Source organism: Dryobates pubescens, chromosome 24, assembly GCF_014839835.1.
Source record: "Dryobates pubescens isolate bDryPub1 chromosome 24, bDryPub1.pri, whole genome shotgun sequence".
Classification (NCBI taxonomy): Eukaryota; Metazoa; Chordata; class Aves; order Piciformes; family Picidae; genus Dryobates; species Dryobates pubescens.
In genome coordinates this window covers 1,916,490-1,984,770 of record NC_071635.1, presented here as the reverse complement: position 1 = coordinate 1,984,770, position 68,281 = coordinate 1,916,490, and the positions used below count along the sequence as shown (strand labels likewise).

The following is a 68,281-nucleotide window of genomic DNA, read 5'->3' as shown; positions in this document are numbered from 1 at the left end:
CCAGCAGCAGGAGCAGCTCAGGCGAGGCACAGCCGGGGGGGGGTTGTGATAATGGGGGCTTCAACTCCAGTCACAGAAAGAGAGATTGCACATTGGGATGGGCTGCCCAGGGAGGTGGTGGGCTCAGCATCCCTGGAGGTGTTTAAAGAAAGACTGCCTGAGGCACTCAGTGCCATGGTCTGGTTGGTGAGTTAGGGTTGGGTGATCAGCTGGACTTGATGATCTTGGAGGTCCCTTCCAACCCGGCTGATTCTGTGCTTCCAGCTGCCCTTCAAGTGGCCATTTTCCACTCAGCTTCAGGCTTCTTGTGTGATGCCAGAGCACAGGACAGGGGATAGAGGCAGGGGGCACTGCTTGTGCTGGGAGCATCTCCCAAAACCTGCAGGCAGCCCCAGTGAGTTGTGGCTTCCCTGGGCACGGGTCCAGCCCGCCTGCAGTGAGGTCAGTGGGCACATCACCCTGCAGCAGGGCCCCAGCCTGAGGAGCAGGGCCCTTTCCAGAGGGGAAAGGAACCTCCTCTCCCAGAGCTACGCCCTTCCTTTCCAACCTCTGCCCTGAATCCAGGTTACCCAATTCCAACAGGATTTAGCTGCCACTGTGAAATGCTTTCCTCCTGTCACCCTTGCCTGCCCTCGGCTCTTTCTTAACCGCTCCGTCACATGCCTTGCACCCCGTGACTTAATCCCTTGAGACTTTGGACTGCATTTACATATATAAACAAATAAAAAGACACACACCTGCAGTTGCCTTGGCCAGCTGGCAGCTGCCTGAGCAGTAGCTGCATTCCTGGCCCATGACATCGAGCAGGGCAGCAGATGTGACTTGCACGAGGTGCTCCTCATCGATAGCCGTTGGTAGCCCTCGGCAGAAGATGCATTTCAAGCCCTGCTCAGTTTCAAGGGCACAGTAAGAGCTCAGCACTTTCAGCTGGGGGATTTTGAGTAGGACATGTGAGGAGCTGAGGCTACTAAATGATCCAACATTCATTTCTAACAGCTGGCATGGGTAGCTCCTGTGGCAGGAACGAGAGTGCCCACATGTTTGGAGTCAGGCATGTGTTTAAACACTGGAGTCAATTAAAACTCCAGGGCAGCACAAGTTTCATTAATAATAATCCAGTGTTTCACCACAGGATACTCTAATTGTTCCTCCTCAGGAGGATGTGATCCCAGGGACAGAAGGATTAAGCTTTTAAGCAGCTCAAATGATAACATTCAAAGTGCTTCCCTGGACGATAAGGAGTTGCCTGCTCACCTTGTAGACTTTGGGTGGTAGTAACCAAAACACACAGGTGTGTTGGGCAGCTGCTCTGGGGACAGACTGCCCCTGGACTGCAGCACAGCAGCAGAGAGCAGCCTGTCACTCTTGAAGGGGCCCCAGCATGTCCTGAGACTTTTCACAGGACCCTTGGGAGCTCTGCAAGCCCATAAGTAAGCCTCTCTGTTGAGAAACAAGCCTGTAGGGAGCAGCAGGCACCTCAGCAGGAGCTCTGCAAATCCAGGTGATTGGTGTGATTGGGGAAGTCCTGTCTGTAGATGCCACCTGTCCCTAGTCTCAGGTGGCAGCTCTAGACTTCCCCCAGCATGGTCACCCTTGGCAGGTGGTAGCTGTGCAGAAGGCACCGGCCATGGGGATGCCTTCGGAATAGAAACAGCAAAGGCAGGCAGCAGAGGTCACCAAGAGAGCCCAAACCTGTCTCAGGGACACCTCAGGAACACTTTCTTAGTCAGGATTCTTGGTCTCCATATAGCCCCCAGCCACTTGGCCTCTTCTCCACACACCCAAGCACCTGTAGCCAGGGCCTGTGCAGGAAGGATGTCTGGAGGCAGCGTGCAGCACAGCAGAGGCCACTGTGTGCAGGAACTTTTCTCTCTTTGCTTCTCATTCAGAAAACCTCTCCCTGCCTCCTTCCTGTAACCTCTGCTGGACAACCAACCAACCATCCTCTGCATGCTGCAGCATGAGGTGAGGCAGGTGAATACCCATGTCAGGAGCCACACCACTGATCGTCACAATACCTCCTCAGTGTGGCCCTGGAAGGCATTTACTGCTGTTCCCTGCGGGGCAGCTTGGGCAAAGTGATGTTTGGGCCCCTGGTGCTCAGTCTCTGAGGGGGCTCAGCCAAGGACAGCCAAGGTGCTCTCAGCAAGCTGCTCCTCTGCCAGGATTTTATCCTCTGTTGTGTTTTAAACTAACACCAAGAGTTCTCCTGCTCCTCATGTGCAGAGTGTCGTAGGCAAAAGCCGTGTTGTAAAGATGAGGAAGGCAATCAAAAGAAGTGTTTAGTGCAGCAGTGCCACAGAAAGGGAGCTGAAAGCAAGGCTGGGAGCTACAGAGAGAGCTGCAGTGCATTCAGGATTGTGGAGGGGTCTCTGGTGCTGTCTGGAGTAGGGTGTGCAGAGGGGAGACATTGGGCCCAGTGTGAGTAAGGGCTGGAGCTCAGCATCGTGGGCAGAGTAATTAACTAGTTGGAAAATGCAGACAGGACAGAAGATGGAAGGAGGTGACAGAAAGGTGGAACAGATTCAGCCAAGATGAAGGGCAATCATGGGATGTATTCAGAGGGCTGGGCAAATGGCACCCTCTCCATCTGCTGGTCAGCCACTGGCTGTCACCTCTGTAAGGCTGAATCAAGGGGCCTTCCTGGCACACCCCTTTTGGAGTCTAGCCTCCTGGCTGGGCAAGGCCAGAAGTTGGCCCATCTCTGGAGTGCTTGGGCAAGGCCAGAGTTGGGTCAGAACCCATCTCTGGAGTGCTTGGGCAAGGCCAGAAGTTGGATCAGAACCCATCTCTGGAGTGCTTGGGCAAGGCCAGAAGTTGGATCAGAACCCATCTGGGTAGTGCCTGGGCTATGGCCAGCAGCAGAGCAGCTGTCCGCTGGGTGCTGACAGTGGGAGGGGCAGAGCCTGGAAGCAGCAACCACCGACAGCACCTTGGCATGTCAGCACAAAGCACCTGGGCACCTGGCTCTGGTGGCCTGCTGTGGCAGCAAAGGTGCCCTCCTGCACAGAGAAGAGCCCTGGAGTCAGGCCCAGGCACAAGGAGCTGCTGTCCACGAGGCCAGCAGGGGAGCAGGGAGGCCAGCAGCGGAGCAGGGAGGAGGCCAGGAGGCTCTCGGGGGTCAGTCCAGACGTGTGCTGCAGCAGTGGAAGCTGGGATGTTTTCCCAGGGCAGGCTGAAGCTGGACAGAAGTCAGCATGAAAGGCAGATGCAGAGATAAAGCAGCTCAGATTTGCATTGATCTCCTTGGCCACATCATTCGCAGGCACACTTTGATCTCCAGTCAGCTGTTGCTATAATTACTGGAAGGTGGTTGATGCAAACACACTTCCCACCGTGCCTGGGTCACTGCAGCACTGACCCAGGCTGCCTTCCCAGCCCTTCCTCTGCTCCAAGGGCTGCATGCTGATGCTCCCCAGACAAGGAGCTGTCCTTTGGCTACCAAACCCTCCCGACCGGCCATCAGTTAGCCCTGCACCGTGCGGCTGCCGTGGAAGGAGGCTCTGCTGGGACAGCTCATCCCGGGCAGACAAACTCCCGAGCCATGCCCGGGGGTAGCTCAGGATCAGACAGTTTGGGTGCTTATCTGTGGCTGATCACTGCACCTTTTGATGTTCCCCTGCTGCTGTTTGGACAAGCCCTGCCAGGAGCCGTTCCAGAAGAGCCACTCCACCTTACGGTTTCAGCGGCGCGAGACGGGCTCTGCTGCTGCTGTAAACAGCCTTCAATAAAACAGGTGCAGGGTTATCTCCTGCAGCTCCTGCCACCCAGCAGGGTCAGCCCTGCCCGCTGCTCCCTCTGCCTCGGGTGCCATTCCTATGGGACAGGCCACAGCCTGCCCTGCCTGGCTTTGATGCTGCCTGCAGGCTGCAGAGGATGCGCCGGTGAAGAAGGGAGATGACTGGGAAGAGCAGATTTAGATTGGATGTGAGGAACAAGTTCTGTACCATGAGGCTGGTGGAACACTGCAACAGGTTGCCCAGGGAGGTGGTTGGGGCCCAGTCCCTGGAGATCCTCAAGGTGATGCTCAACGGGGCTCTGGGCAGACTGATGTTGTTGAGGATGTCCCTGCAGACTGCAGAGGGGCTTGGACTGGATGACCCTGGGAGGTCCCTTCCAACCCAGACCATTCTATGATTCTAATAAGGATGACAGAAGAAGCCTCTGATCTCCTAGGGACAAGAGAGAAAGGAGGTGCTTTTGAATTGCTCTCCCTTAGACTGCATGCAACCATTACTCTGAGGACAGGAGTTCAGTCTTCATCAAACCAGCTGCAGACTCCAAAGCATCTCCATCAAGGAGCCAGCACTGCCAGTTTTTACCTTGAGGTCTGGCTGGTGCACAGTAGGTCCCAACACAGCCCTTGGAAACAGGCAGTGTTGGAAGAAACCATCTGCATGAGCACAGCTGCATGGGCTGCTGAGGGGCAGGTCTGCATCTGTGCAGAGTGCCTGGGGCTGGCACTGAGACAAAGTATGGCTCATGCCAGGGGCAGGACCACGAGGGATGCAAACAGCTGCAAGGGCAGCAGGGAAGAGACAAGGGCCTGCAGACACAGCAGCCAGGTGTGACAATGCTCCCAGCAGAATAGGCCTCTCCAGCTCAGGCTGATATCTCCCCACCTCAGTGCAAAGCTCTCTCACCTTCTGCTGAGCTTGGTGAAGCCTGACAGAAAGACTGTGCCAAGCATGGGGGCTGCTTGTCCCCAGGGTGGAAGGGAGGGTCTGGCCCCAGCTGTTTTCTGTGGCAAGTGAGGGAGACTTTGAATGAGCTGCTCAGAGAGGCTGGGTGCTGCTGCCTTCCTGCAGTCTGGGGTGTGACATCCCACCTGTTTGGAGTTAGAAATCGCCTGGGTGCTATCTGAACTCGCTGCTCCTCTGTCTCTGGCTGCCAGCAGCAGGAGTGACATCAGAGGCACTGAGTCATGAGCAGATGTGCCTTTGACTCTGCCACGTTAGCCTGAGTGCTGTGCCCTCTGGTCCTTTAAAATCCCTTCCTGAAGCAGCTTTCTGTTGCCTGTGCTAAAGGCCAGTTCACCAGTGCAGCCCAGTGCCAGCTGGGAAAGGAGAGGGCTTTTTATGGGCTTTATCAGGTGCACTTTGCTGCACTGCTGGTTTCCACCTCCACTTGTCCTCCTGCTCCATGCTCTATCATCTTGCTCCCAGGGCAGTTCCAGCCACTGTTGGCAGTTCCTCGATTCATAGAATGGTTTGTCTTGGAAGGGACTGTAAAGACCATCCAGTGCCAGCCCCTGCCATGGGCAGGGACACCTCCCCCCAGCACAGCTTGCTCAAGGCCTCATCCAGCCTGGCGCTGAACACCTCCAGGGAGGGGGCAGCCACAGCCTCCCTGGGCAGCCTGTGCCAGAGTCTCCCCACCCTCACTGGCAAGACTTTCTTCCTCATCTCCAGTCTCAGTCTGCCCTCCTCAAGCTTCAGCCCATTCCCTCCCATCCCATCCCTTGTCAAAAGTCCCTTCCTGGCTCCCTTGCAGGCCCCTCTCAGGTTGCCACATGGTGATTCCTCCGAGCCACGCAACGAGGAGCACACAGGAAGTGAGAGGAGACAATATTTACAGGAAGTGTGGTTTTGGAGCCACAGGGCACTTGGGGAGGTTTGTCTGACTAAGTGGAGGCTCTTTTGCTTCTATGTCACAGTGCTTGTGGGGCAGAAGGGGACGTTCCTGTGCCTGTGTCGGTTTCCCGCCATAGAGCTCCACAAGAGGCTCATGTGGCAACACAGGCTGCAGGGGCCAGGGTTTCACAAGCAGAAGACCCATGCTGAAAGGGCCAGGTGAATCCTCGCTGTTGCAGTGGCAACAGGATCTCCAGGAAAAGCCTTCCCCAGGTTTCTTTTGCTTTGGATCAAAATCTGCCTAGCTCATGGTCCAAAGAGCCTCCAGCCTGCCCCAGGCCTCCACACATCTTTGACATCCCTCCAGCCTGAGCCACAAAGCCTGGTGCTGTTCCTGTGATCCACAGCTGGCCCACAGAGATGCTCTCTGGAAGAAAGGGACAGCTAAGGTCTCTCATACCTGAAAATATCTCACTTTGCTTTAGCATCACAGGCTCAAAGGATGTCAGGGGTTGGAAAGGACCTCTGGAGATCATCCAGTCCAACCCCCCTGCCAGAGCAGGGCCATAGAATCCAGTACAGGTCACACAGAACACATCCAGCCAGGGCTTCAAAGGCTCCAGAGAAGGAGACTCCACAACCTCTCTGGGCAGCCTGCTCCAGGGCTCTGTGATCCTCACAGTGCAGAAGTTCCTCCTCATGTTGAGGTGGAACCTCCTGTGCTGGAGTTTATATCCATCCTCCTCTTCTCCTAGTCTTTGAGAAGACCCCAGAGCAGCCTTCCAGTACCTGAGGGAGCCACAGGAGAGCTGGGGAGGGACTCTGGACAAGGACTGGGAGTGACAGAATGAGGGGCAGTGGCTTTGAGCTGGAAGAGGGGAGATTGAGACTGGAGATTAGGAAGAAATTCTTGAGAGTGAGGTTGGGGAAACACTGGAACAGACATCACCAAACCTCTGGGATATTCCAAGCCAGGTCTGAGCTCTGCCTCTGCAAGGCTCAGCCTCGGCAGAGCTCTCCTGTGTCGCAATGTCCTGGTTATGGCTCCCTGGTAGGGAAGCCAGTGGAAAAGTACTGCCAAGGCTGCCTTCCCTCACCCCCTCATCAAGGGCCAATGACACAACTCAGCATGCCTGCTGTCCTCCATTTCTCAAGCATCCTCTGCCTGGGGAGGGACCTCTTGGAAGTCTGCAATAGATGGAGCTGATAAGTGTGCCCACAGCAGCTGCGAGCAGCAGAGGGTGACGTGTCCAGGTGGCAGCAGCCAGAATGAGCTCCCCCTTGCCTGATCCACACATTGCTGCCTGGGTGGCAGGAAGGATCAAAGCATCTATAAATAGAGTAACCTGTACCCTTGGGAAGGGATTCTGGTTTTTAGGTCACAAAACAAGCAATTATGTGCCAAGAGGAAGTTGCCCAAATACTTGCAGTGCGTCCTTGCTTTTCTTGGTTTCACCTTCAGGGTGTCTCTGCTCCCAGGGGTCAGTTACAGTTCCCAAAGATGCACATTTCTGCAGCTATCCTGGGCCTGCAGTGCCCTGCAGGCTGGCACCTGAGCATGGGCAGTGCTGTGGGTATGGGTACCCCTGAGCATCCTCACATCATGACTGCCTTTTGTCTCACCTAACTGCAGCTCTGCCCTGAGAAGCACCACAGCCTTCTCAGGCTACCAAAGAGCCAAGCTTTCTGCCTCTGCTCTGTGCCTGGATCACTGCCCATGGCCCAGCAGGGCTCTGAGTTTCAGGGGGTGGTGGCAGGAAGCAGCAGAGAAGCAGGGTGGTGTCCTGAGCCAGGAGTGAGTTTTGCTGGGAGCAGAAGGGAACCATTTAAGTAGTCCCAGGAAGAAGGCAAATCAGAGCTCATAACCCACAGAGCTGCAATTTCCTTTGTGTTTGAGTCCCAACTTTGAATTCTCTAGATTTTAAATAGTTTGGGAAAATAAAGGCATTTGGAAATCAAAGCTGGGCCCAAGGTTCACCCCACAGCTTTTCCTGGCTCTCCCTGCCAGCCCTCACAGAATCCAGCTGTCATGGAGGAAGCCACAGGTCACATCTTCCATCCTTGTGTCTGGAAGGGGATATGTGAAGTGTGGCATCTCCCTCCAGAGTCAGCACCTGGGCAGCTAGGAGGCACTGAGCCACTGAGCTGGTGTGTGGACAGCCATAGGGGCTGGCAGTCTGCTCCTCTCCTGGGAGCCAGAAAGGCAGTGGGGTGGCAGAGCAGGAGTCTTCCTGCTTGGTTCTGCTCTGCATGTCTAGCCTGTGCCCTGCACTAACCTCATCAGATGGGAGCAGTCCTGCTTCTGAAACCAGAAATGCCAACTGGGAGAGAGGTGAGACACAGCAGCCCACTGCACCAGGCTGGGGCTGCTCCTGGGGCTTCTGTAACCCTTCCAGCCTCTGCTTGGAGACCTGCTCCAGCCTCCTTCTGCAGGACTTGGGGCTCTTCCAGAGCTTTCTGCTGATTCAGGAGGCTGTTCTGCTAGGAAATGAGGGCAGGAGAAGCCCACCTGTGGGGGCAGGCAGGAAGTGATTAGCAGGTGGCGTTCAGAGCCCTTCCCTAGCACAGGAAGTGCTCCTGCTTTGAAGTTTATTTGGAAAGCTTTAAAAATCCTCCCTAAGTGCCTCACCCAGCCCCAGTGACACCCCAGGAGCAGAGCAGTGTAAATATGCTCCCTTGGTGCATTGAGGATCAGGTAGTGAGGCCAGGCTCAGCTCTGGTAGGAATGCTGCTCGTCACCACCGCAGCCCCTGTTTGCAGACACCTTCAGGTGCTCCTTGCCCTTTATTCAGTGAGTGGTTTATATGCTGAAAGGATGGCATGGAAATGTGTCCCCTTGGTGGCTCTGAACAGTTTCATGTCCCATCTGCAGCACCAGCCAGAGAGCTCTGAAGTTCACCCAGCTCAGGCCACCTTTGTCAGCAAGCAGATGAAGCGAGCTCCTGTTTCCCACCTGGAGTCTCTGCCCTTGAGGAACACAATCCTTCCCTGTTCTGCTGCAGGGCCCTGACCCGTGGCTGTTGGCACTGAGGCACAGAGCTAGGAGCCATCCCAGGGTCTCCAGGAGGACAGGAAGGTCACAGAGCACAAGAGGAGCCAGGCGCCGGACGGGAGAATGTCTACGAACCAGCAAACGTAAGTGGCTGCCTGTTCCTGCAAGAGGAAGGCACAGAGCTGGCTGGAGCCAGGCTGAGCTCACAGGGGCAGGCTGGGTGGGCAGGGAAATGACACTGGTGAGAGTGGTGGGTGAGAGGAGTGGTAGGTGAGAGGAGTGGTGGGCTTCTGAGGGATGTGTTGCTCGAGCAGAGATGCCAGCCGGCTGAAGTGTGGCGCCAGGGAGGAAAGGATGGCACTGCTGTCCCAGCCAGCTTCCTCCTGCTGAGTATTGGCTGTATTTGCTACTGGCTTGCCTTGCTCAGGGCACCTGCCCCTCTGTCTGCTGCCCTGTAATCCTTGTCAGCTCTTGGATCTCTCTAGAGCTGGGAGCAAAGACATTTCATGTAAGCAGCGATCCCTGAAACACCACAGCCTGCTTCTGCCAAGGACTTGGCCTCTGCAGCTCACAGACCCTTCCTCACCCCTCAGCCAGCCCTGAGTGCCCTGAGACCGTGACCTAGGTCACTGGCTGGCGGAAGTGTCCCTTTGACACCTGCATCCTGATGCAGTGCCATTGACTCAGGCAGATCAGGATCAGGTCCTGGGAGAGGAGAACCAGAGGGAACTGGTCAAGGCAGATAGCGAGGGCTGATCTGGCACTCATTTGATAAGGTTGCTGTAGAAGCAAGGGAGTGAACGTCACTCACATTCAGTCATTTGCAAATAAGAGACCTAAAGTAAACCATCCCCAGCTACTTTCTCCTTCAGGTGTAGACAACTTCCAGGTCCTGGCTGGGTGGGGGATTTCCTGTCTGCGTTTGGTTTGTAGCCCTTCCAAGGGCTGCGGTTTGCCGGGCGGTTTGTGCCTTCATTACCTGCTGGGTGCTTAACAACTCCTGTTTAATTTTACGACCTGGGGAGTGAGTCTTGCCTCCTGCAGCTGGCAGAGCTCACGCTGGCAGCCCAGCCAGCACTGCCTTCTCCTGTCTGCTGCGAGCCAGAGGCCTGGCTCGGGTTTGCTCTGCCAGAAATTACCTTGGGCAGGGTAGAAACGGAAACCAAACAGATAGCGAGGGAGCAGCGCAGCAGCACAGCTTCCAGGGTGGCTTTGTTCGCCTGCCAAGGGGCTATGCAAAGCATTGCATTCTTTCTGCAGACTCTCAAAAGCATCCTCCACCCTCCCAGACAGAAAGCAAGACTCGGGAATTCTTCCCAGTCTGCACTGGGAAAGCTTTGCCTGGGCTCAGCAAAGGAGCCAAAACCCTTCAGTTTCCTCAGGCCCTGCGAGCTGCTGGGGTTTCTGAGAGCACACAGCCAGCCTGTGTTTGTTTGCTGTTGACCAAAACATTTCCCTTGTTTTCAGCATCTAATCTTAGCTGTTTCCACCACAAACACATCTGAAGAGGAACAACTCCAGAGGGTTTCCTTAAAAAGGAATTAAATGATAGGAAACCAAAATGGACTCAGCCAAACCTGAGGAGAACCTTCTGTGCTGTGAGGGTGCTGGAGCCCTGCAGCAGGGTGCCCAGGGAGGTTGTGGAGTCTCCTTCTCTGCAGACTTTCAAGACCCACCTGGATGTGTTCCTGTGTGAGCTGCCCTGGGTGGTCCTGCTCTGGCAGGGGGGCTGGACTGGACAGTCTCCAGAGGTCCCTTCCAACCCCTACCCTTCTGGGACTCTATGATTCTCTGTTTGCCAAATCCAAGCTCTAATCCTTGTTTCCTGAAAGTGTATTTCTTGGAGGGTACAAACAACCCACCAGGTGAGACTCGTGCTCAGTGCACACAGGGGCAGTATTTCAACACACTCTTGCCCTAGTTTCTTTGCAGGTTTCACACCACAGCAAAGATCTTTATGGTCCTGACAAAAATCAAGCCGCAGAAGCCGTGGGGTTTGCTGGCTCCCTGGGGATGTGCTGGGTGCAGTTAACCCCAGCACTGCAGGAGCTCTCTTTGCAGACAGATACTGGGGAGCAGCCCCCCCATCAGAGCAGAGTTTCTGGGAGGTGCCCTCCAGCCCATGCTGCCAGCTCAGATCTGAGCCTGGCAGGCTCTCTGAGGCACTGGGAGGGATTTCACCTAACCCGCAGCCATGGCAATAAATGTTAATTAGAGTCCCAGGCAGTTTAAAGGTAGAGTCATGGAGGTGTGTATCCATACTCCTGCAACATCCACCTCTGAGGTGCAGTGTTTCCATCACATGCCATAAATCCAGCTGCAGGACACATTTCAGTCCTGTAGCACAAATACACTCCTGGCAGGAATGCAAAGGAGGAGCACCACCTCTTCTGGAGCCCCTTCCAGAACTTCACAGGAGAATCACAGGGTTATTGAGGCTGGAACAGACCTCTGAGATCATCAAGTCCAGCCTATGACCCAACACCACCACCTCAACCAGACCATGGCACTGAGTGCCACATCCAATCTTTCCTGAAACACCTCCAGGGACAGTGACTCCACCACCTCCCTGAGCAGTCCATCCCAGTGTCTGATTGCCCTTTCCCTGAGGAAGTGCTTCCTAACATCCAGCCTAAACCTCCTCTGGCACAGCTTCAGGCCATGTCCTCTCCCCTTGTCACAAGTTGCCTGGGAGGAGAGCCTGACCCCCACCTTACTAAACTTCCCTTCAGGTAGTTGTAGAGTGTGATAAGGTCCCCCCTGGGTCTCCTCCAGGCTAAACAACCCCAGCTCCCTTAGCCTCTCCTCATCAGACTTTCTCTCCAGTCCCCTTCTGCAAAACCTTTCTTGAAATGAATCTTCTAGCAGCCTGTGGAGAAGCTGGGAAGCTTTAGCTTTCAGCATCCTGTGCAGGCTGTTAGTATTTAGCTGTATTACCTGGCAGTCTTTATTCTGCAGTGGCTGGAAGTTTCTGAAGGAATCCTCCACCCCTTCTGCTTTGATCCAGAAAAGATTAGGCAGGCAGGACCTCTCCTGTTCTCCTCTTGTCTGGCTGGCAATTAGAGAGGCTGGGCAGCAAGGGGCCATGCACATTGTCCTGAGCTCACAGCTGCAAGGTGGTCTCCATTTCTCTCCCCATTAGGGTGGCTTTTCCACCATACCACCTCTCTCTCTTGCTCTCTCTTGTTCTTGGGGTTGGAGGTGTTTTGCTCTGTGTCCAAGGGAACTGGACATAAGGGGCTGCTGTGGAAACCATACTTGTGGCACCAGCATGGTTTGGGACCATTTGAAATGGGGATTTCCCTCTCTGTTTCTTTCCTGAGCCATTTGGACTCATATGTTTCTTTGGGACCTGGAAATTCACTTGGAAACCACAGGCAGAAGTGCAGGGAGAAACTGAGCACGGGCTTCACACTCTTCCCCCTGAGCTTGCTCTTCCTGGCAGGCAGCCTGTGGCAGGTATGGGTGACAGGCACCACATGTGAGCAGGCAGCTGAGGCAGGCCCCCAGAGCAGCAGTCAGGTCCTGCATGTTGCTGACTGCTGGGAGCAGCAGGCCCTCAGAAGCCTCCAAGGGAAGGGGTGCTGCTGGCTGTAAGGAGGTAAGGAGTGGCTCTGGCAGAGAGCAGGGATCCTCTGCACAGTTCCTGGTCTCTGCTGGCTTTTAGCTGCTGCCAGTCCCGTCATCTGCTCAGAGATGGGAAGATGTGCCACATCATCAGTCCTGCTGCCCTGACACTTCACTGGAGAGACTCTCGAGGGAAATGCAGCAGCAAATCTGCAAGCACCATGTGTTTGTAGATAGGTCGTTGCTGAAGCAGCAGACACCTGGCAGCAGCTGTTTTGACTAAGGTCCTGTTGCATTCCATGAAGCAGCAGGGAGGAAAGGATAACAGTCTGCTTATCTATCTGCTCCATCAGGCAGCACAGAGCTGTGATGAGGAGCGTTCAGACCGGGGATGAAGGCTGAGGAGAGGGAGCTGTCTGGCCGGCCCATTGCCAAAGCTGCGGTCATTGTCAGAGCAGAAACGGGAGGGAATTTCGCTTTGGTCTTTTCTGCTGTCTGCCGAGGTCAAGGCAGGAGGCTTCCAGAGCAAAGGGCAGGCATGACTCAAGTGTATATGAAACCCTACCAGGAAGCTGTGTCAGACCCCAGAGCAGTCGCCCCCGGCGCCGGGCCCAGCTCAGCCCCTCGCACGCGCTCGGAGCGCCGCTTCCGCCGGCCGAGGCAGTGATGCGCGTGGGTGATGCGACCAGCCCCGGAGTGCGCAGCCAGCTCCTGGCCGTGCGGAGGGCATCTCCTCGGAGGCCTCAAGCGGCTGACGCAGGCCCAGCCGCTTCCCCGGGCACCCGGCAGGCGAGTGCGCGGCGTGACGCTCGTGGCTGGGCCGGCCCCTCGAGGCCACCCGCCCAGCCGGGCAGGGCTGCTGGGGAGCAGCTGTCATCCGGCAGCAGAGTCCTGCGGGCCGCGCAGGGACGTGGAGCAAGGCCGTGTGTGCGGTGGGGCAGCCGCGTCTTTGGGCCTGCTTGGTTGGCCAGCGCGGGCTGCAGGAACGGGAGCTCACTGCCAGAGCAGCACAGGGATGGGACGTGGCAGCACACAGCGCAGCAGGCTCGGGCTGAGGGGTGCCACAGGTGCACTTTGGGGTCTTCTCCGTAGTATCAGGTGATAGAATGAGAGGAAACGTGCCAGGGGAGGTTTAGGTTGGCTATTAGGAACAATTTCTTTCCTGCAAGAGTGGTCAGGCGTTGGAAGAGGCTGCCCAGGGTGGTGGGGGAGTCCCCATCCCTGGAGGTGCTCAAGAAATGTGTGGCCATGGGAGCAATGCTCCTGAGCTGACCCTTTCCCCTTTGGACCTGCAGGCACATGGCTGGAAATCCAGAGGAGAGATGCCTCTAGGTTGGTCTTGGGTTAAGAATTTGTGTTGGGAATTTGTGTGGGAAATTGTGTTGGGAATTAAGGATAATCTCCCCGCTGAAAGCTTCTAGCCTGTGGATGAAAGGTACTTGTTATCCCTCTCAAACACCAGAGTCAGAGTCATAGAATGTTTTGGGTTGGAAGGACCTCCAAAGGTCTTCCAGTTCAACCCCCCTGCAGTCAGCAGGGGACATCCTCTGCTAGATCAGGTTGCTCAGAGTTCTGTGGAGCCTGACCTTGTATAGCTCCAGCTTTGATGCCTCAGTTGCAGTGTTCCAGCAGCCTCATGGTGCAGAACTTGTTCCCCACATCCAATCTAAATCTGCTCTTCTCAAATTTGAAAACTTGAAAGGGAGGCCAGAGCAGCACCCTGACAGCTGCAGCATTGACAGGCTTCCTCTGTTCCACCTCAGCAGCAGAGGCGAGGGGAGAGACCACCTCAAAACTGCCAGGCACAGCCATCTTTAGTAGGGAATTCAGCAGAAGGGCCTGGATTGCTGCTTCACAAGGGCACAACAGGAAGCCCAGGAGCTTGGGTTCTACAAGGCAGGAGCAGCCTAACAGGGAGCCTCTGTGGGCATGCAATGAAGATGCACTGGAGTGTGGGTGCAGTGGCTGTGCCCTCTGTGGGTGCAGCATCACCAGGAGCATCCCTGAAGCCTCACATTGTGCCACCTGCTACAGTTGGTTTGGGTTGAGGATGCCTGGACTGGGTAGCAGCAGAGTGAGTTACAGCTGGTTTGGGTTGAGGATGCCTGGGCTGGGTAGCAGCAGAGTGAGTTACAGCTGGGTTGGGTTGAGGATGCCCAGACTGGGTAGCAGCAGAGTGAGTTACAGCTGGTTTGGGTTGAGGATGCCTGGGCTGGGTAGCAGCAGAGTGAGTTACAGCTGGGTTGGGTTGAGGATGCCCGGACTGGGTAGCAGCAGAGTGAGTTACAGCTGGGTTGGGTTGAGGATGCCCAGACTGGGTAGCAGCAGAGTGAGTTACAGCTGGTTTGGGTTGAGGATGCCCGGACTGGGTAGCAGCAGAGTGAGTTACAGCTGGGTTGGGTTGAGGATGCCCGGACTGGGTAGCAGCAGAGTGAGTTACAGCTGGGTTGGGTTGAGGATGCCCGGACTGGGTAGCAGCAGAGTGATGTTACAGCTGGTTTGGGTTGAGGATGCCCGGACTGGGTAGCAGCAGAGTGAGTTACAGCTGGTTTGGGTTGAGGATACCCGGACTGGGTAGCAGCAGAGTGAGTTACAGCTGGTTGCCCTCCAGCTCTACTGAAAGCAGCAGCAGCCATCTGGTTACCTTGGCAGCCCTTCCTCGCCTGGCTCCGGCCGAGCCGCGGCGCCGGGGCGCGCAGCCGGGAGCGGAGGTTCCGTGTGAGCACCGTGACCTCTGCTGGGCGCACCGCGGCTGGCAGCGGCAGGGCACCTGCGGGCACAGCGCTCCCTCGGATCGCTGTGGCAAACCCTGGTGACTGCAAAGAAGAGGGAAGGGCCTTCAGGTCAGATCCCTCCAAATACCTTAAGATGCAGGCAGCAGGGGCTGGGAGCAGCAAATTCAGAGCCGTGCAGCTGCCAGCAAAGCCTCTCTTGGGCTCATGTGCTTCTGGGAGTGGCTCCTGTTGTGCAGTGCAGGAGCCCCAGCTGTGTCATGGATTCATGGAATGGGTTGGGTTGGAAGGGACCTTAAAGACCATCCAGTTCTAACCCCCTGCCATGGGCAGGGACACCTCCCACCAGCCCAGGGTGCTCAAGGCCTCACTCAACCTGGCCTTGAACACCTCCAGGGAGAGGCCATCCACAGCCTCCCTGGGCAACCTGTCCTTGGCCCAGACGGAGAGCTTGGTGCCCCCTGTCAGCCCCAGCAGCTGGGCAGCAGCTGTGTCACCCAGCCTGTCACGTAGCTCACCACATGGGTCAGGCAGGAGGTAGTTGCTGAGATGGCTGGGACAGCCTGGGCTCTCCTGTGCCTCAGGTCTCACCGCCATGGGGGTAATTCATCTGTCACCTGCTGTCACAGGGTCAGGCTGAGGCCTCTCTGTGACACTGACCCCAGAGCTCCTGGTTGCTCAAGGCTGTCCCCACGTGTGAACACAGCAGCCTGAGGAGCAGCTGCTGCTCGGGACCGGCGCCAGTACCTGCCTGCAGCCGTGCAGGCTGCCTGCCCAGGGGTTTCTTGTCCTGCTGCTGCTGGAGCACGTGCAGCCTCCCAGCAGCTGCTGGTGACTGTCCTCTCTGTCCAGCAGTGCCACTGGCAGCTGCAAGGCACAGCACCATGCACCAGGGGTGTTTTCAGCCTTGACCTGACCTTCACGTGAGCCTGGAGAGCCCAAGGCATGGCGGCAGTTTGCTGCCAGCAGGATGTCCTTTATCAAGAACGGTGGCACAAGGTTATTGGTGCTTCATAGAAGCAGTGGGCAGCAATCTCAGGCTTGCCCAGCCCTATTCCTTGGAATGATCTGAAATATCATTCCAAGTAAATGTCCTGTTCTGTGCCTGCTTCATGGAGCAGAGTTGGATGTGTGTGGAAACACCCCAGCTGTCACAGCAGGGCTGTGCTTTAGCAGAGGGCAGTTTAGGAGTGCCACAACTACCTGCCTAGTGACATAGATTCAGCACTTCCCTCCATACAGAGGGCCTGGGGCTTTGCACAAATCAATTCAGAGGGCTCAGCATGCCAGGAGAGCTCCACCACCTCACCTGGAGGGGCCTCGAGCTGGAGATGCCACTTGCCGCCAGGCAGCCTTGCACAGACAACTCCTGCACACACCCCACAGTGCTGTGCAGGTAGGAGCATGATGTAGGAACATGCCAGATGTGTAGCAGAGATGGAAGATGTGTGACAGTCACCTTGAATGGCAGTTGAGGGGGGGTGAACACATAACAAACCTGTTTCCCTTCCCTTTTCCCAGCGGAGTTGTGCTGCAGAAGAATGCACAGGCTCTTGGCTGGCCTTTGAGGGCAGCTGCAGCTGAGCTAACTCAGCTATTTATTGACACCAAGACCTCTCAGTCCTCTGCACTCTGCTTAACCTCTGCTTTGATTTTATTTTCTAGGAAGAAAGTGAGGAAGAAGTGAGGAGGGTCTGGCACTTCTGGAGCTTGAAGACCAATGGCAGGCAGAGGCTGTGCAGCACAGGTGAGGCTGCTTCTGCTGCCCTGGATCTGCGCTTGCCAACAACTGACCCAGAAAACAGGGCAGCAGCTGTGTAAAAGAAAGCACAAAACTTCCCCTGTCCAGGCCAGGCAGTGCTGGACCTTTCCTGAGGGCTCCTGCACTGAAAGCACATCTGTGAAGGGACCCAGGCTGCTGGCTCTGGCACATGAGCACCAGCTCTGGTCTCCCAGTGCTAGCACACCAGCAGCAGAGCCACTTGGCTTCTGCTCTGCACTCCTGCTGCTCACTGCAGCTCAGCACCTCTTGGCCTGCTTAGCTTTGACAAAGAGCCTGTGAAAGGACCCAAACGCAGTGCAGGGTGAGACAAGCACCCTACATCCACGTCCCACTCACCATGGGACAAGAAAATATTCCCAAGAATTAAGACTAAATCTGATTTTCATGAGGCAGCTAAGGCTGCAGAGTCAAGGGAATAGCTCCTGGGCAGAGGCCACCCCTTTGACAAGGCTGCAGTTACAACCCAGACACGTCTGCTACCAGCAGGCAGAGCCAGCACCAGGCTGGTGCAATGGAATCATCAACAAAACAGGTTTTCTAGCTGGGAACAGGGCTTTGAACAGGCTGCTTTCAAACCTGTTTGTAACCAGTTTGTCTGTCTCCAGGACTTCCTACCCCCACCTTGGTTATCTCTTCATTTGATTTTTTTTGCCATTTCAAACATCTTGAAGCTGAATCCAAAAGGAGGAACTTCCCAAGCAGAGCCCTGCAGAGTGGCAAAAGCTGCTTGCAGCTCCTCACTCAGCAGAGGGCAAGTCCCCCTGAAGGTGGGCACCAGGCCTCGCTGTATGGAAGTGAGGCCCTCATGGCCACCAAGTACCTCAGCTCATCTTCCAGGATTGCTTCTCCCCCAGCTCTGCCCAAGGAGGGATGGAGCACAACTGCAGAGCTCACTGAAACCACTCCTTCCAACAAGCTCCTGTTAAACACAGAGGTGACTTTGAAGATGTCTCTTTCCTGCTGTTCCTCCAGTTATTTAAGGCAGGCTTTTGCAAGCAGCTCTCAGGAAGCTTAAGCAGCTGAAGGCAACCTTGTTGGAAAGTGCACAACCTGCACCAGCAGCCCTGGGATGAGAGCCCCAGTCCCTGGTGTGTTACTGGGCACCCTGGAGTGGGTTTAGGCAGTTTCACCTGTGTATTAAAACAGACTTTGGTAAAGAGGAGAGTTCAGTCAGTGAGCAGCAAGTGGAGAGCCCTCTTGCCCAAGCCCTGGAAGTGAGGCACTCACTCTCTGCACGTTTTTCTTTTAAAACTTCTCTTTTATTCACTCATCAAGAGCCAATAAGTTATATAAATCATAGCAGTTTTCATTTCCTTAACTGAAGGAGTCAGCATGTCTTTCATTTACTTGGCTGCTGACTCAGTAGCAGGTTAGATCTTCAGGACAGAGTGTGTTGGTCTTTGTTCCCCCCCAGACTCTCCACCAGCTCTCCTGTGCAGCCCTTCCAGGAGCCCTCTCCGCGCGGCGCTGCAGCTGGGGCAGCTGTCAAGGCACTCGATGCTGTGCAGCTCCAGGCACACCTGGCTGGCAGAGCGGCCACCACACCCTGCAGCCACCCCAGCCCTTCACCCTCACCGCTGCTCTTTCCAGGAAGCCATGAATTACACTGCAGCTCTGTGCTGAAGGCAGGGGCAGCAATGATTCCATCTGACAGGTGTTAAACCAAATACTTCTGTGTTTAATTACATTAAGAGTTCCAGAAGGCTAAAACCAGACAAATGCACAGAACTCCTGTCAGGGACAATGAACTGAGGCTGCCACGTTGTCATCCTCAAGCTTTAAACGGTGTCTAAAGCAACTTCTAAGTAAGTACAGTTTGGGATACTCATGTAGAACCTAAAGAGTGATTTTGGTTTGCTTTACCTAGCATGAAGGGGTTTTGAACACTTCAGTCACTTGGAACTAGTCCCACAGTTGCCACTTTCCCACCTGCCTCTCATCAGCAGATGTTTTGCTTTGTATACCAAGAGTAGATTTTTTCCCCCCAATAACAATGCAATCTAGTTTTCATAGTAAGACACAAAAGCTCTCTAGTCTTGCTCCTCTTCATCCCCATCCTCATCTTCATCTCCTTGATCTCCAGATTCAATGTCATCTTCATCTTCAACCTGAAATGAGGGAAGAGCTGTGGTGAGGAGTAACATCCCTTGCTCTGATCCAGCCTCCTGAAGGCAAGCAGCTGCTGAGGAGTGAAGCTTAAAGCCAGCCTAAAACGATCATGTGTCAGTGCTCAGCAGAGGCACCTGTGGCCATGGCTTCTTGGCCAGGGGTGGCTGGCTGCTGGAGGTGTTCAGCGCCATCTGCTCTGCCCCATACATCCACTAAAGACCTTCACACATCCAGCTGCAAAGGCTTCTTGAAACAAGCTGCCCAGCAAGGCCCTGGGTTTGTGGTGCTGCTTCAAAAGCAGACTAAAGCTCTCTAGTTACCACTTTTACTGTCTGTGGAACCTTCCCTTTGCATTAACACAGCCACCAGCTGGAGGAAGCTGCAGCAAGGCCAGGCCCATGGGCAGGCAGCACTGCAGGCACACATGACAGGTTCTCCTCACAGGAGCCTCCCTCAGCCGCAAGCTGGACACTTTTCAGGAGGCATCATCACCTTTTAGAGGTGGCTGCCCATGTAAGTTGAGGAAGCAAGCCAGGCAGGGTCAGCAGCCCCCACCTCAGCCCCAGGGCCCCGCTGCAGCCATGGCTCTGCTTACCGGCACCCCCAGATCCTTCAGCTTGACCTTCAGTGCCAGCAGCTTCTGATCCTGGTCAGCCAAAAGCACCAGCAGATCGTCCTGCTCCTTCTTTGACTCTGCAACTTCTTGCTGCAGTTTACTTTTCTCATCTTGCAAGATAGCAACTGTGCTACTGGATGAGTCCAGGTGCTGCTTTAGCACTTCTTTTTCCTCAGAGAGGGCTTTGACTTCGCTCTGGCCACAGGACAAATCCACACATTAGCCACAAGCACAGAACAGCTGAGGCCTCCTTTCCTACAAGCACATTCCACACACCACCTGCAACAGCTCCAGCCCCACCAAGAGCCCTGTAGCCTTGCTCCCACACACTTCCTTACCCAAATCCCCTTATTACCAGCCAGGAGTAAGAGGTGGCAGTTTATCAGTGGCTGCCTCCCAGCCAAACTGGAGTGTAATGCCATTTCCTAACCAGTCCTTTAGAGGCAGGCAGGGCCTACACTTCCCAAAATAAAAAGGCATGAGATGCATCCAGATGCAGAGGAAACAAACCTCTTCCACCCAAAGCCTTTCCTAGTGTAGAAGTTCTCCTAACTGAAGGCTGAGGGTCAAGTGTCTTGGGGTGATGTCCACCCACTACCAACCTTCAGGTCTTTTATTTCTTGCTGAAGTCTCCTCTCCACTTCTGAGCTGTCTGCTGCTGTTGCACCATCTCCTAACACAGGATCTGCAGCTGCATTCTGGGGACAGGAAATTCCACATCACAGCACTGAATGCCTCCATCCAAAGACAGCAAGCTAAGCCCTTAGACAGTGTCCTGCAATTTCAAACCCTGTTTTCTTCTTGCAGCATAGCCAAGGTGTGACAGTTCCATGCATCCTGTGCTGGAAGGCATCAGGAAGCAGATCTGTGCTTCCTGGGGTCTCAGTGAACAGGAGCACACAAACCCAAAGGTTGCAATCCTTATTTCATAGGAGTAGCTCTCTAAAGGGCTGCTAGGTTCTTCCTAGGCAGATCCTGTCTATTAGAGGCCACAAGGTGGGGTTTTTTTCCAGCTAAATATTCACATCTTTCTATGTGACTACTAAAACCAGCAAGAGTTTAGTCTCAGCCAGCCCTGCCCTCAATTATTACCTCCAAAATGGAGCAGCTGTCTCAGCTAAAACTGCAGCCTGGCATGAATTCAGGCCAATGGCTTCTCCAGTTACAAAGCCACCTTTAGCCAAAGCTCTAGGGAAGACAGGCAGGCAGTGAGGTGCTCTGACAACCAGTGGCAGCATGGAGCACTCGAATGTGCCTCCACCTCACAGGACACATGGCCAACACGTGTGCAATGGCATCTGCCTTCAGAGCAGCTGAGCCTTGACAGTGGCAGAAGCCTTCCCCAGGTGATCTGTACCTCAAACACAGCTTTTCCCCACTCCAGTCTCTCTTGCAATAGGAAATCAAGGGCTGCAAGTTCCCTCTTTCCTCAGGAAGGATTTTCCTACTTAACATTGAGGACAGTGCTGGAGTCCCTTGTCAGAGTATGTTCTTAGAACAAGCTTGAGCTGGGACAACAGCTACAGACAGCATAGGCAGGAAGTGAAGTCTTCAAGGTTTAGTCCCCAGGGAGAAAATAAGGAACTCTTTCACTGGTACCATTATTTGTAGCTTTTGGTTCTCCATCTGAAGCTTAGAGATTTCTGCAGCCTGTAGCTGTATCTGACTCCTGAGCATTTCTAATTCCTGCAGGACACAAAGGCAAAACATAGTTTAAGTTAATTCAGTACAGCAAGGTTGTTATTCACAGCAGTTTTTCTTTCTTGCTACCAGAGAACTGCCTCCTGGATGAGAGGAAAGTTGCAGCTCCCCCCAGGAGAGCACAGTGCCTGTTTCTCTAGAAGACAAAGCTAGTCAGCAACAGATATTTCCTCCCTGCTCTTGCAATCGCTTTTCTGTGCCAGCCAAGGCTCAGCCAGGGTTCTAAAGGTGTTTCACACCACAGCACTCCCAGCAGCATCCTCCACACCCCTCCATCCTTGGTGCAGAAGCCCATTATTTATGGCTTAGCAAGGCACTATGAGCTCCCTGGCCAGAGGAACTCTGCTAGGTGGCTTTTGCAACAGCTGCCTTCACTGATAGGACCTGCGGATACTTAAGCACTTCCTGTGTGCTGTACATCCAATGTCTGGAAGCTTTCAAAAACATGTGTTGCACTTGAGAAAGAGACTGGGTCTGAGGAGCCAGCTGAATTCTCCTTCTTGCTGGCAAAACCAACAGATTAATTCCTGGGTGTGTAACCTCAACACTCTTCAGCTGAGGGTACACCACTGAAAACCCCAACCTGCTCAGGAATCTATGCTGCTTCCTGCCCAAGCTCCCTTCCCACCCCCAGCTACCATTCTTCACTTCAGCTTTGCCTCAAGTACCACAAGTTCACCTTCTGCAGTTCATCACTGTGCTCCAAGCCACCAGATTTGCTGGTCTGTGAGGACTGCTCTGCTGTGCCCATTTCCAGCTGCGGGGACGTCTGCAACAGCAAGGAGACAAATCAGCCCCAGAGCCAGGCAGGCCAAACTGAGTCATGGCAGAGCACAAAGCAAACCCTCTGCTTGCCTGACCAAAGCTGCCAGCAGAGAGGCTGCACACAGGTTAAGAAATGCACATCCCAAAGCCCTGATTGCTGGATGGTCTCCTCTAAGGTGGATGCAAAAAGCATCCCTGACCAATGCACAGCACCATGTAAACCACCATAAATGTGTCTTGGGCATTGCCCCCACCCAGGGGGAGGAGACACCTAGAATTACCTTTTCTTTCCTACCCAAAATACACTGAAGAACACCCCACTGATTGTACAGCTGCACAAACTCCTCTTGGGGACAGTGTGAAGCAGCAGAGGCCCTGCTCAAGCCATCTCCCACCCTGCTTCTGTTAGCAGGATGCAGCCAGTTGTGGTCTGCTGTGCTGAGACAGCACCTACCAGGTGCTCAGGCACAGCCTCCCGTTCCCTCAGCTGCCCCTGCAGCAGTTCATGCTTGGTTTTCCATTCTTCCAGCTCCTCTTTCAGTCTGCTCACTTCTTCTGTCTGAAAGCCATTCACCTGGAACGTGTCAGCATGGGAGTTGTGGTGCTGAGTGTCCTTTCCTGGAAGACAGTTTGTAACAGAGGTCACCAACTTCATTTTGAAGCTAGCTTCAAACACACCCATTAGAGTCCTTCTTGCCCATGCTCCTCCCACCTCACAGGCCAGCAGAAGCCATTCTAACTCAGGAAGCAAAGCAGAGGATTTAGAATTCTCTGTCAAGAGCTCTGATTTGCCACTCTTCCCAGGGGGCATTTGTGTGCTGCCTCACTCAGTTCATCCAAAGCAAGATCCCAGATAAGTCACTGCCTGGAGGAAGGGCAAGTGTTTCCTCAAGTAAGTTTAGTCATGGGCAGTCCTGAGGGCAGAAGTACATCCTGGAGTCATGCCACATCCAGCTTATCAGGCATTCTCCCCTTGGAATGCTTTCAGCACACTCTCCTGGTTTAAGCATCCCTCTGGTGACAGTGACAGGGCCCATCTTGCACATGTGCTTTGCCACAGCTCTTCCCCACGTCCTGCTTTCATTCACAGACCCCAGCTTCAGCACACACCACGGCCCATCTGTTCATCTGCTGAGTCTGAACTGCAACAACTGTCTTGGACTGACTTGAAAGTGCAGAGACAGCCTGCACCAGCAGCTGCCAGGCACCCAGCTTCAGCTCCTCCACTTGAACAATGCTCCACATGGAGTTGAGCAAAGTGCATTTTATCTCTGTGGGAGGCTTCCACATGCTGCAGGACACAGAGCAGCAGGCCTGAGGAGGCAGCAGGCTGGCTGCTGCAGCTGCTCTGCAGCTTGCTGTGCAGCTTTGCACTACCAAGGGTACTCTGTTGCTCTTCCTGAAGCCTACCTAGCTGCACTTTAAGGAGATTGTACTGGTCCTTGTGCTGCTGGATCTGTGACACCTGCTGTGTAACTGTTGCTTGGAGCTGTTCATTCTGAGAGGTTAAAGTGTTAACTCGTTGCTTTAGCTCTTCAAGCTCCTGGTCCTGTGGAAGCAAAGGAGGCACTTGGAATAAGAGCACTTGTGAACACAGCACTGAGAGGAAGGCAAAGACAAGACAGCAAACCCTCAACTCCAGCAGTACAGGGGTCTGCTAAATGACACAGAGCAAAGCCTCACATAGGTCTAGGTCTCTCCTGGGAGAGACAGAAGCCCCTCACCAGACCACCTCCATCCCAATCTTTTGGAGACCTCCAGCATCCCCACAGCAGGGAAAAGGAAACATCTGGCATCTGATGACTGCCATTTTTCTCCAGCACACTGAAGCCTGCCTGTGTTTTGCCTCAAGAGTCACTACAGAAGCCTGTTCATTGCAGTCATCACACGTTCTGTGAAGTCTCCCTGGTGCTTCAGCACTGTCCCTTCATCCCCCCTGCACCACCACACCATGTCCATCCCACAGCCCTGAACTACAGCAAGCTTCACCAGCATTCTGAACACTGACATTCAGCAGAACCCAAACTTGCCTGAAGCGTTTTGGGAAGTGCCTCTGCACTGCCAGATCCTTTGTTACTTGCTTTGGACCGGTGGGGAAACTGCCCTGTGGTGCCTCTGAGAGCAGGGCCCCCAGCTTCTGGAGGTACATGCACAGTGTGACTGCCCCTTACCTGCTCTCTAATGACTTTCTTGTAGTGAGTCACGATGTTGTCATGCTGTTCCAATGTCTTCTTAACCTCCTCCTCCTTTTTATCTTCCTCACTAGACTTGTAAATAGCTTTACTTATAACACCTGCCAGAAACAGTTTGTCAGCTAAAGCCCAGTTCATCTTTTTATGTGCTCAAAACAGCTTGAGCTCATGGCAGCAGGAGCCCAGCCTGCACAGCTGTTCAGAACACTCCACCCAGAACCCTCACACTGCACACCCAGCAGCTCCTCACAACCCCTGCAGAGAGGACAGTTAGCATCTCACCTTCCAGCTCCTTTACAAGCTTGGTAAATTCATGGTCAAACATCATGTGGTCTGGGCTAGAAAAGCTGGGCTGTGGCTTCTGAGCAGCTCTGGAATACAGTTCATGTTTGCTAATGAAGCCAAGCTTCTCAATGAAGTTCTCCCTGCCAATCCTCTTCTCAATCAGCTGCTTCAGCTTCTCTCTGGAAAAAAGACAGATCACAGTGCAGCACTTGGCCAGAAACAAGCTCCTCCTCCCCTCAGGCTGGCTTCTGCAGCTAAAACTCTGATTATCTGGCTCCAGGCTTGACTGCAGCAGATGCTCTGCATGAGAGGCAGTTTTTCAGTAGCCATTCACATCTCCTCCCAGCCCAGGAGCAGGCAGGGCAGGAGGAGCCATGCAGAACTAGAGGTGGGTCACTTATTCCGCGTTCCGTGAGGAGCATTCAGCGCCTCCTGAGCCACCATCAGCCCCTCACAGCGCCTCCCCTGCAGGCTCTCAAGCCTGTCCCATGCTCTCCCCCCACACCATACTCACTTCCTGTAATTCTCAAGGGAGTTGTCATTGTAGTAGATGGAGATGCCAAGCAGCAGTGCACACAGGCCTTGGACAAGCTGCTCCTCCTCCCCGAGGTTTTCAGCTATCTGCCCTGTGAGCTGGAGCTCTTGTTAAGGCTGAGGGACTTCAGAAGCACAACACATGTAACATTCTCCTCCCTCTACAAATTCCCAGTGGCTCTGGCTTAGGAAGCAGACAAAATAATGATGGAAGCCCTCCCAAAACTAGCTCCTGTCCTGAGGGCCTCGAGTCGCCCGTGCTTCCCCTGAAATCTCTCCCTTCAGTAACTTCCTGCTGAACCAGGGAGATTGAGCTGTTCCAACAGTTTAGACAAGGTGACAGTTTAGCCTTAAGTACCTCTGCCAGAGCTCTTCCTGAAAAGCAAGCACAGCAACAAATAGGAAGCCTCCTTCCTTCCTTCCTCTAGGGTATAAGCTAAGGCACACTAAAAATAGCAAGGGGCTTGTCAGAACAAGGAATACACTTGGCTGGCAGAAGGAGGAAGCCTTCCACTGTACTCTCATTAGCACACATCTTATGGACAGCTCAGCATCCACAGGGCTCTACAGCAAAGCAACTGGGGAGACAGGGCAACAGGTTGCCCACAGAGGTTGTGGATGTCCCCTCCCTGGAGGCATTCAAGGCCAGGTTGCCTGAGGCCTTGGGTCTAGTGGGAGGTGTCCCCGCCCATGGCAGGGGGTTGGGACTGGGTGATCTTTAAGGTGCCTTCCAACCCAAGCCACTCTATCAATCTGTGAGCAAAAGGCTGGCTGTTCCCCCTGCCCCAGGAGCTGCCCTGCAGTGTGATCTAGATCAGCATTCAACTGTCACACGAGGAACCTCAGTGAGTTCCAGCAGGGGGTTTGCTCTGCAAGCAGGTGAAGGATACAAAGGGAATGTTGGCTGTGTTGTGGAGAAAGTGGGTGACAGCAATGGAGCAGTTGCTGAGCCAAGTGCAGAGCAACATCAGCAGTCCGACCCTGGTCTGCACTTTGCTGCCCTGGAAAGAGTAAACCCCCCCCACTGTTATGTTTCTGCAGAGGAAGACTAAAACAGCCCCCTGAGCTGTTCTCCACTGCAGGCTCACACACACACCTTGGTCTCCTCATCAGACAAGCAACATCCCTCAGGACCCCCCACTCGTTAGTTACACTGCACACAGCTTTAGTGGCACACGAGTGAAACCAGACTGACCTGTTCCCAGGGCAAACCAAGCAGCACAGGTGTGACCCTAGGTGATCCTGCTTTGCACCTGATGATCTCCAGAGGTCCCTTCCAAACTCTCATGTTCTGTGATACTGTGGCCCCCCTCACTGCAAAGTACCACTATAAAATCCTAATTACTTCTGCATTTCTAATGAATGCCAGGGTGAGCTGAAGGACCACACACACACTCAGTGAAGAAGACAAAAGGTGCAATTCAAGTGAGGGGAGGCTTCCCTGTGAGGAGAGATGCACCACCAAGACTTCCCCTGCTGGCTGCAAGGTGCCAGGTGCTCTCACTGTCATTTTCTAAGCAAAGCAGCGCAGCACTGGAGTGGCTTTGGGTTCAGCCAGGTGCCCACTCACCCTGCAAGGGGAATGCTAACTGCACTGTTTTTGTTAAGTAGGGAAAGTGACTTTTCACCTTCGAAGTGACTGTCTGCTCCCTCCTGTTCCCCCCTCTCTCTGCTGCAGGCACTGTGGGCACAGCAGCGCCATGACAGACACTGTTCCAACAGGCAACCAAGACACATTCTCCCTGCATGGAAGGCTGAGCTTCACACAAGCACCTGAGAAATCTGATGAAGTAACTGGAAGCTAAAGCCAAGGCTCAAAGGCAAGGCACAGATAACTGCTGGGAAAGAAAATACACCTGAACGAGTGGTCACGGGGAGGAGACAGTGGCAAAACAGAGAAGCACCCATCAACAGTGTCTCTGCTGGGGAGTTTTCTGTGCTGGAGACACTGAACTGACAGCCCCTGTGCTTTAGAGCTGAAGGCAGTGTGGGGTTTAAGTTGGCTGAGCATTAAACAAGCCCCAGAGGGCTCTGAAGAAGCCAATTTGCTCAGAGCAGCCAGTGAGCAGCAGCCTGGCAGGAAGATCCTCTGCAGTAGGCCTCCAACTGCCACTGCAGACCACAAGACAGACAGGAGCTGAGTCTAATTACCAAGCTGTGAAGAGCCTGCCTTCCAGGGCTTCCTCCTGAGGTGCTGCTTCACCAACACTGAGATCAAACCACCTCCTTGAAGGAGAACACAGCACAGACAGCAAGGCTGTGGCAGCCATCTTTAATGCTGCACACACAAAAGGAAGCATCTGGCCCTCAGTCACCATCATCCCTTCCAGAGGTCCAGCAGAGCACTCAGCACCAACCTGTTGTGTTGCAGGGTGAGTACCACAAGCTCTCCTAGCAGTCACTGCTCAGGCTTTACTGTGTCTGCAGCTTGGCTGGGACCCTGCCATGCTGCTCTGTTAGCACAGATCACCTGCCTTGCTGCTACTCCTCTAGCTCAAGGCCACACCTGCTTTCCACTGACCCAGACCTCACTGCCAGTTGCCCTGTGCCCACCATACTCTGCTCTCCTCTTGCCCTCTCTGTTCCCCTGGACTGGCTTGTGGAGCTTTCCCCACCAGCACCATGCAGGCCCCTCACCCTGCTCTCTCAGCAATGACCTCCCAGCAGCACACCACTGCCAGGTGCCTGCTCCCCAGGTGACACCTGTCTCCAAGCCAGTCTGGTAACACATTGCAGAGAGATTCACTGGCATATAGTGGGGTCACCCACAAGGCCCACAGAGGATGCCCAGGGAGCTGGCTCTGATTGTCCCAACGCTGTCGCCAGCTCACATGCACTGGGGATGACCTCTGGCCCTGGGGATGACCTCTGGCCCCGGGGATGACCTCTGGCCCTGCAGCACACTGGCACATCCTGAGCTTCTCAAGACAACACTGGCACACATCACGCTTGCAGCACGATCTGCCGGAAGCAGGCACAAACCACATCTGTCCCCAGGCACTGCCTGCTCCTCTGAGGCCAGAGGAGCTCTGCCTCAGGCTTTCCACACAGCCCAGAGCACCCCCTCTGGAAAAGTAACACAGCTACTGTTCAGACACACCACGGCAGCACCTGCTGTGAGCGGTGAGAGCTCTCCATGGCTGCTGGGCTGCAGCTCAGGGCTGCTAATGGCACAACCCCACCCCTCAGGACAGCTGTGAGCAAGGTGACAAATCAACCAGAACTCCCACAGCAGCCACATTTCAGGATTGGGTTTGGGTTTCTCTACCACAGATGACCAACGTAAGGCTTTAAGTAGCATCCTGGAGGTCAAACAGCTCAGTTCAGGGGTGTTTGCTAGTAACGAGATCCCTGCTAGCAACAACTAGCAGCCCCAAGGTTAAAACCTCTGCTAAGTAGAAGGTACCAGGAGGCAGGTTAAACAGCTGGGGGGGTTTAGCAGCCAGGAAACCAGCACCATCTTCCCTCTTCAGATTGCAGCAGCTGCTGGCTGCAGGCCAGTCAGAAATTTCTAACAGCTGTCATGGTTCCAACCTGAGAAGTTATCTGTTAGGTGAAGGAGTCTCCCCTTGGAAAGAAAGCACCCATGCTACCCAAGACCTTTAGGCCAGAGTTTTATGGAGCACCCCCAGAGAATGCCCTGCAGACACAGAGGGAGCTTGTTATGCTAGGAAAATCCCCAAACCCCACTGCCCCAGGAAGCTGTGAGTGGAAACACATCAAAAGCAGTTAAAGACCCCGGGAGGTGCCAAAGCTGTGCCGGAGCATACGTACCCGTCTGTCGATCTTATCCCCCTGCAAGTTACACACACATTACTGCACAGCCCTCAAGGGCAACACATTGCACACAGCCCCCCACACTTGCACTCCCTTGACTCATTTCAGGCTGAGAGCCACAGGCAGTGTCCCCAGCTCCAATTTACCTCAGACAAAAGCGCTGGGAAAAGGGTAGGGAGTGCTGGCTGCATTCAGTGCTAGAGCAGATAAAGGCAGGTGAATTCACCCCAGGCTCCAGCACTCTGCCATTGCTCTCCACTGCAGCCAGAATTAACCAGCTCATTGTTATTACAGCCATGTGGGGAAAACAGCAGAGGGAATGTCAAAAGGAAGTGAAGGCTAGGAGGTGAACTCCCCTCACTTGCCATTTGCAAAGCCAGGCACGAAGAGGTCACGGTCAGACAAGCTCTTGGCTTTGACCAGCAAACCCAGCAACCATCTCACACAGGAGCCTGGCATCCTCAGCATGTCTCCACTTAGCAGTTACAGCTTAAAAGCCAACCAGGCACCACTTCAGCAACAAAATGTGCCTGCAGGCCCTGCCAGCTTGCCTTGTCTCTTAAACCACGTTTAAGGTCTAGATGTTGTGGGGCCTTCTGCGTGCTGAGAGCAGACACCACCAAGCAGCACTCACTGATGCAAGCCAGCTCTGCTGCTCTCCTTGCCCCTGCAGCACAGAGTGCTTCAGGTGAGGCATAACACCAGGCTCAAGAGAGGGCATCCTCTTTCTGGTTAGGTTTGCAGACATGCCCTCCAGCAGTGCCCCTGCACATGGCTGCAATGCCCCTGCAGAGGGCAGCAGGGCCCCCGCAGCCCTTGTTTTGCCCCAGGCAGGCTGGGTGGGAGCCGTACCTGCGAGAGGATGTTGGTGCACTGCTGCAGCAGCGACACCGGCGGGTTGCCGATGCTGGTGGCCAGCTGAACCCTCAGCAGCTGTTCCTTCAGAGAGGCATTCTCCTGCAAGGCATGGGCCAGGGCCACGGCAGCACACCAGTTGGAGAGAGAGTCCGTGGAGAAGAGGCCCCCACAGAGCAGCTGGCCGGCTGAGACCGAGTTACCTGTAGCTACCAGAAGGGCCAAGAGGTACACGCGAGATTAAAAGAGGCCACGGCAACATCACAAGACATCAAAATGCACTGACAGCCCAGACAAACCAAGCTAGTGGCATTAGAGACAAGTCCTAGGAGAGCTCTTGCTTGGCTCAGACACTGGAAGGCAACTGCCGCGTGAAGCGGTGGTGCCAGGCTCGCCTACCGTCGATGGTGGAGGGTAGCAGCGTGGAGACGATCTCCCCCTGGCCCTTCTGGTTTTTGTACAGAAAGCACTGGAAGCAGTAGAGGACAGCACAGCGCAGCACAAAAGGCTGCCTCTCGTTCACCATGGACATCAGAAGCACCACAATGGCAGGCCTGTCATGAGAGGAAAGGGGAAAAACGTTAGGAGGCCTTGATTGAAGACAACCAGATACGCAAGGTGGGGTGCCAGGAGTCTTGCCTGCTCCATCTATCACCATTGCAAACATCTGAGCACAGCCTCTGATCTTTGTGCACAAAACCCAGCAGCAGATTCAGCACAGATGGCTGCAGTGTTCCTCCATGGGATTTCCACCTCCCACCAAGTCCCCTGCTGCTCCCTGCCAGCCTCAGGAGCACTGCAGGAGATGCCTCCTCACACCACCAGCAGGCTGTAGTGCTCCTCTGCTCCCCTCACGCTCACATGTTAAGATCTCCTTAAACTAACACTTGCTGTTCCCTAGTCTGAGTTCCAAATACCTGTTTGCTTGCCTCTCAATCCTCTGGCTGACACTGGCAGCTCATCCCAGTCTGGGAATTCCTCAGCTATTGCTCACTTCACTTTTCAGGTGCCACAGAACAGATCAGATCAGGTGCCAGCACACCTGACACCTTCATGCTCTGAGACTCCCAACCTAAACCCAAAGCTGTGGCTCTGTATCGTCATTCCAGACTCTGCATTCCAACAACCCTCTGCCCATACCAGTACTTCATTACCCAGCCCACTTCAAACACTTCTTTTCCTCTACCTTGGTGGGTTAGAAGGTGCATTTACAGAGGCAAAGTAGTCTTGATTCATCTGGCATCCTCGAATGACCTCTGAGACAGTGTTAATGGTCTGCAGAAAGGATGCAGAGATGGGCAGTTAGTGCCAGGCATAATCTACTCCCACAGAATGACCCCAGCTCACCCTGACAGCTCAGCATCAACAACCACACTCCAAGTCACAGCACAGGGATTAATGCAGTATAACTCTTGCAGATGAAATGCAGGCAGCTGGCAGCAGTGAAACAAAGGGTAAAGGACAGCTCAGCCAGCTCTGCTGTACCCAGGTACCTACATGTCCATTTCCTCCCTCAGAGCAGCTTTGCTGTGTCAGCCAGGCAAGCTGGACATTGGAGAGGAGCTGGGAAGTGAAAGCTTCCAAGAGAGAAAAGCACTGGACTGGAGGCTGTGCCAGAGGAGCCAGTCCACAGACAGTCTAAGCACAGCATTTACCAAGGGAAAACCTCATCCTGCACTGCTGACAGGGCTGTCCTGAAGCTAGAAATCCCTCAGCATTGGAGACCTGCTGAGGTAGAATACTTCTAGACTCCCTCAAGAAAGAAAACCAGCAAAAACCCCATCCCCAGAACAGGGAAAAACAGGAATCAATTCAGCCACTCCAGGCCAGGCTGAACCCAACACAAACCCCAGGCAGGTCTGAAGGGCTCCTGGCTGCAGAGCATCACGGGAGGGACTGGCTTCTCTCTGTGAGGAGCTGACAGCTCTGGCACCTGAAATGCTCTCTTAGCAGATCTTATCACATCAGGTTGCCTCTGCAGCAGCCAGTTACCCCTGCAGAGTCCTGCTTGCCCCCCTCCCTCCATCTGCCTGCTCCCTTCTTACCTCAGTCAGGATGTCAGCAGGAACCCCCGTGGCCATCAGGATGGTGCAGAGCTGCTGCAACAACCCGCAGAGGAACATCGCCTTCTGACAGCTGCTGGTAGCGCCAGGAGGGTTGGTGGGAGACACCAGCACCCGCACCAGCTAGGAGCAAAGCAACAGCTGTGTGTGAAGGGAGCCTGGGAGCTTCCCAAATGCACAAAACAAAACCAGGTTCAGCCAAGAGAACAATTAGCTAGTTCTGAGCTGGAGACAACCCAGACTCGGCGGCTAACTGTGACACTCCGCCGCTATGCACTGCAAGAGAGCTGGGCAAGTGCTGAGCTGGACACTGAGCCAGGGCAGGAGGTGTTTTACCTGCAGCATTAGATGAAGATTTGTCACTTTCTGAGCAGACCACCCGCAGTTGTCATCTCCAACCTCAAACCAAGGCTTCATACGCTGAATGTAGGACCCTTCCTTGAAGAAATTCTGGTTGGAGTTGTTGTTCTTCAGCAAGTTCTGTAACAGGAGGAGACAATCTTCCACCACTATTCCTGGTGAGACAAAAACCCACAAGATGAATGAGAGGGTGGCACATGGGAAACTAACCAGCTCCTCTGTGCACCAGTTATGGAACAGAGCTCTTCATTCTTAACAGGCATTGGATTTGGAGGCAGAACTGAACCTCCTGCATGGAGAAACCCAAGGCCCAGCACATTTCTGAGGAAACCATCCTGCTGTTTCTTATCACAAGTCTGAAGCAAAAATCTTCCTTCCAAAGAATACAGTTTGGAGAAGTCAATTGGGTTGGAATAGAAAGAACTTCAGAGCAAGCCTCACCAAGAGCTCGGGGACTGAAGTGCACCTACTTCAGAGGCTGCACTCCTGCCTCTGCACCAGCACTGAAACAAAGCTCCACAGCTGAAATGCAGCAGTTCTCCCTGGCTGACACAGCCCTTCTCTTCAGCCCACTGCCTACATCCTCAGCTCATTTCAAAGGTACTTTGGGGGTTACTTTGTGGAGAAGCAATTGTAGAAACAGAATCATAGAATGGTCTGGATTGGAAGGGACCTCTGAAGGTCACCCAGTCCAACCCCCTGCAGTCAGCAGGGACATCCTCAACTAGATCAGGTTGCCCAGAGCCCTGTCGAGCCTCACTTTGAATATCTCCAGGGTTAAGGCCCCAGGCACCTCCCTGGGCAACCTGTTGCAGTGTTCCACCACCCTCATGGTGCAGAACTTCTTCCTAACATCCAATCTAAATCTGCTCTAGTTTGAAGCCATTGCCCCTTGTCTTATCCCTGCAGGCCTTGCAAACAGTCTCCCTGCAGCCTTCTTGTAGCCTCCTTCAGGTACTGGGAGGCTGCTATTAGGTCTCCCTGGACCCCTTAGAATGAGCCAATCCAAACTCTACTCAACAATAGGGTTTTTTTGTTACTTCCCCCCCACCCAGGCTTTATCTGTACAGAAAAAGCCCCAGAGCTGCTCATCAGCTCTGTACTGTGAGAAGAGCAATCTCCAGGCAGCTCTGTCCAGAAGGCAACATGAATAAAGGCAGTCTGCTTCTGCTGGGATGATTCCAAATCTGGACTTAACAGAAAGGATCAGGACTTACTCCCTGCACTTGTGAAAACTCCCTGGCAATGCCAGACTTGGGAGTGGGAGAACAAAGAGAGAGCAGCTGTCACCTTCCCCCTTCCCACAGCTGGGCACCCAGCCCGTGGCAGGGCAAGGGACACATAGGAGAGGGGGCAGAGACCTCTTAGCACTCAGGAATTTAACAGCCCAAGTCCCCTAAAATTATCAGCTGCCTATAAACAGCAGCTTTGCTTAACCCTTCCATGCCAACATGCCTGAAGGAATTCATCTGGGAGAGCAGCATTAACTGCTCCTGCAGCCCAGAGACAGGTCACTGCAAGTGATCCTGTAGCAAGCTGCAACTGGTAGCAAACTCAGACTGTGCTGTTAATGAAAAAGAGCTCATGTTTGCTCCTTTTTTTCATCCATTATTTTTCCCTCACCCCAACAGCTAAATGCTTCAGCAAGGAGTTGACCAGAAAGCTGAAGTCAGCTGTGAGGCTGAAGGAGCTCAGTGAGCTGCTACTTGGAGGCACTCCAAGCATCCGAGGACCGTGCAGGAGGAACGCAGATGCTTAACTCGGTGAGTGCCAAATGCTGCACACACATCTCTGACACTGCCCTTCAACAGGCTGCAGCCCAGCTGCCACACACCAACTCATCCACACATGCTCAGAGAAATTGACTCCTCAGGATTAGTTTTCAGGAGATGCCAAGGCCCTGCCTGCTTGCTCAGCCTGGTTCTGCTCCCTCTGTTATGACCAGGCTGTGTCTCTCCATCCTGCTACCCCCTGACTAGCTCCAAGTGCACACTAACATCAGCCTGTGAATGCTGTCACCCACTGCTCTGAGCAGGAGCACAAGGCTGTGAGTATGTCTTAGACTTTTCTGTACCTCCATCGCTGTTTCCCTCCTCGGTTATAATGTCCAGAAGTCTCTCGAAGGCATTTTCAAAGGCAACAATCTTCTGTATGGCTGCATTACTCTTGGTCAGTTGCTGTAACAACAAGACTCCCTTGACAGGTGGGGAGAGAAAATATTAAGCTTAGCTTTCCTGGCCCTGCCTGGCCTTTCACAAGTCACAGCTCTTAGAGGAATGCTAAATCAGCAGCACGATCCTTGGCCAGAACCACAGGACAGAGCTGCGTGCCCTGTGCCTCAGCACAGCTATCACACCCCACCATGGACACCACCCAGCAGCTGCTCAAGCCTCACTGCACCTCAGAACAGAAGCACAGGAGTATTCCAAAGGGTGCCATGAGGCTCTACAGAAGAAGGAAGGAACTTGTAAAGCACCTCATCTCCCTTCTGTAGTAATTAGAGCATTATGGCAGCTGATGAGTCAAGAGAAGAGCCGAAGCGAATCTGACAAGCCAGGAGAAAGATCAGCTGACAGGGCAGGGAAAGCCCCCACAAGGATCAGTGTCTGCAAGAAATGCACAGCAGCAGTGTGCCTTTGTGTGAATCATGGCAAGAGACCCAAGAGCCACCCAACTCAGCTGAGGATTTAAATATCCCCAAGGAGCGACCGGGATGACTCTTCCTGTGTGTTCATTTAACCTAACCCCGGTCATGAAGCAGCACCCAGCAGTTCAGCTGACAGTTACTACTTGTGAAGAGCTCTTTGCCCTCTACTTACATCATTTCTTATCACCTCCCTAGAGTCTGCTAGTAAATCCATCAGCCTGGAAACACCTGCAAGAAACACATTTTTTAAAAGCATGACTAAAGGAGCAGCTTTTTCACGCTGGAGGTCTTAAAAACACCTTGCTGAAGGCTCCACTAGCTCACCCCCCCCAAGCCCCACCATGCTGTTTGCCAAGCTTCCAGCTTCAAGTTATCAGGAATAGACTCAAACACTGACCCATGGGGCTGACCAGAATGATCTGCTGCACTTGAGGTCCCTGCTGCTTTAGGAGAGATGTAAGGAGTTTCACTCCAGGCCAGCGAACGTGGAAATCAAATTCCTGCAAAAGCAGAGAGGAGAACAGGAATGAATTCCTCACTGTTCAGCTTTCTCTGCTAGACACCACAAAGATAAGGAATTTCTTCTCCTGCCCAGCTCTTTTTTCACCCATCCTATCAGAGCACATGGCCAGCATTCACACACTCTCCCATTCTGTGGTTCTTCAGTATCAGCAAGGGGAATTCCCAGCAGTTTCCTCTCCTCTTGCTCTCTGGGACAGCTCTCCTAGCTATTTCTTCTCCCTAAAAATCAGTCTGACCCTCCAGGGTCCATCCCATATTGCCTGAAAGTGCAGGAGGAAAGAAAAGCCAAGCCTCTTGCAGATCCCTCCAGATCACCTCCCCACCCAGCAGGACAAGTCCCTCAGCCTGCCAAGCAGGGTTCTGCTACTCACCTCCACAAGGCTGAGCAGGAGTGTGACATTTTCTTGCTGTTTAATGAAAATCTCTGTGAACTGACTTCCCAAATCATCAATTTGCTTTGGTAAGTTTTCCTCTGTAACAGTGAAAAACAGCATATTAGAGAACTTCAGCTACTTGCCACTCTTCTTCCTACATAACAAGGGCCAAGGTTTAGAGCCACTGCCCTCCTGTGAATTCTTTTCAGAACAAACACTGACAGCAGCTTTGCACAAAAGGGAACACCCACATCATTCTAAACTTAACTTGAAGGGGGAACCAAGAATCTGCTAACCAAACTCATTTCAGCATTGAAGAATCCTCTTTCCATTGATGCTACCCAGCCAGATTCACAGTTCTCACCCCCACAGTTGCCTGTTACAGATATAACCAAGCACACTCTGAAGTGAGCAGAGAATTCAGTGAGAGAAAGAAGAGAAGGCTCCAGAGCCTCCAAGTGGCTCCATTCACATGCAGCTGAGCTGCTCCAGTGAAGTTCCTTGTAAGGACTATTCACTGATGTGCAAGAGCTGAGCACATTTCATAGCAGGGGGCTTGAAGTGGGAAACCATCCAAAGCTAAATGGCTCCAACATCTCTTTGGTTTGCTTTGGTTTAACAGAAAGGATCTGAACATCAGGACAGTGAGTGTGAAACAGGTGAGCACCAAAACCTCTCAGTCTTGAAATGGGAATTAATTCCAGAGGCAAGTGAAGTGCCAGGCTGTCATTCACTCCTCAGTTGTGTGGAACTGGGTTAGCTCATAGATTTCCTCTTACACAATCATTTCCTGCACGTTTGCTGCACAAACTCAAAGCAAAGGCAGAAGCAGCCCACAAAGGAGGAGAAAACAGGCAGAGGGCATCTCTGCACTGCTGCTGAGGGACAGCTTACACAACCATGCCACAGAACAACCCCAGGCAGGTTCTGCTGGTTGGCACAGTGAGGGAATTTCTGCTGGAAAATGGAGAGCAGCTCTAGTTCAAAGGGAGCTTTTCATCATGCTCTCCTTTCGACAGGGGGAGAAGACATTTCGTTCCACTCCAGCACCAGCTGAGACCATGGCTCTTCAGCTGCTTGGCTCTCAGGAGGGGCAGCACTTCAGTTGTGCAGCACACCAGTGGCCACTCCATATGAAACTGGTTTTAAAAGGAGGTTGGTGCTTTGCTAGGCTGTTTCCAGGCTTGTCACAACAGCCAGTGAACACAAAGCAGCAGCAAGGGGAGCAGGCCACAGGCCACCTCCAGCCAAGCACCCTTCTGCCTACAAAGCTCCTCCTCCTCACACACCTCCTAGACAACCTGCTGCTCTGCTCCAAACAGAGCACACTGCCAGCTGCCCAGGCCCCTGCTCTGTGTTCCCATCAATGCAGAAGGCCCAGCACTCCACGAGGAGCTGCTGCACAGGCACTGCTGTTCCTCCCCTGGGCCCGGTCAGCCACACAGAGGCACCTTCAGCGCCACGACACCCGAGCTGAAAGCACAGGCACAGCCTGAAGCACAAAGCACAGGAAACCCCTGGGAAAGCCACTGCATTTCTGACCAGATCCAAAGGTCTGACTGGGCTGAGTGAAGGCAAAAATCAGGAGTTTTCCTCCTGTTTGAACTGCAGGATCGGCAGCCCTACCAAACCATTAACAACTGAGCAGCTCCAACAGGGGTCAGAGACCACAGCTGACCCTCAAACTCTGCACCCTGCAGGGGTATGGCAAAAAGTGAGAAACCCAAGGCCTCTGCCACGAAAATTTGGTGCCAAGAAATGAGTTAATTCGGTCAATCCAATCCAGCTGTTGGCAATGGCAATTCAGAGCAAGGCGTCAGCTTGCAAGAGCTCATTTGTGTGGATCTCCCAGAAAGCAAAGAGGTTCATCCTCAGTTTTCCTATCAGTATTTCTTCTACTGGATTTACAAAAACAGAGAGGTGAGCCAGACAGAAACAGGCAAAGTCAAACTGCATCCTCTGCTTCTGTGGACACACCAGAGATCATGCAACCAGCTTCTACCCACAAAAATCTGCCCATTCAGAGGGCTCAGAAAAGGAGAACGACTTCCATCTGCTAGGTTAGCTCTTAGTGAGTCACTACCAAGCAGCACTGCAAACTAGAATTCATCTTCAAATGAAGAGGTGAAGTGCATATTGACAAAACCAGCTGGGAAAAGGAGACACACAGTGTTAGTGGTAGCAGTGAAGACCTTTCAAACATGCATTGCTTAAAAGAGACACTGCAGGCTGCTCCTGTGCAGCCTGTTCGTGCTGAGCTCCAGGGCTTCCCGAGAACAGAAACTGCTCGCCAGCTCCTGCCCATTAAAACCCTGCACGCTGTGTCATGGCATCCTAAACAAGATTTGCAGCCTTACTGCAGTCTCTGGAGACCTGCTGGCATTCAGCATGTCCAAATCACAACAGAAACCAAACTGGGAAGGCACTTCAGCTCCAGAGCAAACATGGAGAGCAGCCAGCAGAAAGCTTTGAGGAAGCTCCAATGCAAGTCGCCAGTGTCCTTTTTAAGCAGCAGGGAGTGTTACAGGTGTGAGTAGCAACTAGGCCTAAAGCAAAGTGCTGTATTGATATAAGTAAAGGGTTTTTACCTTCAGAATCATCTGTCAGTGCAGACAAAGGGAAAAGAAACAAGAGAAAGGTTTACAAGTTGAACAGCTTTCCCCACAGCACAACCAACAGCAGCACAACCCCGGGCTTCCCGCGGCCGTCCCACGGCAGCAGCTCCTGCTTTGGGTGGTCCTTGTGGAGGGGCTGAACTCTACCACCCCACACTCTGGCAGCAGCAGGGACCTCACACAGCACTCCAGCTTGTCAGTTCTTTGCCCTTCCTAAGAGAGTGCTCTAACACTCTTGTCAAATGCATTATCATGGCCACTGCTGTGAGCACGGACTCCCCAGCACTGTGGAACTCTGATCTTGTTCAAAAACTCATGGAGATCAGGCAACTGCATGAACAAGGAGAAGAGGTGGTCAGAACACAGCACTGAAGGACTTCAGCTTGCAAATCTCCTGCAGCTAGGTGAGACAGGACAGGTGATGGCAGGAGGCCCCATGAAAGGCCACACTGCACAGCATAATGCCAACAGACTGGCAGAGCTCTGCTCCTGCTGGAGAACCCTCACCTACTTTCTGTAAGGTTATTTACCACCTATTTACCTCTGAAGAGAGATCTTGAGGTAAATACTGCAGCCAAGAGACTTTTCAACCCCAAGGGCAGCATCACCTCCCATTCTGCCCATCCACAGGAGCATCTGCACTCACTACATGGGATGGAAACTGAATAATGAGATACAAGGGCTGGGAAAAGACCAGAGAGACTCTTGAGGTCCCTGGCAAATGCAGGATGTTATGAGCCCCCAGACATTCAGCCTTCTGCCTGCAGTGTAGCCTTCTCACACTGTACTCATGCCTACCCATGAGCTCTGATGGCTTTTGGACAAGCTGGTCTGATGGATTTTCATGTTCATTCCCCAGAAGCAGAATGGAGACCCTCAAGGCTCTGGGATTTGCTGTTAATGTTTCCCCCTACAGCCCTGGGAAGCCAGCCCATGGCCATCTGGATTAGACTGCCAGCTTACACAGTGATCAAGCCAAGGCCTGACTGGCAGACATGAACAGAGGTGGCCTGCAGCAAGGGACAAGTGGAGGGTCAGCTGCACACAAGGAGACTTTCAGCACTGTCACAAGAGCTGCCCCATAGCAAAGCAAGTCTGGGCATTGGTCAGAGCATGACAGGTCATGATTTGAATGAATCCACCAAGGGAAGCAGCCCACAGCTCATCCAGCTACAGCTACCAAGTGCTTACCTTGCTCCTCCTCTTCCAGGTCATTGGAGATGACATTGTAGAGGGTGTCCAAGGCATAGCCAATTATTTCAGAATCTGAACTGAAATGAAAGAACCACCCTTCTTTAGTGACAGGTTGCCAGCTACTCTTACACACTGCCTGCCTGCACAGGCAGCTCCCTCTGCAGCATTACACCAAGTAAGGAGGATCTTGACACACTGTTTTGCAGTCCCACAGAGCCATCCCTGGATGCAATCAAACTCCCTTTCCCACTTCCATTCCCTCAGGTGGCCACATCCAGAAAGTCTGGTGACACCAGATTGCCACAAGAAGCTTCAGTGTAAGCATGTCATCCATCTCCTCAGTCACTCCTTCCAAACTGCTCCTCAGGCACACCAGGAGAAACCTCTGGGAGGGACTCAGACTCCTCAGAAAGTCACCCAAAGAAGCTGCAGACAAGCTTCAGCCCCATGCCAGGACAGGCCCTCTCTGCTACCCAGTCAACAAGACCTAAGGGACAAATGCTTGCACTCCTAAACAGGTCAGCTTCTGTGTCACCAACTCAAGACTACACCCAGTTATTAAGGGGTTTGGAACTCCAGGCCTTCCCAGGAAGCTGCTGGACAGCCAACCTAACCCTACTTGCTTACACCAAGATTCTGCTCCTAATAAAGCCCTGCTGTAGGAGGGACCTGTTCCCTCTGAACAATCCACAACCCCTGTGCTAGAGTCTGGGGGCACTGTAACTGCTTGCTGCTTGCTTTGTTGCTCATACACCAGAAAAGTGTGAAAGCACAGCTGGTCAGAACACAAAGGAAGAGAAATCCCCATCACAAAGCAAGGCACTTCAGTGTGGGAGGACACACCTCAGCTCTTTTCATGTCCTGCCCAAGCACCAGAGCAGCACACAGAGCAGCCAAAACAAGACCTGCCATTCACACTTTGCAGCACCTGCTTTCCCTGCTCTCCAAGGCACACAAAGCCAGGCCTCCACACCACAGGTAACTCTGCACTTGAAGAGGCTACCAGGCTGGTTTAGAGCAGAGGTCTGAAAACCAACCTGACCAGCAATGCTAACCACCAAGCCTTAACTGAGGCCAGCTCCCTCTCCTGGACCACTAATTACAGCTGACAGACCTCTGGCAGGTGCTGCAGTCAAAACCCAAGCGATGTCTGAAGGTGATCCAGCAAGAGACAAGGGAGGATGGAGCAATCCATACCTCCATGTCCTGTGTCACTGCAGCAAGGGCTTCAGCAAGCTGGCAAAGTGACACCTCCCCTGAATGCCTCCCACACCAAATCCAAAGGTAGAAATGACCAGGTGTCAGGGCAGTTCTGTCATGCTGGGCTCTGAATTGAATCCTTCTCCTGCTGATGTCCTCCCAGGACACATCCCTTTTTCCTTAGCTTGTCACTCAGTTCCTGCCACCTGCTTTTAAGCTGGGCTAAAATGGAAACAAAGGTGAAAAAACTACCTCCTTCCCTGCCAGAGTGTTAAGTCAAAGCAAGTGAAGGAGGCTTTTAGTCCATCCAGCATCTATGCTCAGCTCCCTGCTCCTGCCTTCCCTTTGCTGCCAGTTAGCTCTTTGACACAACCCCACCTGTGGTTTCCTTCTCATGATCTGTAACATTCCACCTCTGAAAAACACAGAAATTATCTCCTGCAGACCTGAACCAACCAAGCTGCAGCCTTGCTCCTCCTTTCCCTTGCTAGGGAAATCCCAGCAGCTACAAAAGAACAAGCCAGGGTAGGTGTGGCAAAGGAGGCCTGGTTTCCCTTGTCAGGAGGAGCACAGCAATATGAGAGCAGCAGCCTGTCTTTGCTGCTTGCTGCCTTGCTGCCACCTACCCTTCACCACACACACTTTATTGATCCTTTTGCTCTGTAGTGAAAAAAAATCAAGCAAGAAATAGCCCTGCAGCCTGTCCTGCAGCCATGGCAGATGCAGCCCTTGTGCACTGCAGCAATCCAGCGTGAGCCACTTCAGGCAGCTTCCCCCTGCTCACTGTGCTGAGACACATGAGCAAGATGTCAGCACAGAGCTCCCTGAGCTCCCAAACCAGCAGGGAGCTGCATGGAAGTGAGGGCACCCACAGCTTGTGCTGCCCAGCTTAGGCTGTCTCAGGAGTGCTTTTATCTCTTCCTCTGAACTAGGGCATTTCACTGTCAGAAGAGAGAGAGGCAATAGCTCCACTGGCAAGAACAGCATGGGAACACAGGGTGTTTGCCATGTCATCAGGCACAGCATGCCTGACAAGGACATTTTGTTGTCCATAAAAAACCTGGAAAAGTAATGGAGAAGCTATCCCAGGAGCCGTGGCATTTATAGAGCCTCTCACATGGAGGCATGAGGGGCATATGACAATTCCCAAACTCACAGCTAAGAGCACAGCAACAGCTGATGTTTGTGCCTAACACAGAAGATTCCTTCTCTTTGGTCCCTGTTAGGTTTCAGGCTGTCAGAACTGTCATGCTGAAGTTGAAAACCCTTGTTATGCAAGCAGCTGGAAATCCAAGTGGACTCCTTCCTCTGGTGCCTGCTCCCACACCAGCAGTGAAGTGCCATCGGCCTGTTCCACAGCCAGCTCCAAATCTGGGCCAAAATAATCCCTGGTGGGATGTGGCAACGTCTAGAGAGCAGAAAAAAAGTCCCCTCAGAGGTCACAGACCCTGCTTGGTGTTACAACACAAACACATGGCACCAGCCACTGGTGGGGGGGGGTCTGGAGCAGGCACAGGCTGGCTGGGGGCTGCTGCAGGCTCCAGGGTGCACATTGCTGAACGAGCAGTGAATGACAGCTGTAGAACAGCTTCTGCATTCTGAGCAAACAGGAGATGGAGCTTAAAGCAATCTACAAGTGAGCCATGAAACAAGAGGAGTGATGTGCTCACTGCAGACAGACTGGGGGATTTCTGTCCCAGGGCAAAGGCTGTGGAGAGTCTGAAGCAGCAGTGTAGACCTGAGGACACTCCAGCACAGGCTCCTCCCGAAGCCAGGAGATGAAGCTGCTCATACCAACAGCTTCACAGTTAAGCTACCAGCATGGCTTATAGCACAGAGAGCTACAGAAAACCTTGATTTACTGCCAGGCAAGTCAATGATTAGCACAGCCACCAGGCTGCAGAGGGGAGGGAGGAAAGAACTACTACTACAGAGCCCAGAGCTGTGCTTAGCACTTCAGATTCCATGGGAAGGAAAAATGGATTCACCAAAATCAGGAGATACACTGCAGATGAAAGACAGCCCCTTGTTCCCAGCAGCCACAGGAACAGCAGTTAGCATAACCCTCAGAAAGAGCTGAGCTCTCATACCTGGCTGAGGAGGTCTGAGAAACCAAGTGGCTTTTTGATTAGCTGCTGATTTCCCAATGAGCTTATTTGCATTAGGAAGTAACCATCCCTAAGCAAAGCTGCTTCACTTTTCCATACTGCCATTACATATTCCAGCAAGACAAATGCTGCTGAAGATCAAACAGTTGTGCTGCTTCAGCCATCCCATTCCTTCCTGGGAAACACATAAATGGAAAAGGAGTCTGCACTTGTCCCTGCTCTCAGGTTACAGCAGCCTGCACACCAGCAACCCCCTCACCATCAGGAGGGAATCCCACGGATTCTCTCCACAGTCTGCTGCACACCAACACAGCAGCTACAGGCACACATCCCAGACTACAGGCAGCTGGGGGTGTATCAGCTCCAGCCAGCACAGAAACAACCAGCAGGAGCTTCAGGGTCGAAAACCTTCACATCAGGAGCTCGGCTGCCCTTCTTCAGGTGACTGGCAAAGTCCCTGAAGCTAAGCTGGGGAGGACAGCAGAAGTCACTGCTTTGGCTCCAGCACACTGCTTCCCTGGTCCTTCCATATTTCTCATCAGGTCACACCTCCTGTAAGCTTCAGCTTCACACCAACAGTCAACACACAGGACCAGCACAGGCGAGTCTCTGACATGAATACAGTGACATGTGAGAAGACACCTTGAGTTGTCTCTCAATTCAGTATGTCAGTCACTCTGGGCACCAGGGACAGCTGAGCATGCAACTCCCTCATCAGTTACTGAGATGAGCTGGCTCTGGTTTATGTTCTTACAGCTGAAAGCGCTCCAGAGCCTCACCTCCACGTCACCAACACCCAACAGCATGCTCACACCATGCCTAACACCCTCCTGAACTCAGCAGGCACGGGGGCTTCAACCAGACCTCTCCTGAATGAGCCACAGCATACAACACTAGGCCAGCTGCTGTGCTGGCCCACCACAAACACACTCCAGGAAATCCACACACCAGTGGGGGGGGTGTGGAAGGCAGCATTTTCCAGCTGCAAATCCAAACCCCCCAGAGGTGTAGTTACTGGTGTTTGAAGGGCAGCTCAGGTCACGAGGGACATCTGCACAGAGCCCTAGCACACACCAATTCCAAAGGGACAACTGAGCCCAAAAAGCCCAGCAAAGCCCTGAATGCTGCAGGCCAGCATCTCCATGGAAAGGAGATCAGCAGAGCCATGCCTCCCTCCCTTCTCAAAGTTCAGCCCTGGCTCCAGAGCAGAGAAGTGGAAGGCAGGCTCCCTGACCTCATTTCTGAAGGCCTTCCCCTTCATGTCAGGGACAGTTCCTCCTATTGGTAGACTTGGGCTGTTTCAAATACTGCAGATAATTGATGTTGTCATTTGGGATTTACCTGTCCACAGCACTGGAAACTGACCACTGAGAAGCTTTGGTTTAGACTGGAGATTAGGAAGTGACAGTGAGGGTGGTGAGACACTGGAACAGGTTGCCCAGGGACAGGTGATTCAGTTTGTCATCATAAAAAGCTACTCTTGCAGTTGTTAGCCCAGCTCCCCCAGTGTTACTGGTACAGAGAACCAATGTTGTAATGGTTTCAGCAGCAGATAAGGGCCAGCTAATGGTTTCAGCAGCAGATAAGGGCCAGGTTATCAGCCGGAGCAGCTGCCAGAAGTCAGCCACAAGCTTACCGGTCAGTCTGGAGGACATGGATGAGATGCTCCATGGCCTGGGTGCCCACCTCCAGCCGGTATTTCTGTGTGGGGAAAGCAGAATAAGCAATGGTCCAGCCCAAAGACCTGACTCAGCTTCTGAAGCACAGCTACGAGAAGCCCCCGGGGCTCCTGAGGAGCTGGCTGCTCACCTTGGACAAGGATTTGAGAGCACGCACGGCATCCCGCCGGTCATCCAGCAGCGTGGATGAAGCCACCCGGTCGCACAGCTTCTGGATCTGGGAAAGTACGACACACGGGGGTGAAGGACACGGTGCCCCCCGCAACCGTGCAACGAGCCCAGCCGGAGCCGTAACCGCCCAGGACTGAGCCGATTCTCCAGGACCGGGCGAGACTGTCACGGCCCTGCGCAGAGCACGGTGCTGTCACAGCACCCCCGGCGTCCCGGGAAGGGCACAGGGCGTTCGGGAAAGCTGCCGGTCCCGCAACGGCAAGGCAGGGTGCGCAGAACCGAGAAGCGCCCCGCGGAGCACCGGGCTAGCGCGGGCCGGCCGCGAACACGCGGAGCGAGCTGTCACCACCTGGGCCGAGCCGGCACCGACGGCGGGGACGCGCACAGCCGCCGCAGCACAGGCGCCAGCCGCAGCTGGGGCCGCCCCTGCGCTTCCCCACCGCCCGCCGGCAGGGACCCGGCCGGTGCCCGCCGCCGGCTCACGGCGCAGCCCCGTTCCCCAGACTAGGCCCCACCGAGCCGCGGCCCGCCCTGCTCACCGTCTCGGCGCCGGAGGGCTGCGGCCCGGCGCTGGGGCCGCCCATGACACCCCGCAGGAAGTTCATGGCGGCTGGGCTCGGACAGCGGAGCTCGCCCCGCGCCCCCGGACCCCGCTGCTCCCGGACCCGCCGCCGCCCCCGCGACGGAAGCGGGCACCGCGCCTGCGCCGCGACGTGGCACGGACGTGGCCGGCGGCGGGCGGGGAACGCGTGAGCCACGACCCCTCCCTCGGGCACTCCTCCTGCGGGGCCGCCCCTGCCGCAGGGCACCTGCCCACCGCGGGCGCCAGCGCCCCGCCACCGATGCCGGCCCCTTTGCTCCGGGGAGGCTCGGCTTTCGGCGCCGGCTCTCGCTGTTCGCGCAATGCACTCCAAAGTCCAGCTTTCGTCCCGTTGGGAAGGAATTACTTCATGCCGTACAGCTCTTTGTCCTTTTGGACCTCAGCATAGCTCAAAGGCTGTCCCTGTTTCTGTGAGGAGCAATAAGCTGCTACCCGAGTTACAAGCGAGGGACAGCCCCGCACAGAGTCCCCGGGTTAAGCCAACACTTAATACTCCTCTGACTTTCCAGGCGGCCGGCGCCCTCCGCCAAGAGCGGAACGTTGCTCCCGCTCAGCAGGACCCGAGCCGGAGCGGTGTAAGGGGTGAACCCTGCCGGGCGGACCTCGCGCCGCCCTCACGGACGCCCGGGCCTGGCTGGCCCAAGAGCTGGCAGCACAAACATGTCTTCCGCGGTACCGGGAGCAGAACAGGGTTCATTAAACAGCGGGGGAGCGCTCAGGCGCCCTTAACCGCCCCCCCGCGGGACAGACAGCGGCACCACGGCCGACTGCTCGCCCCGCCCAGCCGGAGGGCTGCGGGGATTGGCGGAGAGCTACCGGCCGCGCTCCGCGTGGGCTGAACGCAGGCCACGCGCGCTGCGCATGCCCGGTCGCCTGCCTTTCCCCGCTCCCAGCCATTCCCCCACCTCTTCCCCCGCGCGTTCCCTCCACGCAGGCGCGCACGCACAGCACGCACAGGCACGCGCGCACGCGAGCCCCCGGCCGCCCCTCCTGCGCCCGGCCCTGACATCGCCGCCGCCGCCGCCGCCGCCGCCGCCGCGCCTCCGTGCCGCCCCCGCTGCGGGACACGCCGAGGGGCAGGTTCGCCGCGCCTGACACCCAGCAGGCCCAGGGCGGGAAACGTGCCCCGGCCCCGCGCACCCGAGACTCTTTCCTTAGGTGAGGGCTGATCGCGAGTAGGCCCCGCAGCGGCGGACGTTTAACGGCGGCTGCAGCGCCCCCGGGGCCCGCCTTTGCCCTTCGCCGTCCGCCCCGCCTCGGCCGGGCCCGGCTGCTGGCTCCCGGCCCGCCTCCTCTCGCCCGCTGTGGCGCGGGGGTGGCGGGGCCGGGGCGCGGAGGGGAAGGATGGGGGGAGGCTTTTGTTCGCCGTCACCTTGGCGGCGTGTCGCCTGCCGCCGATCGCGCTTCCGCCGGGCCCTGGGCGGCGGGAGATGCCGGGGGAAGGCATCCCCCGTCCGCCCGCCGCTTCCAGGAGGGACGGGCGCCCCGAGCCCCGCGTTCCCGGGCGTTCGCTGCGGCGTTGGGCCCCGCGCCCGCCGGCCTCAGGCGAGCTTCCCGGGGCCTCCAGAGGCGTCTGGTGCTCGGCGTGTGCGGGCGGCTGCGGGAGCGCTCCGCGTCCGGCCCGGCCTCGGGAGCTCTGCTTTGCTCCTGCCAATCCGTACTGCGGTGGATCGCTGACTCCGGGATCTCTCCTGCGGACCTCGCCTTTCTCTGCTTTCCCCCATCACAACCTGAGCCGCTCTGCTCTCGCTCGTAACATGGCTGAACTTGCACCTTCTGCTCTGCAGATCTGGATGCCTCGAGTAGATCATCTCTCAGCTGCTCTCATTTCCCTTCGGAGCTGGGCTTGTGTATTCCCAGGCGTTTGCTCCTCTTAACTGGAGGGCTGAAGTAGAGGTCATTGCAGTGCCGGTGCGGGTGCATAGGAGCATCTCCATGGCAAAGCTTCTACATCTCGTGGTCGGTTGGGTGACCCTGGATCTTGAGCTTGGTGCCAAGCACCGCTGCGTGAAAGAACTGGGGCAGCAGAGAGTGAGAGGATATGAGATTATTATTTGATTTGAATCAGAATGGCTTGGTCAGTCATGCAGGCTTTGCTGGGGTGGCTTTCCATGCTGATTTGGCAGTCCCTGAGCCTCTGTGTCCTGGGCTGTGCAGTTCAGAGTGTGAGTGTCCTGCTTTGCTGCAGAGGGAAGGGTGAACTTACTTGGTTGCTGTGTAGGTGGACTGCTTAGACACGACCTGTATGGCTAAAGCCAGCGTGGTATTCTGTGGTCTGTAACGGGCTGGAGGAGTGTGAGGGGAGGGAAATCTTCTCTAAGGAAGAATTTGTTTGTTGTATAAAGCACTCCACTGCCTCAGCTGTCTAAGGGGGTTGATCATGTCTCCCATGGACACTTCTAATGAGAGAGTAGTAGCAGAATGAAGATCAGTGACCAGCTCACAAGAAATGGTCTCTCCATACTGCCCAGCTCTATGTTGTGTGGCAGAGGTAAGATGGAGCAGGCACTGCTGTGAACACCTCAGCTGCCAGAGGTGGTGTAGCCCTGTGCCCAGGTGAGTGGGTACAGGGTTTGTTCTGAGCCCTGGCAGACCGGTATTAATTTAGCTGCTGGAGATCATTTCTCATTAAGGAGGCATTCTGAGTTCACTGTGACTGTAAGGATGCCTGCAGGGCCATGCCTGCCCCAGGAAAGCCTTTTAAGGATTCTGTCCTGTTGTGTTGCCTGAGTGTAAGCGACTGTCGTGTTCACCATGTGTTCAGGCTGGTGGAAGGGGAGTTCTCTGTGGTGTGATGTTTTTCATTAGCCAGAACCAAGTCTTTCCTGTGGTATCCAGCCACAGAACGAGCTGCCCGTCCCCTGATGTCCTTCTGAGTAGCAGGCTCTCCTCTGTGGATCTGAGGCTCCAGGTTCTGTGTTTCCTGTCACAATTCAGGAGTGCTTCACAGTGCTGGAGAGGTGCTGAGCGAGCAGGGCCTCCTGACACGCCGTGGTGGATCCGAGGCTCCCTTCTGAGGGCAGCAGTTGTGACACTGGCTGTCGTTTCTTTGGGGAGTTTCTGACAGATGGAGCACTGCCTTGCAGCTCAAGGAGACAGACTAACAAGTGTATCTGGTGAGATACCAGGGCAAAGGTGCTGAGCCTGGCTCTGGATGATGGCACAGTGGCTTTTCCAGAGCAGGTGGTGCCTCTGGCTCTGGTGGCTTTTTGGGTGGGTATTAGCTTTTTGGGGTGCTGCAGCTTAGCTGCCCAGAAGATGGTCCCCTGTGGTAGTCATGCCCCTAAAATACAGGGTGGTGGTAGCTCCTCTGCAAACAGAAACCCCCAACCCCCCGGCACGGCTTGGTTCCGGGGGCTGCCTGCAGCAGAAGCCCCCCGGCACGGCTTGGTTCCGGGGGCTGCCTGCAGCAGAAGCCCCCCGGCACGGCTTGGTTCCTGGGGCTGCCTGCAGCAGAAGCCCCCCGGCACGGCTTGGTTGGGGGGGGGCTGCCTGCAGCAGAAGCCCCCCGGCACGGCTTGGTTCCGGGGGCTGCCTGCAGCAGAAGCCCCCCGGCACGGCTTGGTTCCGGGGGCTGCCTGCAGCAGAAGCCCCCCAGCACGGCTTGGTTCCGGGGGCTGCCTGCAGCAGAAGCCCCCCAGCACGGCTTGGTTCCTGGGGCTGCCTGTAGCAGAAGCCCCCCGGCACGGCTTGGTTCCGGGGGCTGCCTGCAGCAGAAGCCCCCCGGCACGGCTTGGTTCCGGGGGCTGCCTGCAGCAGAAGCCCCCCGGCACGGCTTGGTTCCTGGGGCTGCCTGCAGCAGAAGCCCCCCGGCACGGCTTGGTTCCTGGGGCTGCCTGCAGCAGAAGCCCCCCGGCACGGCTTGGTTCCGGGGGCTGCCTGCAGCAGAAGCCCCCCGGCACGGCTTGGTTCCTGGGGCTGCCTGCAGCAGAAGCCCCCCGGCACGGCTTGGTTCTGGGGCTGCCTGCAGCAGAAGCCCCCCGGCACGGCTTGGTTCCAGGGGCTGCCTGCAGCAGAAGCCCCCCGGCACGGCTTGGTTCCTGGGGCTGCCTGCAGCAGAAGCCCCCCGGCACGGCTTGGTTCCGGGGGCTGCCTGCTGTACCTTGGGGCTGGGCCAGCTCAGATGGGAGCGGATTAGGGGAAGGAGCTCAGTGAGCAAAGGGATCCTGTGTGTGCCCCAGGTTTGCTGGCTCTCCCTGCAGATGGAGGGTGGTCTGAGTGCTTGCCTCGCAGAGCAGGGAGGACGTTTCAGCACCGAGCTGGGTTGTTTGCTTTTCCTGATCGTTGTTCACTGTTCCCCTGGAGCAGCCAGCAGGCGGTGCAGGGCAGTGGGACAGATGCCCCAGCTGATGGCAGCTGCTGCTGGGTTCCCCAGCTCTGCTGAAGGTGTGACTGTGCTGCAGCAGTGGGGTGGCAGTAACAGGCCCGCTCTTCCAGGCATCCTTTGCTAGCCCACAGCAGCAAGCACGGTTCAGAAGTGCTGATCTGGATTTGGGAGAAGCCTGTCCAAGGCTGTGAAAGCTGCTGTCTGCTTTGCCTCTGGCTTGGGGCACGCTGTGCTTCGTGGCTTGGCTTTGTGTGCTCTGGGGAGCATCTGTTTTGATTTGAAGAGTGTTTTGCCCACTTTCATTTCCAGTTTCAGTGGGGTATTCAAATCTGAGCAGCACCCTGGCTGTGAGTTGCACAAGTGTGGATCAGTGTAAAACTGTAACTGGATGTCTGTCTGCCTTTCATCATGGGCAAGTTCTCTGGCAGGAGGGTTCAGAGGATGAGATTTGCTTGTCAATAAACCAAAATAGTTTCCTTCCTCTCAAAGCTTGGAAGTCTGCCTGGAGCTTATCTTCAGGTTATGGTGAGGTTTCCTTGAGCTCCTGTCAGAATTTGGTTCAGCTTTTCTGGGAGTAGAATTGGGGAAGCATCCAGGCAGCATCCCTGCTGTTGGTGTTGTCTTGAAGCAGGATGGAGGTGGCTTTGAGCTACCTCTTTTGGCACAGTCTGGGACTGTGCCAAAGTTCACTCTGAATACCCACATGAGCCTGCAGCTCAGCCATCACCTCGGGTACCTTCACCTTCATGCCTTGCCGCAGCTGGCTGCTCACACTCCTTGTCCTGCAGGATAAGGGGAATGAAAAGGAGAAAGCTCCAGAGACATTGTGAGGAGCAAAGGTGAGAGCTGCTTACCAAGCCAGCTGCACCAGCCCCTGGATGTTTTGACTACTCCACATGTAGTGGCCTTCAGGACTCGAGAAACCAGCTGCTGCTGCCCTCTGTGCGGGGTGGTGGCTGAATGTTCCTCTTGGTTGGTTTGTTGGTGGCAGAGGCAGTTCAGTAAGGGAAGTTCTATCTGTAGGGATGGTCACAGGTTGGAGGAGTTTGCAGGCTGTTAACTGAGTGCTGCAGTGGTTGGTGCCCAAGTCCTTCATTACCTGTCCTGGCAGGAGCTGTTCTCTCCTCCCTGCAGCCCTCAGCAGCGTCATCCCTGGCAGAGGTGAACTTTGTGCTTCCTTTGTCGCAGCTGCCATTTGCTTTCCTGGGCCACCAGCAGAGGTGTTGTGCAGAGCTGAGGAAAGGCTGCAGTCGTGCTGTGTGGAGTCTGGCAGAGCTGGGCTGTTGTCACCAGCTTACAGGGATGTTCCTGTTTGTTTCAGCCTGCAGTGGGACTTGGTGTAGCTCCTGGGACCAAAACATCCTTTGTGCTTCGTTGCTTATCTGTGGGTGCCAGTGCCAAATCATCCCTTTCTGTACTAACTCTCCCTTGACTTTTGTTTTCCTGGGAGAAGTGGCCATGGAAATAGGTCTGGATAGGAACCCAGTTGTTGGAGGTGGTGGTGACAAGCTCATCCAGGCCTGCCTGCAGGCTTTTCAGTTGCAGTGAAGTTGTATACTTGAGTCATGCTAGCTACACAACAGGGTGCACTGAGCTGTGTCTGCAAGGCCCTTCAGTTTGGGAGTCTGAGCCTTCTGCTGGGTGCCACTGGGTCCCTTACCTCTGAGCCTCGTCTGCAACAGAAAGGGATTCTGTGTTTGCTTTAGGCCTTCCCAATGGTTGTTGCAGCTGATCTAAGAATGAGGCTCATGTTACTCAACTGAAAGGAGCACTCAGATCCTTCTTCCCTTGACTCTGGAGCGTGCACCAATGGGAACTGGAAAGTCAGCCTTTGTAGACCTTGTACTTGTGAGGCTTCCATTTGTGCCTGGTGATACATGGAGGTGCCATTCTTTGTCAGTTTGGGCTGTTTAAACTGTTGGTGCCCTCACCTCCAAACCCTTCAGGCCTGCCAAGACTCTGCTCCTTGCCTTTAATGAGGTGCTGTACTAACTGGGACAGGTGGGGATGATCACCCAGTTCTGTGGCACCCATGCTGGTAGCAGGGAGTACTGGCACCTTCGTTGTCCTGCCTTTTCATGAATTTGACACCTGAACACTTCATTAAGCCTTTGCTCCCCCTGTTGAGCTTTCTGAAGAGGCAAGGCAAGAACTCTGCAGAGGTGGAGGGCTGCACTGAGCCATGCTGTGAAGCGCTGTGGGTGTGGTGGCAATCCACAGTGCTGCCCCTGGCAGCATGGCCAGGGGTGGCCAGAGCTCCTCTCAGGGAGCACCTTCCCTTGCAGGCGCTTAGGATGGGCTGTGTGTGGTGGCTGTGGACTTGAGCAGCCTTTCCTCACCTAGCACAGCTTCCACTGAGGAACAGATCTGCCAGATCTGATGTGCTGTGGTGACTTGTCACAGACATTTCTGCTTTGTGCCCAGAGGCATTCTCAGTGCTCCTTGTGGTGTGCCAGCAATTTGCTGACATCTGTGCTGTGCTTGTTGCTGCAATCCTGGGTGCTGGCTGAGGTCTGCTGCCTAGCAGGGTCTTTAAAAAGAAACTGTTCCCCTGTATTCTGTGCCTGTGCTGAAGGTCCCACCACCAGTCTTGTGTTCATCACCTGCTTGTGGGGCAGGGGAGCACAAAAAGCGAGCATTCTCACCTGTGCCAGCTGAGGGCCTTGTTCTTCTCAGGGTGGTTTTGAAGGGAAGTTCCCATTTGTGTGCCTTGCTGTAGCATGAGTCCTGGGCTGAGGTTGTGTCTTTGGAGATTCCCACCTGGAACACGCAGAAGGCTCAAGCCTTTGGTGTCCCTCAGGGTTCCTGAGGTTTGGGTTCCCCCAGTGCTTCCCACGAGCCACATCTCAGAGTCTTGGGAGCTTAGAATAAACATTTTTGGTAATCCTAGAAGGAGTTTTCTGATCCCTTATCTCCAAGTACCACACTTGTGCCTGCTGCCTCACCTACCAGTGCTGGAGGCTTGCCTCACCTGCTGCTCCTGGCTAACTCTGTCTGGGAGCAGCTCTTGCGGTGTCCTTCGCCTTGGACTGCAGGGTTGAGATTGTTCTGCCAGTCCACAAAGTACAAACCGTTTGTGCTAAGTACCTGAAGGTTTGTTTTCATCAGAGATCCTTTTTGAGGCAGGCTCTGACAGGTTTGTGACACCTTTTCTGGGCAGGTTTTGCCTCTATTACAGCCCTCCTTCAGCTGAGGTTTGTGTCTCGGCTTCACCTCCTGCTTTATGTGCTGTCCAGCTGAGCTGCCAACAGTCCCCTGGCTTGGTTTGACAGCTCAAGGGGTTTTGATAAGAAAACAGAAATCTTATTCTAGGGTAACCTTCCAAGCTGGAAACTTGGGGGTTTGACTTGGTCTTCCTTGCCTGCTGCCTTGCCTAGACATTTGCATTTTGAGAAAGGAAAGTAGATGAAGCTTCTTTGGAAAGCTGGAGGGGATCTCCTGGGCACGGATGCTGGTGCTTATGAGTTCAGCCTCCTTGACCTGAACTGGGGAAAGCAACTTGCTGGGTGCTGGCAGCCATCACAAAGACTTCCAGAGTGCTGGAGATCCTTTATGGCATGGATCACCTGCCAGACAGCATGGAGGGCTGGGAGCATAGCAAGTCAAAGTGAGTACCATCCACCTCTGAGGCATAAAGGTTTCCCTTCCAAGTCTACAGAGAACGTGGATCCAGCATATTGGTGCTGCCACCTCACTGTTAGGAGGCAGTGCCTTCCTGGTTGGTTTGCAGTGCTGTTGAACTTGAATTTTTAATGGCTCATCACTTCAATGCCAAAGGGTTAAATCAATTAGAGCTTTTTAACAATTTGGGGTTGTTTGGGGGCAGGTTTGGTTTGAAAAGCACTTGTTCTGCAAGGGGCTTTGTGTCCACTGTGCCTTCCTTGTCAAAGTAACACAGGACTTGAGGCTGAAGCCTTTGTATTTCCTCACAGGAGGCTGGGGAGGGTGTCCTGGCCTGTGGAGCTCTGTGAATTCTGCCCCTGTTCACATCATTGTTTCAACTCTGCTACCATTGTGCTCATCCTGGCTTCAAGCTAACCTGGCTCTTTCTGATTGCAGCTTTTGACACTGAGTACCAAAGAAATGGTGATGGAGAAGCCAAGTCCCCTGCTCGTGGGGCGGGAGTTCGTGAGACAGTACTACACCCTGCTAAATAAAGCTCCTGACTTCTTGCACAGGTAGGGCCTGCACACACAGCCTGACTCCTGGCTTTGGGCAGCCAGAGCATGTGTGAGTGTGGGAGGAAATGGACCTGGCTAACTCTTGGGAACTGATTTCATCTTGCTGAAAACTGCAGCTATCTGTCACCTGTAAAGGTCAGGCAGCTGAGAATGTTTTAGGAGGCTTACCAAGGGTGTGACTGCACCAGTTCTTCAGGGCAGCAGCCACACTGTGGGCAAATGGAGCAGTGGAAATCCTGATTCCAGAGCAGCAGGGGCGGTTTGGAATGATAGAGGGGCCCAAGGTAACAAGAGAGTTTTCTTGTGGAGTGTTCTGTCATTTTGCCCTGAAACCCAGGAACTGTTTGCATAAACAGAGAGACAGAAGAATTTTATAAGGGATAAACTTGGACTCTTCTAGGCTTAACATCTGGAAGTGGAATGAAAGTGCAAGCTCACCTCTGAAATGTCAGGAAAACACTGGAAGCAAGTGTTTGTATGGAACATGGCAGCTTTGGGAGGCCAGGCCAGAAGCCTGCTCAGGAAGGGGTCTGAGGGCTTGGTTTTGGTGGAGTGCTGCAGAGATCTGTGCTGTTCACAAGACCAAAACCTCAGCTGCCTCTGCTTGGGTAACATGCATCTGAATATTGTTTTTGTGCCAGAGGTACAGGGTGGAGATTGCTCTAGGCAGTGACTCAGTGCACCCAGCAGTGCAGCCAGAGCCAGGCCATGCCTGGCTGTCAGAAGCAGAGAGAACGCTGCTCTGGGGCCACGTCCAGCCCTGGATGTACCCCTGGAGAGGCAGCAGTAGCTGCAGCTTTGCCTTGAGGCAGGTGGCTTGTTCCTCCTATGCTGGAGAGGAATCTTGGAGCCAAAATGGCCACTTTGCTTAAGGGAGGCAAGGGAAGGGTCGAGGCTGGTTCAGGAGCTTGCTGCAGCTCTTGTGGTGTTTGTCGCTGCGCTCAGGGAGCCGCCGTGGTCGGTACATCCTGCCTGACTGTGCTGAAATTCCTGAGGCACTGGGCTCTACAACCATGGGCTAAAATGCCTGCTGGCTTTGTTGTATTTTTTGTCACTGCTGTGACCTTTCCATCTCTTCCCTTGCAGGTTCTATGGCAGGAATTCTTCCTACGTGCACGGGGGGCTGGATGCCAGCGGGAAGCCGCAGGAAGCGGTGTACGGCCAAGCTGTGCGTATCCAACCCAGGCCTTGTGGCCCTCATTACTGCTCAGAACTTCCTCCTAGACACCAGGCTGTTTCTTCACCAGTGGCTTTGATTTCTCTCCCTGGTGACTCATGTATTGTGGTGCTGCCTCCTGCTCAGAAGCAGATAGCAGTTTGTTGGCTTGGATTTTTCTGTTTGATCATTGCTGCTTTTACTGTGGGTTGTGTTTGGTTCATCAGCTTTGTGTCTGGACTGCAGAAAGCAGATCTAGGATGGGAAGGAAAATCAAGGGACCTGTTAGACTTGTGCTATTGCTGGGTCTTTTTTCAGTTACAAGTGGTTCCTTGGGAAGGGGACTTTGATCTTTGTGGGTTACATGGAGTTCTGTATCTTAGCAAATCCTGTGAGTGGAGTTTCCTTTAAGTGGAAGGTCTCAGGTGAAGTGAACCCAAGGAGCAGAAGTTGTCACTTTGGTTGTAGCTCTGTATCAGGGTAATGCCATGGGACATCTGTTCATGTGGTAGCCACATCTTTGAGCAGTGTGGCTTTTAGCCCAGGGCTCCTCTCACTGCCAAAACCAGATTGTGGAGCACAGAAATCTTGGCAGTGCAGATCCTGCCCCTCCTGAGACGTCTGGGTACTTGGTGGTACTTGGAGGGTTGGGGTTTCTTTGTTTGAGAGATGATGTTTTCTCTTGGTGGGGTTTGTTGAAATGCAAGATAAATTCTGTCCTTCTCACAGGCCCTTTCAGAAATGAAGCCTGAAAACAGGTCCTGTGCTCTAGTACAGCTCAATGGCAAGCTGAGTGCTGTTGAACTGCTCTGAGAAGTGCTTGGATCCTGGTGGGGAAAGTCAGAAGCAAAGCTAAGAGGAGCCCAGGCAGCCTGTGCCCAGTGAAAGACCCTTCTTGGTGTTTACCTTCCGAGCGTCAGCCCTGCGCTGCTTTGCACTCGGGCCTGTAGGAGGTGTGCAGCTGGTGCTCAGCTGGCTGCAGCTGCAGTGTGGCTCTTCTCTCCCTTCCTAGGAGATACACAAGAAGGTGATGTCCCTGCAGTTCAGCGAGTGCCACACCAAGATCCGCCACGTGGACGCCCACGCCACGCTGAGCGACGGCGTGGTGGTGCAGGTGATGGGAGAGCTCTCCAACAACGGGCAGCCCATGAGGAAGTTCATGCAGACTTTTGTGCTTGCTCCAGAGGTGAGTACCTGTGAGAGGGTGTTTCACTTGGAGGAGTGATGGTGGAGACCTGCCCTGTAGCTACAATTTGTCCTAGTGGGGCAAACCCATGGGATCTGGCTTTTAGAGAGAGCTTGGCCCATGTCAGAGTGTTTGTGTGCAGGGAAGGGAGGATGCTGGACCTGTCCTCAGCTGCTCTGTGGTCTTGGACTTGAAGTGTTGGCAGCAGTAATGAAAAGCAAATTGGAGCTTGCATTTGGGAGCTGCTCTTGGCAGAGATAAATAAAACCAGTCCTGTCCAGCTCTGCAGACCAGGTCTCTGGAGTAGCTCAGGTCTGCTGGCAAACGTGAGGATGGGCTGAAGCTGAGCGAATGACTGCTCAAATGTAGCCCCTAGCCAGAGCAGAGCTGTGTTAAGAGCAAAGGGTGGCTTGTGTTCCTTCTGCTGCTCTCCCCTACTTCACCACAACCTGTGTGTGGGTGATGTTTGGAGTCCTGTTGAATTTCTTGGTTATTTCCCTGTGCAATGCTGTAAGTATTCAAGCACTGCTTTTGTGTTGTGAAGTCATTGTAACAGGGAGAATGCAGATCCCTTGATGAAACTGAGGGTCTTGAGTTAGGACCTGTGATTGCCTTGGCTTAGCAAAATTGCTTGGTTTGCTTTTTGTCCTGCTTGAAAGTTCCTTTCTTCCACTGGGCAGAAGTTAACTCTTCAACTGTTTGCTTAGAGAAGAGGCACCACTTAGCAGGTGGCTGTAGTGAGGCAGCCCCATTCCAAAACACTGGTGTGTGCCCCAGAGCTTGTCTCTCTGACTGTCCCTGTTGGTGACTGCTAATACCCTGTGTCTGCAGAAGGTGCATCAGAGTGCTCTTTTACAGGGCTCTGTTCCAAACAAGTTCTATGTCCATAACGATATCTTCAGATACGAAGATGAAGTATTTGGGGATTCAGAAGGAGAGCTTGATGAAGGTGAGAAGAGCCATAGATGTGGCTTGTCTTCTTCCTCTGGCATGTACACAGAGCTTCCAGCTGAGTCTGGAAGTGCCTGAACTGCATTGCAGTCCTCTGGGGCAGTGTGAGGGGCTGAGGTGGGCTATGGGTTCTGTTGCTGGAATTGTCTGCTGGGCCTAAACCCTCTGAGAAGTGAAGGTCATGTGGCAGTACCTTACTCCTTGAGGGGCTGAGCTGGCTCAGGGTGGGCAGAGAATGGGAATATTGAACAATGGAGCTGCCACTGGCTCCTCCAGGGAGATTTGATTCTTTCAGTCTGGGGGAATTTTAGGTAAAGTGGTTTGAAGAACCAAAGGGGTTGGCCTCTCAAGTGTGAGCCCTGCTTCACTTCCCTGTGGTCACCACAGGGCCCTCCCTTGCAGCCACTCTTGCCTTAGTTTGTTGCTGTAGCTTTCTTTGGATTATTGCTAGTTTAGCATGCTTTATTTTAAGTGTGGCTTGTGTACACTTGCAGAGGTGTTTAAGGAAGTTTTTTCTTCTTGTGTCAGAGTCTGAGGAAGAGGTGGAAGAGGAGCAGGAGGAAAGGCAGCCATCCCCTGAGCCTGTGCAAGAGAACGCCAGCAGCACTTACTACGAAAACCACCCTGTGACGTAAGATGTCCTTCTAGACTCAGAATTTGTTACTAGAACCAGCAGAATTGCTTGGGCTGTGGGTTCTGGATGTGGTTTAACAGGTAGCTTAGGAAACTAGACTGGACTGGCTAGGATGTGTGCTCTGTTAACTTGGTATTTGGATCAGGGTTTCTTCTGTGGGTGGAGGGAGGTCGCTGTACAGATGTATGGCAAGAAGAGGCAGAGCTTAACCTTCCCCTGGTCCCTCCCTGTGCTTCTGCTCTTTTAAGAGCAGCAGCCCTTGAGTTTAGCAGCTGTTCCCTGAAGGGTTTGTATGGCTGTGTGGTGTTCAGGCTCTGCAGAGAATTGTAAGACATGTTTCTGCTTCAGCAGGAGTAAGAAATGGCTTTGTGTGCAGCTACAGGGGTACGGCCCAGCTCCTCACAGCGGGCACCATATGGTAGTAGCTGGAAGGGGAATGATTTTTGCAATGGCAGCTGTTACCATAGCAGAGCTTGTAGAAAGCCATCCAATCCAAAGCAATTGATAAACTGCATGAACTGCATTTGGTGATTGTAGCAATGGGATAGAGGAGGCACTGGAGGAGTCATCTCATGAACCTGAGCCGGAGTTGGAATCAGAAACGAAACCCGAGGAGCTGAAAGCTGAAGCGGAAGAGAAGACCCTTGAGGAGCTGGAAGAGAAGTCTCCATCTCCACCTCCTGTAGAACCTGTTTCACTACCACAAGAACCACCAAAGGTTAGTTAACAGTCACAGCTGTGCTTCTAGGTGCAGATGGTAAACCTGCAGGTTTGGTTTTGGATGCAGCCTTTTGGAGTGGCCAGACTGGTCCCTCCTGTCAGTGCGTGAACAGCTGGACTTGAGCCTGCGGTGGGGAACAGGAGAGGGTTTGCTAGAAAAGGGAAGAAAGTTACTGTTAAGTGTTGCTCAAGTCACCTATGGTAAATTTTAGCTCTGCTTTTGAAGTGTGTGTGTGTTATGCATGTGTAAACCTTTGTAAATGTGCAGTTAGCACAGGTTAAGGAAACACTTCCAGCTCTCACCACTGAAAACCTCACACCAAGGGAGCCAGTGCTCTCCTGTGACAAACCCCACAGTGCACTACAGGCTCAAAGGCAACAAGGGCACGCTGCCTGTCTCCCTTAGAGGCAGGGTTCCTGATCTTCCAAACCACTGGGCACACTGTGCTTCGCCTGGTATGGTACACCTGAGTCTCTGAGGGTGATGGTAGCAGTGGCAAAAGCTGGAGGGGTCATTTTCTGGCTCCTGCCTGTCTCCTGTGGGGTTTTTTTGTTCATCCTTTTGCTCTTTTCCATTTTTATTTCTAACTTCTGTCATCCACTTCCTTTCTTTGTACAGAAGACACTGAACACCACATGGTTTCCAGTCCTAGGTTTGGTGGCATAGAAGCAGTGCTGTGAGCTGGGCTCACTCAGGTAGCCGTGGAGGGCACCATACACAATTGCTCCGTGCCGCTGGAGTCCGCAGCGCTGCAAATCCTTCTGTGTCCTCCCTGTAATGTTTGCACAGCCAAGTACCTAAGAGTCAGATGTGAAGCAAAAAGTGTGTTTTCAGCAGAGAAGTTTCCCTGTAGGAATGTCAGTGGTGTGCCATGATTAGTAGCCTAGGTTTGTTGCATTTCCTGCAGGCTTTCTCTTGGGCTTCAGTGACCAGTAAAAACCTGCCTCCTAGTGGTACTGTTTCTTCCTCTGGAATTCCACCCCATGTTAAAGCACCAGTCTCACAGGTAACCCATCTGTGAACACCTTGGATTGTCTCATTACTTCTGCAAACTGCTTCAGTTTGGGCTTGGTTTTATTTATTATTTTTTGAATTAACAGACCACTTCGTTTGACTTGAACTGCACAAATTCATTGTGTCTTACATGTTCATGCACTCACCTTGTTGCAGGGCACAAACATGTAACAGGACTGACTTTGGGTGATGGTGGCCTTAAAATCTGCTTGTGCAGAAACAAGAAATGCCTGCTGATGTGGGGTTTGTTGGGGCTTTTTTTGACCTGTCTTAATGGGATATGATTTGGTTTGCAAGGGAAAACCAAACCAACCAAACAACAGCTGCCCACAAAATGGTGGCTCTCCAAAGTGTGTTGGAAAGGGGCATTTCCTTGGCAGAAGTGCCCCAGCAGCATAAAGGGACAGCAGCCTTCCCCAAGGAGCTGCCAGAGGACTTGTAAGGCTTGATGTCCATACAGATATGCTGGATTTCATTATCCACTTGTAGTTAACCTGTCACAGAACCCTGTACCAACTTAAGACTGTGAGAGGAATGGGAGGATGCATTTCCTTGCCAGGACAATGCTGTCTTCCCATTCCTAGGTTGACTGGGTGAGAAGGGGAAAGAGGAAGGGAAGTTTGCCTGGGTGATAGTTCACGTCCTGCATGGGCCATGCTGGTGTGAGGCAGCCTGAGACTCACCTCAGCTGCCTCCATCTGCATCAAAGCCCTCCAAATAGAAAATGTCTGCTTTAACCTCTCCTCCTGCTGCTGTGCACCAAAGCTTTGTGTGCCATGGGAGCTCATCTCCAGAAATCTGCCATTTGCAGGAGAGCAGCCAGGTCACTGCAGCTGGTGGTTTGGCACTGGTTTCTTCTCCAGTTCTTAATGGCACAGAGGAACCTGCCTAGGGCTGCCCTTCAGCCAAATGCATGCTAAAAAAGAGAACAGGAAGCAAAGCAGCAAAAGCTCACCTCCTTGTATGGTGCAGCTTCTGCCATGGCAGTCAGATGATGGCTCTGTGATGAGCTGGGAAGCTTTGGTCAGCTTCAGCAGGGCTCTGAGCATTGCAGTGGTGTTTGAGCTGTGAAAACTCTGCTGCTTCTCCTCCAGAAGGGGCTCTCCTCCTGCAAAACCAAGGTGGGCTTTGAGGTCTTTGCAGCAGGGAGGGTGGGGTTCTGTACCATGGCTGCAACAATCCTGTGCAGTGCTCTGGACAAGAGAGCAGAGCAGAGATCTGTAGGCACCCTGCTGCAGCTTGGTGTGCTCTCTGCCCTTGGGGCTCCTACTGCCACTTCATGGTGAGGCAGTTCTGTGTGGCAGTTTCTGAACAACACTGAAGTGGCAAGAATTCACCTCTCAGCTCTTCTGGAGGCAGAGCTAGTCAGTTCTTAGCTCTTTGCTCGCTTTTTGGATGAGCTACACAGAAAGCTGGCAGAGAAGGCACCTGAGGAACTCCTGCAGAGGGTGCAGATCAGTAGCAGCTTTTTCCTGTCCTCTGGGATGCATGCTAGATATGGTGTCTGAAGAAGGACAGTAGGTTGCACTAGTGGGTGGGCAGCTCTTCTGGGATGCTGTGGTAGCCAGCCTCAGGGGTGTTCCAGAGCAGCTGCAACTGCCCTTCCCCTTCCCTGCAGCTCTCCAGTTTGCCCCCATCTTTTATCAGGCTACAGCTACAGCCTGGGTAATGCTGGCTCAGCACCCCTGAAGGCCTGCACAGGTCCTGCTTACAGGGCTGCTGGAAGCATGGAGGCAGGCAGGGTGCTCCCTGGCTCTTGTCTTCTGGCTGGGCAGTGGTGAGTTCAGAGAAGGATCAGATTATAGGGGCTGCATTCTCACCACTGTAAATCTGTTCAGACTCTGGGTAGACTCCTCTGGAATCTGCAGTGCCTTTGTGGAAGGGAGTGGTGGATGCCCTTAGAAAGTTGTGTGGTGCATGTTCACCCTGAGGACAGCCTGGCAGCTGCCTGTGGTGTGCATCTAACCCAGCTACTGGAATCCTGCTGAGAGGACATGGGCTTTTCTTCTGCTTCACATGCAGCCTAGATGCTGATCTGTTTGCTTGGCTCTTTGTGTGCAGTGTGGCAGGCATCTCACTCCAGAGAAACTTCTAACCCTTGTAAGGTTTCACAAATAGAATTGTCCCAGATTGTTCTACCTTGCTGTGTCAGAGGGGTTTCAAGTCCAAGGTCAGTGAGTAAAGGCTGACCTGTGGCTGGGTTTGCTGGTTGCCAGCCCTTTCCCCCTCCCCATGTGAGCCCTGTTAGGCTGAGGTTTGTGCCATACTTGGCTCCTAGTCATTGTCTGTTGAAATCCTTGTTCTGTGTCTTGATCCACCTCGACTGCCTGGGCTGGAAATGGCAGTCCTCAGTTGGTGTCTTGTGATGCTGTGAGTGCTGGCAGTGACCTGGGAGAGCAGAGTGGTGCAAGTGCAGTGCCAGGGAGCACCGAGACAGTCTTGTAGTGGGAAAAGGGGTGGGTCTTACCAGGAAGCAGCTGATGAGAGCAGCCCTGTGTTGTTTGGGTGGACAAAGTATTTGTGTGATAGATGAGAAGATCTGTGAAACAAAGCCAGTGGGTAGAAGTTAACTGTTGCTTGGGATTGAATGGAAGGCCCCCAGCGACTGAGCAAAGTCTGCTGTGCTTGAAGGAAGGACTGAGTGTTTAATCCTGAAGCATGTAAGGAATGGAGGTCTGCATGTGCTGAGTTTGGCTTTTGAGGTATAATTTACAATGCAGTGGTTGTTAGTGTAAGATGGCAGAGGAGCTCCAGCCACCCATGAGGAGGTGCAGTGAAAGGAGATTCCCCAGCAGGGCTGATGGCTGTAGCTTATTCGTGGAACAAGGAGTGTTGGAAGGCCAAGCTGATGCCTAGCTGGGCAGAGTACCAGTGACAGGGGAGCTGAAGCACTCCCTTGGTGGGTCATAGCTGCATGTTGCATGTCAAAGACAGGCTTCTGAGCTGGAACCACCAGCTGTTCTCAGGGGAAATAAGGGAGGTGTTGAGCACAAACCAGTCCTGCAGGGCAGTCTGAGCCTGAACTCTTGTCCTTGTGTTTAGTCTCTCTTGAAGAGCAGTGGTGTTCCTCCTGCTCCTGAGGATAACTTTGCTTTTCTGAGATAAGGACCCAGCACAGCAGCAGCTGCTGCACAGAAAATGGAGCTCAGGAGTGCTGGCAGTAAGCAGCAGGCTGCCCAGACGTTTCTGAATTGTTCTCTCTGCTTCTCAGGTGGGCTTTAAAAGGTGGGGGTTTTGCTTGCAAAGGAACAGAAGAGGTGTTCTGGTTCCTGAGAATGTGAAGGGTGTGCTTTGAGCATCATGGTCTTGACATCAGGAAGGTTGGAAAATATCTCCAGCAGGTAGTCTGTAGAAATTGTCACCTCAGGTGGCTTTGTTGTATCAGAAACACTGAGGGCTGAGGGCTTGGGGTTTGTTCTCCTCTTCCTTTTTGGTAGTTTCCCTATAGCTGTTCTGAACTCCAGGAGAGGAATCCCTGAGGTACTCAGACAGAAAATGTGATTTGGCCATTTCTTCACGCTCTGATCCCAGGCCACCTCCTACTCCATGGAGTCTGAGCCTGGCATGGAAAAGCTTTAGTTCATCTGTGCAGGGTAATACAGTCAGGGTGAGGAGATCTTGAGCAACAGAGCGTGGTGATGGCAGTGCCCAGTCAGACATGGGCACTTCACTTAGCCACATGCTGGGGAGACACTGTGACTGAGAGCACCTTTCAGCAGCTTAGAGGTCCTGTGCTGTGCCCCTTTCCCCTTTTGGCAGGGTTACCTGAGCACTGCAGTCCTGGATTGGTACAGAGGAATTGAGAGAGGTGAAAAAATGCACTCCCAAACACATTGACATGGAGGTGGATCTCTGGAGTCTGTTCTGTGCATGCTGCTTATCTGGGTCTTGGTGGGGGGATGTCTGAGGGTTTGGGTTTGCTTTTTCCTGGGCCAGTGTTTAACAATGCATCTTCTCCTCCTGTTCTAGCCAAGAGTTGAAACTAAACCTGAAGCTCAGTCTCAGCCCCCTCGTGTGCGTGAGCAGCGTCCCAGGGAGCGGCCGGGCTTCCCACCCCGCGGCCCTCGGCCAGGTGAGGTGCATCAGCTGGGCTGGGCAGGGGGGTGACTGCCTGCTCCTGCCTCCAGCTAGAGATGTGGGATAGGCTGGGGTGCACTTCCAAGCTTCCATCCTGGTGACGTGGTTTTTAGTAGCCAAGCCATAGATGGTTTTCATGTGGCTGGATGCAGTCTGAAGGGCTGGCCTGGAAAGCTAATGGATTTTTCCATTTCCTCTTAGTTTTGCTGCTCCTCTGAAGTGAGAGCTCTTCAGTGTCTGTTGTTGCCCTTTGTTTTGGACAAAAGGCTTGGCACGTTTGCCTCAGTTAACAATCTTGTACTTGTTTTGTGCAGTTGTCTGCAATACCATTGGCTGGCTGGCTGCCTCGCCTTTCTCTTGCTTGCTGAGCAGGCAGCTCGCTGCATTTCCTTGCACAGAGCATCCAGAGCTGCAGGTGGCCTAGCTGGAGAGCATGCACCCTACCTGGCAGGTGTCACAAGTGGTGTTTGGGGTTGAAACCCTTCAGAGCCCAGCCTGGTGGCATGGCAGAGCTCTGGCAGTGCTGGGCAAAAGCTGCCAGTCAAAGGCCTGGCATTACAGGGTGCTGATCGGTTCAGCACCTTCCTGAGTGTGAAAAGGGGTGGTGAGTGGGAGGGATGGAGTTGGTGTCTGTCCTTCAGTGGCAGTGCAGAACTGGCAGGAGGTGGCAGAGCGCATGTGGGTGAGTCTCAGGGACCAAGTGTCTCCAGTAAGTGCATCTCAAACTGGCATGGACTGGGATTCAAAGTGCTTTTGGCTCTGGTCAGTGCAGTGGTGCTGTGCTGAGACACTGATGAGGAGGTGACCTAAACCCAGGCCTTTATACAAGTGCCTTTACTGGGTGTAATGGCCCAGGTACAACAAGGACATCCTAAACAAGCCTGCCCAGGGTGCCAGATGGTGTAGTTAGCCTGGATTTACTTATCCTGAGCAAGGAAAGCAGGTGAAAGGAAAACAACTCCTGTGTGGTGTCATGGTGGAGTTGCCAGGGCTGCGTGAAGGGGACAGTGGCCTCCTCCTTGCTGTGGCACCCGTGGTACACACGAGTGCGGGGGCTGAAGGGACAGAGCTGTCGGAGTGCAGTCCCTAGGTGTGTCCATCCCAATCCACACACATCCTCTGACCTCAGTGGCTCTGCTGCCCACAGGGAGAGGGGACATGGAGCAGAACGAGTCGGATAATCGCCGGATCATCCGCTACCCAGACAGCCACCAGCTCTTTGTGGGCAACCTGCCTCACGACATCGACGAGAGCGAGCTGAAGGAGTTCTTCATGAGTAAGTGCCCCTGCCAGCTGCACAGCCTGAGAAGGAAATGGTCTTGAAAGGTCCTGCACCGTTGTGGTGGGTTGAGATTACCCCCCAAAATAAAATTGCCAGCCTAGCTCAGTTGGAAGGCAAATGAAGCTGTATTTACAAGCACACTGCAGCCTAGAAAGGTGAAGTGCAATGAATGAGTACAAAACATACAATGTTTACATGTGTTTATGATTTATGAACAGCACAAGAACCCCCCTGGACAAAATCAGGGAGCTACCAACAGCTTCTCCCTCCCTGCTCCCTTCCCCCACTCTCTACCAGGGAAAAGGGCAGAGAGTAGCTTGTTAGTGCTTAGCCACACCGAGAACGCAGCCAAGGTCAGCAACAGCTAAGCAAAAGCCACCAGCCAGGATCTGCTAGAGCAAAGAAGCTGAAGGAAAGAATTACTTTACACAACTGACTTTGTTAGTTGTCACAAGATGTCCAGGGTTGGAAGGGACCCAAAGAGATCATCAAGTCCAACCCCTCTGCCAGAGCAAGACCATACAATCTAGCTCAGGTCACAGAGGAACACATCCAGATGGGCCCTGAAAGTCGCCAGAGAAAGAGACTCTACAACCTCTCTGGGCAGCCTGTTCCAGTGCTCTGTGACCCTTGCAGTAAAGAAGTTCCCCCTTGTGCTGAGGTGGAACCTCCTGTGCTGCAGCTTACATCCATTGCTCCTTGTCCTATCCCAGGGTGCAAGTGAGCAGAGCCTGTCCCCTCCCTCCTGACACCAAGCCCTCAGATACTTATTTATTAAATCCCCTCGAAGTCTTGTCTTCTCCACACTAAACAGCCCCAGGCCCCTCAGCCTCTCCTCCCAAGGCAATGGGATTACTTAGACATTACCAGTATTCCCCTTCTTACATCCCATGGTAATTTATTGACATTCTACCACTTTTCTACTCAAATCTGTGGGAAATTTTTCTTAGGCACAGCCTAAAAGTGCAACAGGCCACAGGGCCCTTAGGGCCACAGAGGGGAACTTGGACCTGACATGACCTGCAGGTGCTGTCTGGGACACAAGTGGCACCGTGGGTGTGGTGACCTGGCTTTTGTTTCCCCAGGCTTTGGAAACGTGGTGGAACTTCGCATAAACACCAAAGGAGTGGGAGGAAAGCTGCCCAACTTTGGCTTTGTGGTGTTTGATGACTCTGAGCCCGTCCAGCGCATTTTAGTTGCCAAAGTGAGTACCGGCATTGAGCAGCCCTCAGGCCCAGGCTCTGGGGGCTGGCCCAGTTTGTGTGGTGGCTGTTTCTAGCATTCAGGCAGCAGCTGTACGAAAAGCCTGGTTCTGGCATACTTGTTCTGTCAGGAGGGGTCTGGGGGTTACAGAAGCTGTGCCAGCATCTCTCACGCAGAGTTCAGGTTTACCTCTGTGTGCAGGCACCACACGCAGCTCAGCGCTGGCTGCAGAGATCCTCGCCAGCTTAAAAGCCCAGTAGGCAACCTCGCTGAGTTCTGGGGTCTGGGCAGAGGAGCACAGTTATTTGCACTGTGACTTGAGCAGATGTGGAGGAGAAAGCAGCAGGTTTCGTTTCCAGTGTGTGGGAGCTACAGGGAGACTTGGGGAGGGACTTCTGTCAAGGACAGGATGAGAGGGAGTGGACTGAAGCTGGAGGCAGGGGGATTTAGACTGCAGATAAGGAAAAAGTTCTTTCCAGTGAGGGTGGGGAGACACTGGCACAGGTTGCCCAGGGAGGCTGTGGATGTCCCCTCCCCGGAGGTGTTGAAGGCCTTTGCCGCGGGCCGGGCGCTGCCGGCCGTGCCTGCGGGGCGCACGCTGGGGGCAGGCCGGGGCGCGGCGCGGGCGCGGGCCCCGCAGGGCGCTGCCTAACGTGTGCTTGCCCCCCTCTCCCGTAAGCCCATTATGTTCCGGGGCGAGGTGCGCCTCAACGTGGAGGAGAAGAAGACCAGAGCCGCCCGCGAGAGGGAGACGCGCGGCGGCGAGGAGCGCCGGGAGCTGCGGCGCAGCGAGCGCGGCCCCGGGGGGCCCCGCGGCATAGTGGGTGGCGGCGGCGGCATGCTGCGGGAGCGCGACGGCAGAGGACCCCCGGCGCGGGGCGGCATGGCGCAGAAGCTGGGCTCCGGCCGCGGCAGCGGGCAGATGGAGGGGCGCTTCGCCGGGCAGCGCCGCTGAGGGGCCTCCCCCGCCCGCCGGCGCGGCGTCCATCGTGTTTGCATTCTCGTTCATTTCTTTTGGCTTTGGAATGTGACACAGCCCTCCCGATCATTTCTTTGATGTGAGAAGCATCCTTTGGTTTCCAGTTTCAATCGAGGTGGACGTCGGTTCCCCCCAGTTCACACCAGGAGTCACACTGTTAATTTATCGATGTAGACTTGGAGAAACGAGGACTGAGAACAAACAAAACAAAGAACACAAAACAACAGACCGGTGAACTATCTGCAACAACGGTGACCTAAGGGACATGCCCAGTCGAATTCGGGGTCCTTGCAGTCCAAACCCCTCTGCTGCACACTTGGTGCCAGCGTTCCTGTTTCTGCCTCTTCCCGTTGGAAACACAAACAGTGCAATCTGTGCAATTGGAGAAGCTTGCCTGGTTTCTTTTATTTCTGTTGGTTGGTTGGTGGTTGGTTGTTTTTTTTGGGTCCCTCTTAGAACACTCAGCTCAGACAGACTTGTGTTTACGCACTCATCCGATGCACTGATGGCTACTCTGAACTCGTGGCTGCGACATCTGCAGGAGGCCTCGGAGGAAACAGCCCCTTTCATCCTCCCCCTCAGACAGGATAGCCTGGGAAGCGATGTGGGCATCCGATCTGCTGGCTGTGACCGACGCCTGTACACACCCAAACCTTAACCAGACTACACACCTCTTATTCCAGAAGGAATCCCTTTAGCTGTAAACAGAAGCAGAACCCAGAGCTCCGGGGTCGTGGCCCTGAGTAGGCAACCGGTTTGATAGCTCACGTCAGGTGTTTTTCTACCTGCCCCTCTGCAGTACAGGGATGGCTGCCCGACACACTCCTCCCGCCCCGGCCCCCTCGCTAAGCGTTGTACAGTGAAACTTGTCCTGACTGTATTTGAGTTCTCTGGTAATGTAATAAGCATGATGGTGCCTTCTCTGAACACATCATTCCAGTCTTGCTGGTGACTTTGTACAGTAACCGTGTATCAATTACTGTGCTTGCCAAGCCAGTCGGCTGCAAAGCCTTGAAAGGAAATCGTGGAGGGGAAAAAAAAGTTAATTGTATTAAAAAAACAAAAAAAATAGAAAAAAAAACCCCAAACCTCAACCCAAAAAGTGCAGTATCTGTGAATCAGTCAAACCTTGCTCTAGTGCTCATCCTCGGGTAGCAGCTTCGCCTGGTTCGTGGCAGAGGGGGGGAAGGGAGCAAGAAGGCATCGAGCGGTCTGCAGGTTGTCTCTTAAAGCAAAGCGGAGCTGGAGCCTGTCCTGGACGGGAGCGCCAGAAGCCAGTGGCGATGGGTGAGCGCTTCTGGCCAGCCCCTGGGCAGCGGGACTGAGCATCCTTCGCCAGGCCAAGCTCTTCAGAGGAGGATACTGCGATTCTCAGAGGACACAGCAGCAGCTCTTAAGTATTTGCATTTTCCAATTGCACTTTTTACAAACTCTTAACTCGTTTTGCACATAACTCTCAGCTGAAGCTGACGTGTCCGTGGCTCCGGGCTGAAGGCCAGGAAGGAGACCTCCTCCTCTTCGGCGCGACCGGTGGGTGCCCCGCGGAGAGGCCTGT

At 54.0% G+C, this 68,281-nt stretch overlaps 2 protein-coding genes across 9 annotated transcripts; one reads left to right on the top strand and one right to left on the bottom strand.

The window, feature by feature from the left end:
* Positions 1-18,137: 18,137 nt before the first annotated feature.
* On the bottom strand, positions 18,138-45,101 carry USO1 (USO1 vesicle transport factor). 6 transcript variants are annotated; one of them, XM_054172539.1, is made up of 26 exons: positions 44,954-45,101; positions 44,374-44,460; positions 44,201-44,265; positions 39,254-39,333; positions 38,036-38,047; positions 35,445-35,545; positions 34,949-35,051; positions 34,724-34,779; positions 33,979-34,099; positions 31,881-32,059; positions 31,527-31,667; positions 30,668-30,756; positions 29,881-30,035; positions 29,479-29,684; positions 28,624-28,644; positions 25,740-25,850; positions 24,830-24,948; positions 24,313-24,494; positions 24,010-24,131; positions 23,249-23,387; positions 22,293-22,456; positions 21,753-21,842; positions 20,972-21,058; positions 19,975-20,070; positions 19,352-19,567; positions 18,138-18,755 (listed from the first exon to the last, which is right to left on the bottom strand). In XM_054172539.1, exons 1-26 carry the CDS (start codon positions 45,017-45,019, stop codon positions 18,678-18,680), a joined length of 2,886 nt encoding a protein of 961 aa, XP_054028514.1. In that variant the 5' UTR covers positions 45,020-45,101; the 3' UTR covers positions 18,138-18,677. The 6 variants fall into 6 exon arrangements, with proteins under 6 accessions (XP_054028514.1, XP_054028513.1, XP_054028516.1 ...); XM_054172538.1 differs by having other exon boundaries at positions 29,479-29,690; positions 44,954-45,100; XM_054172541.1 differs by lacking the exon at positions 28,624-28,644 and having other exon boundaries at positions 29,479-29,690; positions 44,954-45,100.
* Positions 45,102-46,062: 961 nt separating this feature from the next.
* On the top strand, positions 46,063-67,789 carry G3BP2 (G3BP stress granule assembly factor 2). Of its 3 annotated transcripts, none has more exons than XM_054172561.1 (12): positions 46,063-46,173; positions 53,402-53,520; positions 54,610-54,691; positions 55,692-55,865; positions 56,724-56,814; positions 57,345-57,447; positions 57,988-58,168; positions 59,079-59,177; positions 63,155-63,257; positions 64,410-64,538; positions 65,630-65,748; positions 66,427-67,789. In XM_054172561.1, the coding sequence occupies exons 2-12, from the start codon at positions 53,426-53,428 to the stop codon at positions 66,700-66,702; spliced, it is 1,452 nt and encodes a 483-aa protein (XP_054028536.1). In that variant the 5' UTR covers positions 46,063-46,173; positions 53,402-53,425; the 3' UTR covers positions 66,703-67,789. The 3 variants fall into 3 exon arrangements, with proteins under 3 accessions (XP_054028536.1, XP_054028537.1, XP_054028535.1); XM_054172560.1 differs by lacking the exon at positions 46,063-46,173 and adding an exon at positions 52,694-52,949; XM_054172562.1 differs by lacking the exons at positions 46,063-46,173; positions 59,079-59,177 and adding an exon at positions 52,682-52,949.
* Positions 67,790-68,281: the final 492 nt, after the last annotated feature.

Bases quoted from the DNA above. Each gene is read 5' to 3' on its own strand.
- USO1 (XM_054172538.1), bottom strand. From the start codon at position 45,019: ATGAACTTCCTGCGGGGTGTCATGGGCGGCCCCAGCGCCGGGCCGCAG. The intron at 44,461-44,953 runs GTGAGCAGGGCG...GTACTTTCCCAG, and splicing joins AGCCCTCCGGCGCCGAGACG to ATCCAGAAGCTGTGCGACCG. The intron at 44,266-44,373 runs GTGAGCAGCCAG...TTCCCCACACAG, and splicing joins CTCTCAAATCCTTGTCCAAG to AAATACCGGCTGGAGGTGGG.
- G3BP2 (XM_054172561.1), top strand. From the start codon at position 53,426: ATGGTGATGGAGAAGCCAAGTCCCCTGCTCGTGGGGCGGGAGTTCGTG. The intron at 53,521-54,609 runs GTAGGGCCTGCA...CTTCCCTTGCAG, and splicing joins GCTCCTGACTTCTTGCACAG to GTTCTATGGCAGGAATTCTT. The intron at 65,749-66,426 runs GTGAGTACCGGC...CTCTCCCGTAAG, and splicing joins AGCGCATTTTAGTTGCCAAA to CCCATTATGTTCCGGGGCGA.